Here is a 70,511-nt window from a genome sequence, read left to right on the forward strand (position 1 = left end):
CACGTTTAAGGGAGCCTGGGTGACATAGTGAGACTCTATCTTGAATTTTTTAAAAGGACTTGGTATGTAACTCAGTAATAAAGCTCCTCTGAGGTTCAATCCCTGGTACCTCCCCCCAAAATATTCAACAAATGGTATACTTAAATTTGTGCATTTCACCATATATAATTCTGCCTCAAAAAATAATCATTCAAAATGATTGAACTTTAGTTGATCATATACAGATTGAAATGTTTGGGAGGTGAAGTATATTGATATCTGTAACTTGCTTTGATATACATCCAAAATTATATGAGCTGGGCATGGTGGCATATACCTGTAATCTCAGGCTGAGGCAGGTGGATCACAAATTCAAGGACAGCCTCAGCAGCCTGGGGACACCCTGTATCAAAATAAAATAAAATAATAAAATTAAAAGGATTAGGAATATAGCTCAGTGCATGAGGCCCTGGGTTCAACCCCCCGGAACAGAAACGAAAATGTGTATCACGAACATTTGCTAAAAATGAAAAAATATATACAGTTGAGAAGAAAAAAGCGAGTCTCTGGGGTTAAATTTCCCTCTATCAGCAATCCCATATGACTGACACATGAGGACAGGGGAGTGTATGGGGCATACCTGGATCTTGCGTGGGGTCTTGGGATGATCAGGCCTGCAACCTTCACTTGCTCTGATTCCCCTGCCTGGGGACCCGGGCTTGCCTTGCTCCTGGGTGCCTGGCCCAGGCTCTAGGAGGAGGAAGACGGAAGAGGGTGAGAGCCAGGGGATGCTGGGAGCCTGTGGAAGGCAGTGCTTGGGGAAGGTAGTCCTATCTCCAGCATGGCCCTTGGGAAGGAATTCTTCATCATCAGAAGTGTGACATCCTCTCTGTCCCAATCCTCAGCCTTCTGGAGAAGGCCTGTCTTATAACCAAATGGCCCTTCAAATTGCCTGGAACCCCTCCTCCACACAGGCTGCAGGAAAGGGTCTCAAATCCCAGGTACCATCCCCCTGGGGAGATACTTCAGGGAGACAAGGAGGGAGGGCAGGGTGAGGCCAGGTCCGCCTACCACCAGCTTCCGGTTCACCTTGCTTTTGCCTCTCACTCTAGCACACACGTTGGTGTCAGTTTAGAAGAAGAGGCCCAAGGAGTGTCTTTAGGTGGTGGTCACCTTTCCCTGTAACACATTTTTTTTAATGTATTGAATAAAACAGTCACCCCAGAAGAGACCAACCCCAACAAACAGAATACCCAGGGGCCCAGGGGCAAACTGCCCAGGAGATGAAGAACTAGACAAGTTATCTATGCAGAACAGGGACCAGCAAAGGAGTCTGGCGTAGGTGTGGGGACACGCAGGCCTCTGTGGCCATCTGGGGCCTGGATGCAGCCAAGGGCAGCCACTTGCTCTGTGTTCCATCGGGTGAGCTAGTTCCCACAGTTGGGCAGCACAAGAAGGCTCTAGAAGCTGCTCTCCAATGAACAGGCTGCCTTCTAAGGCAGTGAGCTCCCCATCACAGGAGGCTTTCAAGCAAGATGGGAAGCCCACTGCCAGGAGAATTTGAGAAGGGTTTCTAGGCTGGACAGCAAAATGGACTGAAGGTTCCTGAGGTCCTAAAAGGAAGCTTAGAATGAACTTTAAGCCTCTATGACCAGACAGAGAGCATCAAGGGAGCTTGAGGCCATTTCTGACTTTGGAGGCAGAGTGGATGGTCAGAGAGGACATTCTGAAACAGGAGGCCAAATGACTGCCCTCTGAACCCCTAAATCTCCAACCTGAGGGAATATATATTACTGATTCCCTTTTCTGGGGTTATCCAGTCCTTTCTGGATAAAAGTAAATAGGGCCTCAGTCCCACCTCATTGCATGACACTAGGTGACTCCTGCTCCTCTCAGGGCCTCTGTTCAAAGGTCTCAACCATATTTTGTCCTCCAGAGCTGATCACAGTCACACTCTTAGGAGAACCAGGAGTTGGGCTTTTTAGGGGGAACTTGTTCTATCCTAGGTCACAGTCTTTGGGATTAGGGCCTAATGCTCAGAGAAGATTCAGCAGGGACCCCAGAAGGAGGCAAGGGTCCTGCCAGCCTGCTAGATATAATTAGGTCATAAAAGGGGTCTATTGTCATGATGTTAGGATGGGGCAGTGGTTAGAGCACAGGCTCCTGAGTAACTGGGATTCCAGGGTGTTCCGCTATGTCTGGTCAGAAATCGTGTTATCTTGATACACTAGAGTGTTATGCAGCCAATTAAAACTGGATCACAGGTTGAGAGATGGGCACACCTAGTCTGAATCCCCCTGCTGAGTGACGTTGGACATTTTATGGCTCTACTTCTCTGGGCCTGTGGGGCTGTTGTGAGGATGAAATAAGATGCCATTGGGATAGCAATGAGCTCGTGATTTCATTTTCTTCTCTCACACAGCCACTTGGAGGCAGAAACAACCAAATCACAGAGTCCCACAGATAACTCCCCCAGACCTTCCCAGGCTCTGTCCACCCCTCCTTTCCTCTCTGCTCTCCACTCCCTCCTCCAACACACAGCTCCGTGTCCCCTCCTGCCCCCGTGTGGCCTTTTTTGGTACTCCAACAGTGCCTTGCTCAGCCAGGGCCCAGCATCCCCTGCAGCCTGGTACAGGTGGGGCGTAGAGTCCTCTGGGGCCTCAACCTGCAAGCCCTTGTCTCCAGATCTTCGAAGGCTTTGGTAATCATTATCGGCATCCCGTCTCAGCCCCTAGGTATAGGTTCCAGATCCCTTTTTCTGGTCCCAGGCTGGGGGTAGAAGGCAGGGAACAATGGCTGGGATAGCCAATGGCATTGTAGCCAGGAGGATGGGGCACAATGTGTTCTTAGAGATCCCAGCATGATTGGAAAATTTTAATATTTTTAATTTATCAATGTAAGACCAAGGACAATTTTTTTTGTGGGGGGGTATGGGGAATTGAACGCTTGGACACTTAATCACTGAGCCACATCCCAAGCCCGTTTTTTTTATATTTTATTTAGAGACAGGGTCTTGCTAAGTTGCTGAGCCTGGCTTTGAACTCATGATCCTCCTGGCTCAGCCTCCTGAGCCACTGGGATTACAGGCCTGTGCCACTGCACCTGGCAATTTTATGACTTTTTTGTGTGTAGCTGTTACATGCAGGGCAATCTGTCTTTAAGTATGGGATAAATTTCTCTTTTAAAAAAATTAAATAAATAAGATTCCTAGAGCATTTTCCCTTCAACTCAAGAATTTTGTTTAAATGAACTTCTGGTTTAAAATTTTTTTAAAAAAGGAGGGGGAGAGATCACATGGTGATCCTGGGGCGCTGGGGTTCTCCAGAGCACACTGCACACCTCCTCCACGAACACCACCCTCCCTGGGGCTGGGGCTGGGGCTTGCCTGACATGTGTGAGGCACTGGGTTCGAGTCTCAGTACCATAGACATAAATCAGTAAAATAAAGGTCTATCGACAACTAAAAAAAAATTTTTAAAGGAAAAAACACCACCCTCCCTGCCACAGAGACATCCTATCACTACCCATCAGTCCCTGTCTTTTGGACCATTGGTTCCTCTGTCCCCTTCAGACCTGAGAAAACCAGTGCTTACTAGAAATTACAAATACAAATGCCTTTTCCTATCAAACCACCCCACTGTCATCCCCCTTTGCTTATTCATATTCCCCTAGCAAAATATGCAGCCCTGACTCACACTTCAGGGCCTGTGCACTTTGTTTCCTCTCTTTGATTTATTGTATTTATTTTTTTGTGGTGGTGGGGATGGAACCCAGGGCCCTGCACCGCTGGGCAGATGCTCTACCACTGAGCTACACCCTCAGCCTTGCACCCTCTCTCTGAAACGTTCTTTTTCCAGATCTCCCACTGGCTGTCTCCTTCTCTTCTTTTAAGCTTCAGTCTCAAAAGAGTACTTTGAGACCAGTGGAGCTAAGAGCTTCCCCTCCCTCCATTCCCAGAAAACATGTTTCCTCCAAAATGTGTAACCTAATCAATTGGGAAATGCAAATGAGAGCCACAGTGGAGTACTAGTCTGTTTGCCATTGCTATAACAGAATACCTGGAGCTGGGCACTTTTTTAAGACAATGGATTTATTTAGCTCACAATTTTGGAGGCCCAAAGTCCAAGATTGGGAGGCCCCATTAATTCAATTGAGCCTCCAGTCAGGACCCCCTTGGCTATGTCACATCATGGCATCACAGGGACAGCATTGTTGCACGGGAATGTACAAGAAGGATCACATGGTAAGACAGGGAGCCAGAGAGCAGAAAGGGGCCATCTTGCTCTTTTATAACAGCCCTCTGGTGGGAACTAACTGGGGTCCCAGGAGAACTACATTACTCCCTCCAGGGCCACGCCCCCAGGGGTTTAATTACCTTGCAGTAAGTCCCACCTCTTAAGGGTTCCATCACCTCTTAATGCCACCACACTGGGGACAAAGCTCCCCATACATGAACCCTTGGGGGACACACTCAAATCACATCCTAATTATAGCAAATGAGGTACCACTTCAAACCCATGAGGATATTTACTATCAAAACAAAGAAAAAAAATGTGCATTTATTTCTGCACTGTTCCTGCCTACAATGCCATATGAAGAAATCAGGATCTTTGTGTTATATTAGTAGGAATGTAAAATGGTGGAGCCACTATTTTTGGTTATTACTCAAAAGACTAAAGATAAAATGGACATGATGTCTCATGTCTTCATGTCTGTAATCCCAGCCACTTGTAGGACTGAGGCAGGAGGATCACAAGTTTGAGGCCGGCCTCAATAACTTAGTGAGATTCTGTCTCAAAATAAAAAAATAAAAAGGGCTGGGAATGTGACTCAGTTGTTAAGCACCTTGGGGTTCAATCCCTGTTGCCAAAAAAAAAAAAAAGGAAGAAACAGAGTATAATATGGATGAATCTTGAGGATATCATGTTAACTGAAAAAAGCCAGTCACAAAAGGACAGATACTGTACAATTCCACCTATATGAGATACTTAGAGCAGTCAAAATCATAGAGACAGAAAGAAGAACAGAGAGAATGGAGAGATTTTATAATGGGTCTAGAATTTCAGTTTTGCAAAGATAAGAGTTCCTGAGATGGATGGGGTGGTTACCCAATGATATGAATGTACTTAATGTCATCAAACTGTACACTTAAAAATAGTTAAGATGCCGGGCATGGTGGCACATGCCTATAATTCCAGCTGTGGAGAGCGGTGATCTAAATCATGGCCTGTCTGATTCTTGTGGCTGTGTTTGCACATGGGAGCTACCTGTGGGAAGGTACAGGTCAAGATGCCCCAATTGCTATGGTAACACCAGCCAGGGGTGGTTATGTGCTAAAACCATGGCTCTATCAGTCCAGGCCTTGAATTCAGCACATTCTCCAAGGGATAGAGGATTCTGAGCAAAACATGATGACCCTAATGTCTCCCCAGCCCTGTGTCCTTCAGATTGCCTGCTTTGCTGAAACTTTTCCACAATTAACCTTTTGATGATAAAAACCGATATAATAAACTGGCTGAGCTAGCTGTGGAGTCAGTCAAGCCTTACCAGGGCTTGAACACCCACCTGGCCCCAGCTTTTTCTACCTATGTATGTCTGTTTGCCTTTTCTTTATCCCCCATTCACCCTTTCTCCAGTATCTCTTTAATTAATAGCAGTGGCTCGAAAACAGATGTGAGGGTCGCAGCACCCACTGGCTGAGAAGGCTGAACAGAAAGATCACGAGTTCAAAGCCAGCCTCAGCAACTTAGCAAGGCCCTAAGCAACTCAATGAGACCCTGTCTCTAAATAAAATACAAGAAAGGGCTGGAGATGTGGCTCAATAGTTGAGTGCCCCCAAGTTCAATCCCAAGTACTCCCCTCCAAAAAAAGTAGTTATGACAAATTCTATATTAGGTATATTTTGCCACAATTAAAAATAATAAATTTTGCCAGGCACAGTAGTGCACTCCTGTAATCCCAGTAGCTCAGGAGGCAAAAACGAGGCACTAAGCAACTCAGTGAGACCCTGTCTCTAAATAAAATACAAAATAGGGCCGGGAATGTGGTTCAGTGGTTGAGTGCCCCTGAGTTCAATCCCCAGTATCAAATATAAATAAATAATAATGATAATGATAATAAATTTTAACAGTATACTGCTATACTCTTTAAACTGTGAACTCCATAACAATAGGGCTGTGTCTGTATCAGGCACATACTATATGCTACCAGTCACTGAAGACTTGGAAATAAGACAGACAAGGGGCCCACCCACCTGGAGCTCAGAGCCTGGCAGAGGACACAAAGACACTGAACAAACAAGTAAACAGAAACATTACCACCTGGTGCATGCTAGGCCAAAAAATACATAAATAAAAAGTGAAATGTAGCCAGGCATGGTGACACGTGTCTGTAATCCCAGCTCGGGAGGCTGAAGCAGGGGGATCATGAGTTCAAAGCCAGCCTCAGCAAAAGCAAGACCCAGAGCAACTCAGTGAGACCCTGTCTCTAAATAAAATACAAAATAGGGCTGGGGTTGGGGTTGTGACTCAGTGGTAGAGCACATGTGAGGCATTGGGTTCCATCCTCAGCACCACATAAAAAATAAAATAAAGTTATTGTGTCCATTTATTTAAAAAAAAAAATAGGGATAGGGATGTGGCTCAGTGGTCAAGTGTCCCTGAGTTCAATCCCTGGTACCCACCCTCCCAAAATAAGTGAAATGTAACAGAATAGCTGCAGGAGGAGACACATCCACTGGAGCAGTCAGGCACACTATCCTGGAGTGACATTTATGCTGAGGCCCAAGGAACAACAAAGGGTCAGTCATGGAACATCTGGTAGAGAAGAGCTGTAGACAGAAGGAATGGCAAGTGCAAAGGCCCTGAGGTGAGTATACTCCTGGTATGCTGGAGGATCAACAGAGAGAGGAGAAAGAAAAGTGGGGGAGAGAAGACAGAAGAACTTGGGCAAGGGAGCATGGAAGAAGGCACTCTTGATGACTAGGGGGTAAGCCTTACTGAGTCACTAAGTTTCTCTTTACAATAGGGGAACAGCCATCAATGGAGACCTCGAAGCACCCAGCTCCACACTGAATGCTTTTTGTGGACTCACTTAGAGATGCTCACAGTGGTCCTTGGGGCAGGGGCAAAAATCATCCATGGTTGAAAGGACAGGTTGAGTTGGTGTGCCTGGGACTAGAATCAAAGTACAGCAGTGGGAGGAGGGGTCTGAACTGTCCCTGTGTGGTGACCCAGTGGAAAGCAGCTCTTTCCTCCCACCTAGCTGCCCTGCCACCCCATGCCCTCTGCCTCAAGTTCAAGGGCCTCATCTGACTGAGGACTGATCACTGCCAAGGGCTCCCTTCCTCCCTCCTCTCACTGTCCCCTAGGGACAAGCTACAAGAGAAACCTCAGCCTCTCCCCCGCCTGGCTGAGGATGGACGCTGGCGGGGGGGAGAAAGCCCATGTCCAGCTCGGCACCACCTGGTCCCCGCCCCCTCGGCAGGCCCGCCCCAGAGGAGCCTTATCTTAAGGGGAAGAAGCAGGAATACTTCGGGGTTTGTCGGGCTGGATGGCAGCCTGATGAAGATGACCCATGGCCACGGACTGCAGCACCTTCAGGCCTGAGGGGACTGGCTTCCTCCAGGTGCCCCATACTGCACCAGACCCCGGGCTGTGGCACACCCAGGAGACAGCAGGACCCAGCAGGGCTGAGGAGCCCCCTTCACCAGCTGGGAGGGGTGTTGTTGGAAAGGAGGCAGCTCTGCCCCTGCCTGACCAGGGGGCTCAGGGGGCTCATGCTCACCACACAGCAGCTGCACCACAGGGGGTGAAGGTGGGGGACAGTCCCCAAAGAGAGGGTCAGGGCAAGTGGCATTGTGGGACCCAGAGCAAGATGAAAAACTACAGAGCCTTTGTTCAAAAAGCAAGAGAGAAATGCCTAGTATTATATCTACATCTATAGACACATAAAGCTTTTTTCTTTCCTACGTGGTCTATCTTTCAACTTGAGTTATTTTTTGTTATTTAATGTCATTCTCAGTAAGGAAAAATTATATATTTGAATGCTAACATAATTTTCCTGTTTATTTTTATGTTTTGCAGTGTCAGTATTAAATGCAAATATAAGGGCATTTAACTTATAAACAGAATTATCAAAATCATATAGCTTGTATTTTGTAGCATATATATATATATATATATATATATATATATATATATATATATATATATTTTTTTTTTTTTTTTTTTTTTGGTACCAGGGATTGAACCCAGGGGCACTTAACCACTGAGCCCCATTCCCAGCCCTTTTATATTTTATTTAGAGACAGGATCTGAGTTGCTTAGGGCCTCACTAAATTGCTGAGTCTGGCTTTGAACTCATGATCCTCCTGCCTCAGTTTCCCCAGCTGCTACAATTACAGGCGTGCACACCCTACCTGGCATGTGTATTTCATTCTCACCTGAATGGTCCAAAAAAACTGTGCAAAATAACTCAGGGGCTGTTCTTTCCCTTCCTGATGTGCCCCTGTCCCCAGTGGCTCTGCTTTCTACTTACTGAGTAAAGAAGGGTTGAAAGGGAAAGGAACTTAAGATTGCCCCATCTTTTTTTTTTTCTTTAGTTGTAGATGGACACAATTACCTTTATTTGTTTATCTTTATGTGGTGCTGAAGATCGAACCCAGGGCCTCACACATGCTAGGCAAGTGCTCTACCACTAAGCCACAACCCCAGCCCCACTGTTGTTTTTTTTTTTTTTTTTTAATATTTCTTTAGTTGTAGATGGACACAATACCTTTATTTTTATTTATTTATATGTGGTGCCGGGCATCAAACATAATGCCTCACACATGCTAGGCAAGTGCTTTACCACTGAGCCACAACCCCGGCCGCCTTGCCCCATCTTTTCTGTCCTGTCTCACCCACAAGTGGTTGGCCTATCCAGGGAATAGCTCAAGTAAGGAAAGCTCCAGAAGGGTCCCGGGTCGTCGGTTTCTGCCTTCTTGCACTTGGCAACTTCTGCTTGGAAGGAAGGAGGGGACTCAGGCCCACAGGGCCTGCACAATTGCAGACACAGCAGCTCACCTTGTACCCACTTGAGACTCTCTGAGCTCCCACACATCGTGGGTCCCCCAGAATTCTGTGCTCATTGGCATCGAAGCACTATGTTCACCTGTGGCCACAAGGACCCTGGTGGGCAATGTGACACCATGGTTGTACACATCTTGGCTCCACATGCTCCGCTGTCTCACAGGACTCCACTTAACAAAATGCAAGTTCAAAGATAAGTTTATTTAGAGGGCTGGGGATGTGGCTCAAGCGGTAGCGCGCTCATCTGGCATGCGTGCGGCCGGGGTTCGATCCTCAGCACCACATACAAACAAAGATGTTGTGTCCACCGAAAACTAAAAAAATAAATAAAGTTTTTTAAAAAAAAGATAAGTTTATTTAAAATTTCAAGACAGACACAGCAGAGCAGGCTCTTTAGAGCCCTGCTTCCATCCTCATCCTAAGTCAGGATTCTGACTGGCTCAACTGGCCGCGTGCCCTGCCCTGACTCATCAGTGCCTTGAGATAGAAGTGCATCAGTGGACTGGGTCACAAGCCCACCCAGGCCAAGAAAGGGGCAGGGCACCTTGATTGACAGCTGGAGGACAAGGCTTATCCATAAAGGACTGGGAAAGTACTGGACAGGAGAGAACCACCATCCTCTGCCTATGAATGAGGTTCAGTGCAGTGAGGGCAGATCAGGTGGGGAGGAGCCTTTGTAAAGACAGGGCTGGGACACCTGAGGAGTTCCAGAGCAGCTAGGAGTACTCCAATCTGGCTGCCCATAGAAGAGCTGGGAGATGAGGACATAGAGGTCACATCCCAGTGCCCTGCTGAGTGCCCTCCATTAGGCCTTATCCCATTATGACCATGCTACCCCTATCTAGAACCTTCTCTGCTTCCCTGTTATACTCAGGCAGAAAAAATCCACAGCCCTAACCTTCATCCTCAAAGACCCAGTATCCTGTCCCACCCCTGCTCACTGCCACATGCTCTGCTGCAGCCACAGCCCGCCTCCCTGGGCTTTGGGCCTGCCCTGCCCTCTACCTTGACCCTTCCTCTTGTCCTCCCCTTTCTTCTGACTAAAGCATACGCCTCCTTTGCCTCCTGATGTGAATATCATCTTCTCCAGGAAGTCCTCCCAGTCTGGACAGGTGACTGTTCTGGGCTGTCACAGGCCCTATGTGTCTCCACCCTCTCAGGTGACACCTTCCTGCCTCGCTACGGACAAATTCTGTGAGGGCAAGGATTGGTTCCCATTAGGGCGATAGCCCTGCACTCCAACACATAGTAGGTGCTCAATAGTGGTGACTGAATGAAGGCAGGAGTCCAAGGCAGGAGAGATGAACCACTCCAGACTATGTATGAGCTGTTGTCTCACAGATCAGGAAGTCCACCAAGGACGGAGGGACTCTCAGGTATGTGGCACGTGTGGCTATGTGGCTATGTTCCAGACCTGCTTGGCACTTTATATTCCTGACCTCATTTTTATTCCTGTCCAGCCCCGAAGGAGGGATTCTTATACCTGTTAACACAGGAGGAAACTCATATCTGCTTTTCTCTTTCTCTTTTTCTTTTTTTTTATTTTTTTATTTTATTTATTTATTTATTTTGTGGAACCAGGGATTGAACCTGGGGTTTCACACATGCTAGGTGCTTTACCACTGAGCTACATGCCCAGCCCTTCTTTTATCTTTTGAGACAGGGCCTCACTAAGTGGCTGAGGCTGGCCTTGAATTTGCCACCTTCTGCCTCAGCCTCCTGATTCACTGGGATTACAGGCATATACCTCCATGTTAGGCTTCATATCCGTTTTCCTTGCCCCGACCCTGCCAACACATACACACACACACACACACACACACACACCAACCCAGCCAGGGTGAATGGCCCAATGGCTTCCCAGCCAGGCCAACCCAGATATCCTCTTTTCTTGGCCAGAGAGAACTGGCTCCCAGCTGGGGCCTGTCCCATCCTTCCTCCCTCCCTTCTCTTCCTCCCCCTCCCCACTTCCTTCCTTCCTACTCTTGGATATTCCTTCTGCAGGAAAGGCCCAAGGTTCAGCTGTCCAGGCCAGGACACACGCTTCCTCCATCAACCAGCCCCCTGTACCTTCCCAAGGGATCAGACATCTGACACAGGCCTTTGGACCACTGGAGCACTGCACAGGGGACAACTCAAGGTCCTCTCGTTCCTTCTTCTGCCTCTGATCCTAGCTGGAACAGAGGACCCTGGAGCTCAACCTGGAGGCATGGCATCAGGCACCAAGCCTAGGAGGGGCTTTGTCATCCTGCCTGTGAGCCAGTCATGACTGAGCCTCATCATACAGAGCCCTCTGTCCACTGGCAAAATAACCTCTAGAATCTCAAATGCTGAGTCTCCTTGCACAGCAGCTGGCTCAGAGTGAGCACTCGGTTCACATAACTAATAACTATGACCATTGTTATTATTATTCCCAACATCATCATCATCCAACTTAACCTTTACAACTACACTGGGAAGTAGGTGCTTTTTTGTGGGTTCGTTTTGTGTGTGTGTTTTAAACTGAGGATTTAACCTAGGGATGCTAACCACTGAGATACATCCCACTTTTTACATTTTTTTGTTTCGAGACAGGGTCTAGCTAAGTTGCTGAGAGTCTAAGTTCCTGCAGCTGACCTTGAACTTGGATCCTCCTATCTCAAACTCCCAAATTGCTGAGATTACAGGAGTGTGCCACCACACCCTGCAGGAAACCAAGGCTTAGAAAGAAGGAAGGGACTTAGTCAAGCTCAACCCAAGACCCTCTTCATCTACTCTTGATTATCCTGGGACAATTCTTTACCTGCTGGGTGTCTCAGTTCCTCTAGCCATGCGATGAGGATAGATGAAGGAGGCATCTCTAAAAACCTGTGAATCTCAGGGAACTCAGTCACTAATTCATTGAACAAAGAGTTGCTGAGTTCCGTCCATCTCATCATGCCTGAGCAGAGATGGGCACAGAATTAGAGATCTAACCCTGGAGGGTCATATAGGTCAAGGGTAGACTGCAGGAATCTAATGGATCCCTCCTGCTGTAGCTCTATTCATTTACCCAAAAATAGAAGACGGGAATTTCCATATTGGGGGAGGAAGAGAGGTGCCCACCCCACCTCCAGGACTGTCAAAGGTTGGAAAACAGGTTCAAGCTAGCGAAGATGTGTCCCCTCTATGCCCCTTCCCCAGCAGCACAGAGAGCTGCTCTTCGTCGTCGCCACCAGAGGGCGCGCGCATCCTCTCAAAGCTAAAGCCACGACGGCGGCTGTGGCGGCCCCTGCGCGGCTTGCAGACGATGCCGGGTTGGGGTGCAGTCACTTCGGAAAGATACGCCTCGGAACGCAGCCCCACCCTGGCTTCGGATTCACACTGCATGTGACACGAGCCTCAGATTCGGCCCCTCGACCTCCACCCTTGCCGCGCCCTGCGCTTTGGCCTCCGGGTGACTACTCGCGCGCCCCCTTGTGGTCATTTCTTGCACTACAGCCTGTTGGAGCTCGGACTTGGGAGGGTGGAAAGGGGCCAGGAGGTCAAAGGGGATTTCCCTGGGCAGGGGCTGCATAGTGGGACTATGCACTGGATGTGCAGGGTACAGGGTGGATTAGCAGAACACTGGGGACCACCAAAAACAGTAGGTGATTCCTGGGGAATATTAAACAGCACTAAGCCTAAACTGGAAGGAGGGCACCAAGTGGTTATTTGATAGTAACTGGGGGTCCCCGAGTGGATATTTGAAGGTGCTGAGTAGGCGCCAGAGGTATACTAGATCACTAAACCTATGTAGATGTTGGGAAGTACTGAAATGCACTGGGGAAACTCTGGGTAAGGGGCTGGGGTTGTGGCTCAGTGATAGAGCGCTCACCTAGCATGCATGAGGTACTGGGTTGGATCCTCAGAACCACATAAATGTAAAATAAAGATATTGTGTCCACCTAAAACTAAAAAATAAATATTTAAAAAAGAAAAGAGGGCTGGGGTTGTGGGTCAGCATTAGAGCACTCACCCAGCATGCGGGAGGTCCTAGGTTCAATCTTCAGCAACACATAAAAATAAATCACTAAGTATTATGTCCAACTATAACTAAAAAATAAATATAAAAGAAAGAAGAAAAAAAAAAAACATGCACTGGGTAAGTACCAGGGGCACTGTATTGGACCTGGGGGGTCAGAGTCCGCAGCAGAAAGCACTGAGTGGGTTTGGGGATATGGCATGACTGGGAGGGTCATAACAGGTTCTGGGGACATAGGCATTATCTATGAGAAGAAGGGATGCTGGTGGATATTGGGTGACTAATGAAGTCACTGGACTTGCACTCATACCCTGGAATAGGATGACACGTTCCCAACAGGGCCACAGTGCCCCTCTCAACAGCCCCTCCAAGCTGGATCATTGTGTCATTTTCACAGCCAGGACTTAGATCAGAGATGTCCCTTGGCCAGTGAAGGTCTCTCCCAGACCAGAACCTGTGCATGATTTCCAGGCCTGTTGGGGAGAGGGGGAAGGGGCTCCTCGTATGGACAGAGGACGACAGAGCCCTCCCATTATCTCCCTCCCCCAGACGGAGAGGGACGTAGGGGCAAGTCAGCCCTTCATTCCTAGGGAAATAAGTAGCCCCCTCCTCGGCCCCTCCCACCGGGTTTCGGCCTCCTGGCCCAGCTTGCTGGCTGCTGGGCCGGGAGGGGCTGCCAGGCTCGGCCTCCTGCCCACTGCGGGGCGCCGGGGGAGGGCGGCGCGCGGCTCGAGATGCCGCGTTGCCATGGAGACGCTGCCGCATCCTGACTGCTCCTGGCAACGGGGTCCCGCAGCCAGGCAGGCGCTCGGCGGGGACCCCAGGGAGCGGGCGCGCCAGGCTGCCCACGGCGCCGCCAGACCCCCGGGACACGGATACGGCTCCCCCACCCACAGACACCCCTCACTCCCACTCCCAGGGGCACACACGTACACAGGCGCCCCAGCTGCAGCAGCCCGGGCGGAACTGCAGCCCAAGCCCTCCCTGCAGCCCCCACTCATTAATTCAGCAAACATTTGCCGACCGTCTCAGTGCCAGGCGCGAGCTGGCCACTGCGGCTGCGGCGACGAGTCACACGGGGACGCAGCACCGCCCCCGCCCCCATCTCACAGCCCGCAGGGGAGGCAGACACAGAAACAGCGTGATCAATACTGTGACCCCAACAACAGCCAACCTCTTACTATGTGTTAAGCCCTCCTTACACAGCGCCTCTCCTAAATTGTGCAACCTTTGGGGAGCACTGTGAGAACCCCCTTTTTCCAGATGAGAAAACTGAGGACCCTGGAGAGCTTGCTTGTTCATCGGAGGTCACAACGTTACAATGAGGCAGAGCTGGCCTTCTAACTTGCATCTTAACCACTTTCTTACACTACCACTGCCAAAGTGTTTCCAGAGCATAAATGAGGGAGGACCCAACTCAGCTGGGAGGCAACAGGGATCATTTCAGACTCAAACTTGGGAGAAAATGCAAATCTTTCAGGCAAAGCAAGAGGTGGGCATCCTAGGCTGCAAGACAGGCCTGGTGAGAAGCAAGCTGAATGTGAGGGAGAGGGAGGTTAGAAAGCCTCTTGGAGGCCAGTCCTGGAGCCTGTTATGCCAGGCCAGGGGGACTGGACTCGGTTCCTGGGAGAGCAGGGAAGTGTGCGAGGGAGCATGCTCTAACTGTTGCTCTGGCAACCATGAGGGAGGAGGCTGGCCCGAGGGGGTGCAGCTGGGACTGGTAGACTAGAGAGCAGGTCATGGCCATCATTCCTGTGAGGGACAAGTGGCCCCAGCCAGCTTGAGTCCAGAGAGGAAGAAAGCAGGACATGTCCTTCTTGCCCTCCCAAGCAAAAATCATTTCATCTAAACCAGTAATCCAGGGAATGACCCCAGAGCTAGGTGCACAACAAGATGTGGATCCCAGGTAGAGCCGGGGCTCAAAGAGGGTGAAGGCAGCAAATGGAAATATGCTTCAGACTGACAAGAGGAAAGTAATGGGCTAGACCCCCGGGGGGACTTCCAAAGAGGAATGGGTTTGAGGAATTAAAGTGCTTCTCACAAACCTCACACATCTGGACATGGGGAGAGACAAAATGTCCCTTCCAGACCCCTCCTGCCATGGTGGTTCCAGGTCCCTGCCCAGAAGAGCCTGTCCAGGGCACCCCTCCGAGGCAACACAGCATCCAGCCCCTAACCTCCCCCCTCCCAAGGTTAGCCTAATTTTTTCCCTTCCATGGATTCAGGTCATTGCTCCCTGTCCTCTCTCCGAGGCGCTGCGGAATGTGACTAATTCCCTCCCTTCATTTACGGGTCCTGTTACCTGGGAGGTATTTATAGCGCCACTGCCTCTCTCCCTCCCTCCCCTGCAACTCAGCTGCTCCCCCACCCCCCCCCACCCCCGCCATCTCTCCCCACTTGGCCAACCTTTGCCTCCCTTCTCTTCAACCTCAGGTCCTCAACCTCTCACCAGCCCTCCCACTCCTCAATCCCCCTGATAGGAAGGGAGGGTGGCTCTGGTTGGGAGTGGCCTCCAGGCTTTCTAAGGGTAGGGCTGTCTTCGGGGAGGTTGCCCCTTCCCTCCTGAGCACCCGAAAGGCATCTAGGGGCCAAGCCAGAGGTGGACCACCATTGGCTGGCCTATGACCTCACAGTGCTGTCTGATACTTATACTAACAATAGGTAACAATTACTGAGGGCTAATATTGTATGCCAGGCTTTTGTTTGTTCATTCGTTTTTGTGGTACTGGAGATTTTCCTGGGGTGCTCTACCAAAGTACATCTCCAACCCTTTTTATTTTTTATTTTGAGACAGAGCCTCACAAAGTTGCTGAGACTGGCCTCAAATTTGTGATCCTCCTGCCTCAGCCTCCCAAATTTCTGGGATTACAGACCTGTGCCAACTTGCCCAGCTGTGCCAATATTATTATTATCCCTGGTTTGCAGATATGGAAACTGAAACTCAGAAAAGCCAAATGAGACTGCTCAGGTCCTTAGAGCTGGGATTTGGTACTCCTTCCAGAGCCCTGCCTGGACAACCCATTTAGTGGGGTGAGGATCCTGGGGTAGCAGGAGGTACCTGACCAAAACATCTCTCAAAGGCAGCAGGGTCTCTTGGCCACCAGCCATGGATGATCCGCTCAAATGTTGTCAGGAAATGGCATTAGATAGATAGACACTGCCTATGACAACATGGCACCACTGTAGGCAGGGTCACTGAAGGATAGAGGTGGGTCATAGGTCTAGCCAAGGACAGAGAAGAAAGGAGCCCTGGGTACATAGAGATGAGTGATGGGAAACTATGGCCGAAAGGACAGAAGTTAGACTCCATGAAAGACTTAAGGTATATAGGGCTGAGAGATCCCTTTATATACTCTGGAGACCAAGACCCTGAGAGGTGAACACACTGGCTCAGCTTTGCCCAGTTCCTTTGATCAGAAATTCCACAGTACTGATGAAGTAACTTCACAAGGATTTCTGGAAGAAAGGAGGGAATAAAGGAGAAGCCTGAGTTCAAATCCCAACCTATCCTCACAAGCTTGGTAATGCTGAGAAAGGAACTTTACCTCTCTGAGACTTGATTTCCCCATCTGTAAAATGGGCTGACATCACACGTTACTTACAAGTGGCTTTTTTGTTTGTTTTAAGTTGTAGGTGGACACAATACATTTATTTTATTCATTTTTATGTGGTGCTGAGGATGGAACCCAGTGCCCACACATGCTAGGCAAGTGCTCCAGCACTGAGCTACAACACCAGCCCCTTGCAAGGAGTTTTGAAGACACAGGAATATGAAGCAAGAGAAAAAAACTAAGCTCCATGCCTGGCATATGGAAGGGGCTCCATAAATGTTGGCAGGTAATACTGTGGTTTGTATTTTTCCTTGCTCTTTTTCTCTCTCAGATCTGGGCAAGGGGTCACAGCACTTCCCTGAGACAAGGGCATCCTGAGGATAAGGGCTGTGTTCCACCATCAGCCTGACACCCAGTCTCCTTGGGACCCGGAGCTCCTGGGGCAGGCTGCTAAAGAGAATGAGAATTCACCACGGTTATTATTTTCACTGTTGTCAATATCTCAGTTCTCTGTGGCTGCACCCCCATCAGCACACACTTAGCCAGCCTTTGAGATCTTGTTTGGGGGAACCATTCTCCCTCACATGAACCCCATTTGGAGGGCCATCCTGGATCCGGCAGCCCCAATGCACCTGCCCTTGCTACTACCTCCACCGTGGGGTGCCAGAAGCCATCCTGGAAAAAAGACTGAATTTTTCTTTTGCTACTTTGGGGATCCAGATTCAGTGGCTGCTCAGCCAGCCCCTCCTAGGGTTATGTCAGGAGCAGAGTCAGGACTCTGGGACTATCCTAGCTGAGCATGGAGCTAAGCATGGCCCACCAGGAGGCAGACTGGGAGCTGAAGTGGAAGTAGGAAATGCAAGAGCTCTGGTGGCTGGTCCCTGATAGAACAGTAAGAGGCCAGGGCAGGGACAGGCAGCTGTGATTGCCTCTGTAGATCTGCCACCCACGAGGCTAGGTCTTCATCACCCTGGGAGAGAGGAAGCCCAGCCCAATTTACAGGTGAAGGATACAAACTCAGAAAGGTTCCATCAAATGTTAGAAGTCACACAGCACCCAGTAAGTGGAGTCAGGCACTGCCTGCTCAGATGCCCACAGTTCCTGATCCACTTGTCCTGAGCATCCAGACTTGGGTAGGGCACATGGAAGCAACCCTGTCCACACTGACAGACAGAAGGAAGGACCAGGCATTGTAAGAGGTCGAGAAAAGAAGGTCAGAGAATAGAACTGTGGAAGTGAGACAATGAAATATAGCCTAGGACTGAACACGGGAGACCTTTATTCTTCAGCCGGACTCATCTCAAGCTTGCTATGTGACCTTGGGCAAGGCTGGGCCTCTCTCTGAGCCTCAGTTTCCCCAGTTTTTGCTAAGGGAACTCTGAGTGCCACCATTCCCTCTATCAACTCTGAGTCAGGCCTCCCCAGGAACACCAGCAGGGCCCACAGGCTAAAGGGCCAGAGAGGGGGTCTGTGCCCAGGGGGGCCATCCCCTTCCCACCCATGGGTACACAGGGTCCTCACTGAAGAAACACGGTGTATACAAATAATTAAACGGAAGAATTGGAGTGATTAGGGCAGATGATTATTGTCAAATTATGATTTATCTTGTAGTGGAATTAGTATTCCCCCAAAGGGCCCGGCGTGGCGCGGCGCCCGCCACGGCCCGTGATTAATCGCCGTCTCCAGAAGGTCACCTCCAGCCACTGCAGATTAACTCAGTGGGGAAACTTCTTTCCGTAATTCAAGCTGTTGTTCCCACAACCTGTCATCCGCCACGGAAAAGGACGATTTCGTCAGGGAGCCCGGGGCGGGGGCCGGCCGGCTCCTGGGCCCCTCCCGGCTGCAGACATGATATATGGTGCGTCCCGACACGGGTGACCGCGAGGGGGGGCAGCGTCCGCCCGTGGGGTGGGCAGCAGGAGGCAGGAGTGGGGAGGACGTGGGGGGAAACGAGGCGCCGCCAAGCAGAAGTAGGCTGTGAGGGGAGAGCGCGGGCGGTGGCAATTAGGAAGAAAATTGGATTTTTCAGCGTCCAGAGGCAGCTGGGAGCTTCAGTGTGCGGTGCAGCAGACACCCTCCCTTCCAACACGCAGGCACCCAGCCCCAGACAGGCAGGGGCTCCCCGGGGGAGAGGGGAGGATTGGGGGACAGACCTCTTTCAGGAAGATAGTAAATGTAGAACCAGCCCTGAGCAGGGCAGAGAATTCAGCCCACTGTGGCCTGGAGCACTCAGGTGCCCCTTCAGTACCATCCAGAGGATAAAAATGCCAGCAGGTGGGGACTTGGCCCCTGGAGGCCTGGCCAGTGGGCAGGCAGAACCTGACCAGGCCTGAGGCTGGGTACTGCAGAGAGCCCAGCAGCAAGAAGGGGCCCTAGGGCAAGAGCAGCTTTCCTGATCAGAAAGCCAGAACCAAGATCCCATTTCCCCAGAGGGAAACACTGCCAAAGCCCATGACCGTGTCACATGGGGCTACTAAACATGGTCACCTCTGCCTGGCAGCTCAGACCAGACCTGGGAGGAAGCTCGGGCTCCCTGAACTGGAGAACTGTGGATGATACAGAGGCCCCCTCCCACCTCCTCACTCCAGCCTCTATCCATCCCTTAGTTCCCTGAGAGGCCTAAGTACCTCCCTTTCCCCTACCTCATTTACCTCCCATGGGCCCTGCAGGGGTGTCTTCGGCCATGCTGTAGATGAGGACATGAAAGCGGGGTAACTTCCCACTCTGAAGCTGCCCTGGCTCTCCAGCACTCTCAGGTTTACCTCTATGATCCTTTGAAGCTCTTTCCTTTTGGGGTCCAGATTCCCTTTTCCAGCCCAGCACCACCAGTTCTTTCCCCACACCTTTAGAAACATTCCCTGAGCACTATTCCTTCAGGCCTCTTATCTAGCCTTCTAACATCCCTGAAATGTGCTTCCTGTCTCCAAGCTTCCATTGATCAATCTGTGAACTTCTATTCATCCGTCTTCTTCCAGCTCATTTGGCCCCTCAGGAAGAGAGGGTGCTTGCTCCCAGGCCCATGGATCACCCAGCGCAGGAACCATACTCTCCTGGCCTCCCCACAGAATACCCTCTGTGAAACCTCCTACATCTATCTGCCCATCTATCAGTGCAGTCTGGCCCAGCCCAAATAGGTTCTCCAGAAACCACTTGTAAGATAGCAGGAGCTTGGGGGAAATGCCTCCATTCCACACTCCTCCACCCCAACTCCCAACTTGCCAGAGTCCAGAACTGAGGAGTGGGAGTGGAACACAGAGGGGGCCCTTGCTGGCTGGCCCCCTGAGGGTCTGGGGCTTGTTTTTAGTTGAGAATAGAAGCATGTATTATGTATACCGTGGTTTGCTCTGAACATTCTCAGTCTGAGATATTTAGAGTTGTGAAGACCCAGCACTATTTGGGAGAGAAAAATCTATTTCTTTCCCTCTCAACAGTAGGGGTTAGGGAAGAATTCTCTCCAAAATCACTGGTACTAGACACTGGCATTTTCTTTGGGGGGAGGGCTTTCCATCCTTTTCCGGACTGCCTGGCAGATACTGCCCACCCCCCTGCGGCGCAGTATGACTGATGGTGATAAACACTCTCATTTATTCTGCATCTGACGTTCAAGACACCCTTTGCTGCATTCACATGCTGCCTCTTCAGGGACAAGCTGAAGAAACTTGTTCATCCCATTTTACAGATAAGGAAACAGAATTGGGGAGGTTGGCTCGCCAAGGGCTGGAAGCAGTGGAGATGTCTGTGAGGCTGCAGAGGTGATTCCTGTCCTGCTCCCCTCTCAGTCCACTCTGGGGAGCCATGGGCTCACCACACAGGTGGCTCTTAAACCTTTATTCCCATCATTCCCCAGATCCAGATGGGATGGGAGGAAGGCAGATGGCATGAGCAGGGAAACTCCAAGGACAGAACCTGTTTCCTGTGAACCCTGGGTCTGGCTCCAATTACAAGCCGGGCCCCCTCACCAGCCCTGGAACCCTGGGCAGGTCACTTTCCCTCTCTGTGTTTGTTTTGTCATCTGTAGAATGAGCTCCAAACTGGTAGGGCTGTTCAGTGGATGAATGAGACTGGGGTCTGGCCTGGCAAACAGAAAGCTCAGAAGTGTGCCTTGTGCTGTTTTCGGTAGTTACATTTGCTCATCATCTGGTTAACCTGTGGCAGGAAGGGGGTGTCTGGCAACTTCACCATCTTCTGGTAGAGGAAACTGAGTCAGGGCATAGCTTCCCCAGGTGGAGGACCTTATCAGATAAGACATCCTGAAGGCCAACTAAGATTCTGTCCCTCACACACCACAACCACCAGCTCCAAGAACCATCCCTGCCCGTGGAATACAGCACAAATGCCTAAACCAGGCCAGTGCTTCCCTATTCCTGAAGTACCCTCTGCCGGTCCCTGCCTCCCAGACTTTGACCAAGCTGGCCCTCAGGCCAGAGGCCATTCCTTGGCTCTGGGCACATTCGTTGCCAAAACGTTTCCAAGCTCCACCTAAGTACACGCCTCCAGGATCTCCGGCCCTCAAGGGGCCCTGGTGCTCCACTGGACCGTGCAGTCCAACCGACACCCACCACCTGGTCGCCCATGCTGCTCTCTGAGCGGGTTGGGCGAGGCCTTCCCCATGTGACCCTAAGGTGCCTGAGCCCGCGGGACACACGGTGGGTGCCTCGACCCAGGGAAGCACAGCCAGCTCCCCCCGCACCACAACTCCCCGCAGCGCCGCGGCCCGGCTTTGATCCGGCTGCCTCCGCGCTCCGAACCTGATTGGCATCGAATTACGCCGCGCGGCGGAGGGAGATAATGGCGGGAGGCGCGGCAGACATGAAAGGGGGGGCGCAGCGGCAGTCCGGGCCGTTGTTAATGACCCAATAAAAGGAAGAGGGGGGAGAAATAACCCTCCCTTCCATCCCCGCCCCCAAGACAGCGGCCGGTGCACACAAAGCCGCCGCCGACTCGGAAATTACCGCGGCTCAGCCCAGCGCAGCGTGACTGGAGCGGGGGTGGGCTCACCTGGCAGGGCGCGGGAGGGAGGGCGGCAGTCACGGGGACACTCGCGGCCAGCGGGCACAGCCGCACACGCATGCACACACCCTGATCGTGTTAATGTCTTTTTTTAATGGTGAAATTTCTTTCATTAATTGTGATGTTTTAAAAAATAGTACACTATGGAGCGCATGCCCAGCATGCATGAAGCCTCGGGATCGATTCCTAGCACCTCAGGAAAAGAAAAGAAAAAAAAAAAAAAACAGTGCACGAAGAGCTTATTTTTTCCTGATTAGTGAGCTTTTTTGTTGTTTTGTGTTTTGGAGGCCCCTTGAATTTTGTGTCCACCCCTTACATTCTGTGCCCACCCTAGTCCCAATCAAATACGTTCACACGCAGCACCATTTAGTCACACGCACAGTGTGTCACATACACACACAAAGTTGCACAGTATCGAACACAGCCACACACACAGTCACACGTGGCCACACCTAAAGGCACTTTGGGAGATAGGCACACACTCCCAAATGAATTGCAGAGATACTCCCAGAATCACACCCAGAAGTGGACCTGTCAAGCCCACTCACATAAAAAGAGGTGGAAACTCAGAGACACATCACACATCAACACAGAGACTGATACACTAAGATCTGTAGACAAACACAAACATGCGGAAATATATAGGGAAAAACACATACCCACATGGTACCCCAAGGACACACACACAAACACCCAGGCCTGGGTCACACAGTGACACACCCAGATCCAAGCACAAACCCACCACCAGAGTCTCTGGGACACACTCAAAGCCTCTCATTTTGTACCTTCACTCATACATGTTTAAGCGCATTCTAGTGAGTTCTCAAGAGGGCCATTGGTTGGATTGATGTACAGCAGAGATGAGATGGTGTCACTGGGCCACAGAGCCCACCCAGCACATGGCAGTGGGAAGGGGTGTGGGTGGAGCTACCTTGAATCCATAAAGCTGGGGCAGAGGCTTAAACTGTCAGAATCTCAGTTTTAATCATCTGTAAAATGGGGTGTGACTCTTCCCCCTGGGGATTGTCTGAGACTCAATAGGCAAATAGTGAATGTTGGCTGACAGTATCATGTGGACTCCCTTAGGCACACCCACGCTCTCCACTGTGCCTACATGTGCCCACACATGCTGTGCTTGGCTCCCAGTCTCTTGGGGAGAGGGATGCCCCTTGTAAATCTAATCTGAGTCCCCCTTGCTGTACTCCAACCTAATTCTGGGAAAAGGGAGGGCTAGCCCCTTCAAGGAGACTCTTTGTCTGAAATGCTGGCTGCTGAGCACCTGGAGTCCTAAGACCAGGGTGGGGTTTTGTTGTGGGGTCAGGCTCTGGGCCTGGTTTGAAGTGCTTTGCTCTGATGCCTGAATTCAAACCTCAACTCCACCTTGTGCTGTGCACACCCAGCATCCTTGGGAAAGGACTTAGGCCCTCAGGGTTAGAGTTGCCTTCTCTTAGAGGGGTTAACAGCATCAGCACCCAACACCAGAGGCTACTGGGAGGGTGAAACAGCTCCCTGGCTGAGGTTTTGAGCCATTACTAGAGCTGTTAGTCCACATTGGGGTCAGAGGTAAGGAGTCAGGGTGCATACTTAGCCCTATCCCTGCAACTCCTTAGGTGGACAAGGGTTCTTATGAGACAAACTTCAAGGCCTAGATAATAGGGTTGATCTCAGACCCAGCCACATCACACTAGCCATGAGGACAGCTGGGAGGGGAGGTCACAGTCAGCTCAGTTACTCCAAAGGATAGGACAGGAAATGAGGTTTAGGGTAGCTTTCCCCTTTCCCATGTCCCAGAGCTAAACACAGGCTTTCCCATTTCCTACTAATCAAAACCCATTTTCCATTCCCAGCTTATTGAGGAAGTCCGTTCTCATGTCTAAATCCAGTTTCTCCTGCTGCAGGCTAAAGAAGCACGTGGGATCTGCAGTCAGGGTCTTGCCTGCCCCTAGCCAGGCAAGTTGGAAAGGCTGTGATTGGGTCTCCAAATGGCTCCACTGTGTAATGCTGGGTGTGATGGGGAAGGCAGGCCGGGTGTTGACACCCAGTGTCTGCCCCAGGAGAAAGACAAGAATGAAGAAAGGGACTGATGGCAAAGATGAAAAGGCCCCCTTCTCCCTCGAAAGGGCTTATGTGTGTGACCCTGTGTGGGGAGAAGGGGGAGGGCTCTGGCCAGGGCTGCAGCAGGAGGGGGCAGCCCATGCGGGCAGGGGCGCTGCTGCGTTATAAATCACCCTCGACTCAATTAGAGCCTGTGAAAGGTTGTGCACACCCAGCAGAAAGCGCTGGGCTTGGCGGGCAGCCAGCTCCCCAGGGGGCGGGGGCGAGCTCTGGCGTGTGCATATGTGTGTGCCTGACTATGCGAATGTGCTTATGTGTCCTTGTGTGTGTGTTGGAGTGTGTGTATGTACCTGTTTGTGCCTGACTGTTCTATGTATGCATGGGGCAGGTGAGTATATATGTCTGGATTCCTGTATGTGCAATATACTTGCATATCCATGGGTGTGTCTGTAGGTACCTGTTTGTACCTGTTTGTTCTGTGCATGTACGTGTGTATGTGTTGGTTGATTGTCCTGGTGCCTCTGTAAACTCAAATGTGAGCATGTGCATAATGGTTCTCTCCATTTGCCTCTGTACATGGCTCCTTCCCTGTGTGCACCCAGGTGTGAGTGTGTTTGTGACTGTTGTGTATGTGTGCCTGCCTCTGCCTGTGCCAGCATAATGAGTTGAGATGGATGTGTGGGTAGGGGTAGAAGGGTGTTCTTGTGTGAGGGAAGCTTTGGGAATTTAGGAAGAGGCAAAAACAGAAAGAGTCATGGATGAATCCCAGCAGCTTGGGAGGCTGAGGCAGGAGGATCATAAGTTCAAAGCCAGACTCTGCAATTTAGCAAGGCCCTAAGCAACTCAAGGAGACCCTGTCTCTAAATAAAATACAAAAAAAAGGGGGGCTGGGGATGTGGCTCAATGAGTGGTTAATCGGCCCTGGGTTCAATCCCAGTACCAAAAAAAAAGACATGGATAGATGGAATTATTGGCACAGAAAGTGAAAGCCAGGGAAGGCTAACAGAGCCAGACTGTAACAGGTAGGGGAACCACACTTTTGGGGGTGGGGGGTCAGAGATTGGAAGGTTCAGAAGATCTGCCAAGACTGACCACTCCCCTTCCTGAGTTAAGAGGCTAGACATCCTAGTGTCATGGAGAAGTTGCCCTAGAGCAGCCCAGCAGCAACCTTGGAGTTCATCCTTGCTTCCCTGCCTAAGAATGAGGAGCATCTCCGTCTGGATTATCTCTTTGCACCTTCACAGGCACACTAGGAAATATGTCCTATTATAATTCCACTTTGCAAGATATGGAAACAGGTTCATTGACCTGCTCACAGCTAATAATTAGTAGAACCAAAGTCTGAACCTGGGTCTGCCTCTTCCAAAGTTCTTGCCACATTCATTCACTTTTCCCTAGAATTGGGGGGAGGGTGATGCTCAGGGGGAAGGTGTGGGAGGAGGTATAAGTGTGTGTAGGGGGGGCTGGGGATGTGGCTCAAGCGGTAGCGGGCTCGCCTGGCATGCGTGCGGCCCGGGTTCGATCCTCAGCACCACATACAAACAAAGATGTTGTGTCCGCTGAAAACTGAAAAATACATATTAAAATTTAAAAAAAAAAAAAAAAAGTGTGTGTAGGGGGGTGAGCATACCTTCCCCTCTGCCTGAGCACTCTGAACCCAGGCTGCTATGCCCAGCATATCATAGATGCCAAGGAAATATCTACTTGTTTGAAGAAGTAGGGAACCAAGAACAGCTGGCCGGGGCATGGGAGTGGGGTGAGGTGCCTGTGAACCATTCCATTGATACTGGCCACTTCTGCTTCTGCAGGGAGGACTGGGCAGTAACAGCTAGAACTTGACAGCCAGAGCCAGGCTAGACATTGTCTTGTCTTCACCCACACCCATAAGTGGGACCACTTGGGTACATCCCTGGACCAACATCCTCTCCCCAACCCACAGATGAAGACTTTCAGGTCCTCCCATTCTCCCAGGAACACTTGGGAGCCTGAATTGGGATCCCTATGGGAAAAGCCAGTTATGGGCCCCTGACTTAGTTTTCTCCTCTACAATTCTACAATGGCATTTGTTTGTCTGTCTTTTTTCTTTTGTTTTGTTTTATTGATGTTGTTATTGTTGCAGTTGCAGTACTGGGGATTGAATCCAGGGGTGCTCTACCATTGAACTACATCCCCAGCCCTTTTTTATTTTTTCTTTTGAGAGAGGATCTTGCTAGGCTGGGGATATGGCTCAGTGGTAGAGCATCTGCCTAGCATACACAAGACCCTGGGTTCAATCCCCAGCACCAAAAAAAAAAAAAAGGTCTTGCTGAGTTGCCCAGGCTAGCCTCAAACTTGTGATCCTCCTGCTTCAGCCTCCCAAGTTGTAAGGACATTCCTTTCAGAAGGAATTGGGGGGATCTGAACCACTCAGACCTGGGCCTCCTTGGTCAGCCTGAACAACTCAGCTCTGGATGTAGCTCCAAGGCCCCAGATCCAGCAGCCTGCCCCCTACAGAGGGTGGAATGGAGATGCTAAATGGGTTTAAGCCTCTCTCCTTCCCCAGACACCATGCACAATGTCCCATGCCCTGTCCCCCCTCAGCCTCTTGGGAGACCCTCTCCTTGAACCAAGGCCATCAGTGGCCACGTTCTGCTCTCATATATTGACTAGGTGCAGGGGTCAGGGCAGCCTCCAAGAGGAAAACTAGCTTTGTGCCCAGTCTTCACCCTGCTCTTCTGCAGGCCCCTGTAGGCCTCACATCTGGAACCATTTCAGGCAGGAGAAACATATAGTGAGCCCCTCCTTTGATGCTAAGGCTATAGGGAAGGTCATGCCCTTCAGGAGACTGGAGGTCACAATGCATGGATCGCACCCCTCCTGAGGCTAGGAAAAGGAAAGGAGGGGATTAGGAGTGGGAGGAACAGGAATAGACAGGATTGGGTAAAGCAGGATGGTATAGAGGTACTTGTGTCAGGGGGCCCAGCCCTGGAGAAGGAGCAGGGCTCCCAAACTGTGAGATCAGGGGCAACTGCAGAAAGGATGCAATAGATGACCAGCATTGCAATGCTGGAGGAAAGGAATCCATGCTTTCCCTTGTCAAGCCTCAGTTTCTCCATTGCTAAACTGGGGAAGATCCATAGTGAGAGGATAACACAAGGCCAACACATCCCAGCAAGTCAATAACTCTCAGGATGGGCAGTAGCTGTTACTATTGTCATTATCATTATGATGCTTAAAACATAACTGCTTCTCTACCAAAGCTGCCATTCAGTTCAGGAGACCAGGTGAATACATCCAAACCAGTCAGGTAATGTGGAACCAGACACTGGAACATTTGGAGGGGAGGATCTTGGAGGGGTGAACAGTCAGGAAAAGTTCCCAGAGGAAGCAGTCTGAAGCTGAACTTCAGACAGTGGGAGAGTCGCACAAACCAGAGTGTCCAGGAGAGGAGATTCTAGGGGGCAGACAGGCTTGAGACAGCAGGATGTCTTATAGGTCAGGGGGTTGGGCTGATTGTGTGAGGAACAGAGAGGTCAGCTGGGGGCTGTGGGGGGGGGGGTCCAGTGGGCCTGACTTATTCTGGGGAGATGAATGAAGAGGGAGACAGGAACCTAACTGTCACCTCTAGGTAAGGACTCTGCCCTCAGGCCCATCCCACTCCCACCAGCATCCCAACCCTTAGAATCTGCGGGAGGCCACTGACACCCACGCCCACGCATTCCCCCTACCCAGGGCTCTAAGAAATCAGGTGGCTGCTCTCTTCATTTATTCCTCTGTCCCCCCCACCCCCGCGCTTTTCAGGAGACGATAATTATTCAGATCATCGCGGTGATTTACTCGGCAATCAGAGTCGCTCGATGCGGTGGCCACGGAGCGGAGACAGACGAGCATCAGCAAGGAGGACGAGGCCGGGGGCTCAGCCCCCACCGTCGCACCCGCCCGGCCTTTGTTCTCTTCCAGGTCTGCACCCGCGCTGCTGGCGGGCAGTGGAGCGCCCACCCGCGCGGACACAGCAGCACGCTTGGGGGCTTGGGATTAAGTGTGCACACGTGTGCATCCCGGGGAGGGGAGTGTGGGGGTTCATGTTTTCCTGGGTGTTAGGCTGAGAATGATGGAGTACCTGTGTGCATGTTTGCGTGAGGAGGGGAGACGGTGGCGGTTGGGAGAGTACCCATACATGAGCATTGCGATAAGGTGTGCAATCAGGGTGTGTGCACCTGTGTGATTACCGAGGGTCTGGGGTACATCTGTTTCCGCAGGCTTGTTCAGAAGTGCAATGCGCAGGTGCCCAAATGTATGTATTTTAGGTACATAACGGGGAGGGGACAAGGCTTTGGGCTCCTGCGCTGAAGCTGTCTGAGGCGTTCAGGGATGAGGCAAGGGCAAAGTTCTAGCTTGGCCTCTCGTCGCGTGTGGCGGGTAAGAAGGGGATAATCAACTCAGCTCATGCCCAAATGTTGAGTTCTGAGTCAGAGCTGGGGCCCAGGAGTCACGTGGATATAGGTGCAGCTGTGTTCACAGTCGTGTGTACATATATGTGTCCGCAGACCTTCGCCCCCTCCTGCTCGCGGGCTGGCGCTGTGACGGTGACCTCATTATCGCCTCCGCAAAGGCCCCTTGAAATCCCTGCGCCTTCGCATTTGGCTGCTCTAAGTGATGGGAACGGCCTGCGCTTCCCGATCAATCGCTTAAAATTCAGGGTCGGCTCGCTCGCGGGAGAGGGCTGCCTGCCAGCCCCGCGCACCGCGCTCTGCCGCCTTCCCCCACACCCCCTCCTTGCTTTGGGGTGGTGGTGGGGGAGCCGCTATGCTGTCGTATTGGAAAACATCCCCGCGCTGGCTGGGGGGCCCGGTGGGGCCAGCGCTGGAAGCCGTTCCACTCGAGCAGATGGCTGTGAAACTTTGGCGGCGAGATAAATTGGGTCTGACGGCGTGAGGCCGGCTCACAGATGGGCGGGATTCTCACGCCGGCCCCCACGTCCGGCCCGGCCGCGGCCAGGGCCGGCGCCGCTCTGAGGCCCCTTTGGACACCCTCTCAGCCAGCACAAGCCTCCAGGAGGCCACCTATCTGCCAATAGCCTCCCTCTGCTGAGGGCGCCCTCCTTCGCATTCCTTCCGGCCTCAGATCTCCCCAGAGACGAGCCCAGAGGGAGGGGCAGTCCCCAGCCCCCGCCCAGTCACCTCCGCCAAGCTGGCAGCTGGGCTTTCCCCCTCCTCTGCCATCCGCAGAGGCCTGAAGCGTGAAGGTTAACAGCTGGGGGGGAGGCTGCGTCTCCCTCTCTCACCCCTTCTCTGCTGCAGCCCCGCCCACCTGCCAGCCCTGGGGATGTCGTAAACAGGGATGTGAGGTGTGTGTGTGGCGGAGGGGGTGGCGGGGGGGGGGGTAAAGGGAGGGAGAGAAGAGGGATCCAGACAAAGAGAAAAAGCGAAAATGAGCAAGAGGCGAAGAGAGACCTAAGCAAAGACCGAGGAACAGAGACAGAGACAGGCAGAGAAAGAAATGAAGATGGAGATAGATAGGCACAGAGACACCCCCAGATAGAGAAGAGAGGAGACACATAATGAAAGTGGGAGGAAGGCTAAGGATAGGGCTTAGGGACGAAATACTGGCTGAGATACAAATCCCGGAATGGCCTCGAGGTTCGGACGGCAGTGGAGCTGGGGGGACGAGTGGAGGTTGGGAGGACGAGTGGAGGTTGGGGTGCAGAGCAAGACCCTGAGCTACCCCCACCCCACCACGAGGGCTGCGGTCCAGAGAGAGGGAATGTCACTGCCCCTGGCCGCTCCCTAGATCCCCCACGCCATTTCCCCACCTCGGTTTCCCGGGAGTGTAGGATGAAAGGAATTGCGGGGGGTCGCGGATGCAAGGCCATCACTCTGCTGCAGAGCTGGCCCTGTCGAGCCGCCTCCCCCGCGCATCAGTCCAGCGGGCAAATATCGATTCGGCCCAGCCAAGCTCGATACCCGCGGCCTGCAGCCGGCTCTGCCGCAATCCTACAAAGGGAGGACTCACTCTCCAGGCCGCCCCCGCGGGCATTTTGTGCCAGAATCAACCCCCGAGGGTCAGGGTCAGAGCGGAGCACTAACCCTCTCCTGTTCCAGTGAAACCCCCACTTGGCAGACCAGACAGCCTTCGGCAGGGGGATGGCCCGGGTGACCCCCGGCCCCTCCTCCTGCGGGGCGCTGGAGGCCAGAGGGGAAAATCTCTGAGTTGATGAAGTTGAAGTTTTGTAAAGGGCGTGAAGGAGACAGCCAATCAGAGGGCCGTTATTTACATGGGCTCTCTGATTGGCTCTCACGGTGCCTCTTTAGACTGTTACTTTGAAATCTTAAGAAAACCAAAAGTCCCATAAATGAGGGAGGGACGACGATTTTCATGTAGGGCTCCCCTTCCCAGGCCAAGCTCTGATGGGAAGTGGGGAGTTTAGACAAATTTACCCAAATTCCGGAATACAAATGACCAACTTGAAGCTGGAGCAAAAGGGGGTGGAGCTTGGCCAGAACCCAGATGGTGGGTTAATATGCCCACCTCCGGATACCCAGATGTGTGTGGTCAGGGGTCATTTCAGACTGTAGGTTGGGAAAAGGGGCTTTGGTTCTGACAGGCTGTAAAAAGCCATCTGATGGCATGAAAGGGGCCGATCCCATGACTTGGTGGATGGCTGGGAGATGGGGGTTGGCAATGTCACAGCATGCAATCTTGTCTGTTGCAGGAATATTATGAGTGGGTGGTGTCACCAAGTCCTACAAGGCTGCAAATAATGCAGCTTTAGAGGTAGGCCCAACTGGTTACTCTGCTGACCCCCAGGCCAGCCTAACATTGAGATCATGTTTCCCCTGACAACCTGGACAGGCACACGTGAACACCTGGGAGCCCTATGACACACAGAAGCCTCAAGGTCCTAGATGAGTGGGTTACCAGTGTGCAGGGAGTGGAGCCAGGCCACCCCAATCTTCCCTCTCTCCCCTAGGTCCACATTCCTGAGTCCAGCAGACCCTGAGTCACTCTTGGGGAGGGGAAGAGATCTGGATTTGGCCACTTTCTGTCATGAGGCCTAGGCCTTTCTCTCTCTCACTGTCAGCCCCGCCTACCCCATCCTGGGGTTGCCCCTCTCAAATCCTGCCACAGCTTCCTGACCCACAGCCCTCCTGTGGGGGGCCCAGCATAGATGACTCAGAACTGTGGGGGTGGGGGGCTGTCAAAGGGTGGATCCCCTCAACCCCCAGTCTGTGGTTGAGACTAAAGAGAAGGCCCCTCCACTGACTGCCTGTGGTAAATTGGGACACAGGTGGTAAAATTCACTTTAGCAGCACTCTGACCCCACCCTACTCTTTCCTGGCTCTGGTAGGGGAAACTCCAAATCGCCTCACCCATGGCCTGACAGTGTGTGTGAAGCAGAGGCTGTGCCTGTGAGTCCTTGTGTGCAGGCAGCTGCCCTGTGACTCCTTGCTGCTGCAGTAAACACACCTTGTTGGCAGAGACTCAGAGACTCTACAGATATCTAGGAGATTCCACCACCTGCCACCCACCAGAACTCAACCTGCAAATGACCCAATCTGCTGTGTGACTCTGGGCACAGCTCTCACATCTCTGAACCCTAGACTTCCCTGTAAGTCATGACCTTCTGAACCTATCATCCCAGAGGAGGCAGCTGCAAAGAAATCCTAGAGGCAAAGAAAGGATCTAAGAAGGGCCAGGGAGAGCCTTCTCAAAGGCCCAGCTGGTTTAGCCTGTGGTCTGGGAGCTGAGTGGGGCAGGGACAAGATTGCCAAGTCCCACGGTTCTCACAAATCCACATAATCCCATCTCTCCCCCTGCCTACCTCATAAATAGCAGGAGGCTGGGACAGAAGTGGGGAGCTATATGCATGTGTGCATGCATGTGTGTGTGTGTGTGTGTGTGTGTACACACGGGGAGAGTGTGAGAGCCTTTCCCCCACCCGGCTGCAGCCGCCATGGTGCTCTGAGAAGCTGAGATAATCCCTTGCCATCTGTCTTGTGTTGCTAACCCGTTCAGCCGGACAGCTGCCCAGGCCACAGCTCTGCAGGAGGACGGGTGCATGGGAGTGAGGGGCCCTGCAGGAGCTAGCCAGCTCCCAGGACTAGGCAGCAGGGACACTAGGTCCCCTCACCCCAGAGAGGGAAAGTAAAACTGGAGGGGGGACAAGCAGGACTTCCCCCATTTTTCCTTCTGACCATAGGAAGGAGTAGAAAAATGGAGAACACTCCCTGGGCTGGGGGCTGACCCCCCACAAGGGCTGAGGAGATGGACAGAATGACCTGCTAGCTTACATTCCCATGTGCCCTACACATTTGTGTGCATGCACATCCCTCTGATGGGAGGGGAAGAGTAGGACAAATTAGGGCTTTAGGAAGGAGTCGTTTAACCTTCCCCAGCCTCTAGTGGCCAGCTTTCCAGAACCGGGAGAAGAAGGCAGGTTCGTAGGATATTTGGTGACTGTTACTTAGTGTGCAGACCAATGTTCTCATGAGGAAGTTGAGGCTCAGAGAGGAAAGAGATTTGGCCCACTTCACTCCAGTGAGTAGAAGTGCTCGACTTGGACCCAGGCATTTTTCTGCAGCAGCCCTAGCTCTGAGCACACCTCCAAATAATCAAGTCTCTCCCCCAGCCTCATTCACCCACAAACTGGCTGTGCCCCTCATGGGGCTCTGAAGTTCTGTGAGCCAAAGCCATGTAATCAGACTCCCCGCAGCGTGATCCCAATGCCATCAGAGGGATAGCAGGCTGTGCCAAGCGGAGTCTGAGGAAGGACGAAGCTCTGTGGTTGAATGTGCCCTACCTCCCTTTTCCCTGTCAGTCATTTTCTTTTCTCTCACACAAACAGCACACTTATACACACATGCACTCTCACACACACAGATCACACATGTCTGTGTGGTCAAGCAAACACACACACCAATGATGATGCACATAGAGCTTGTAAACACACAATGTCACAAACACAAACACAACAGCCTCCCCCATCCTCACACCAACTCACAGACCTCAAACACACAGCAAACACAGCCCTCCCCCAGCTTCCCCACACTTGGACTCCTTGTTCTGAAATTCCACCCTGCCATTCTCCAACCATCTTCACAGACACAGGAACCCTGAGGCAGAGCCACAGGGGCTCTCGGCTCTCCCAGGCCCAGGAGGAGGAAAGGCACAAATGGCAGGGGATTATCTCTCTTCTGAGGGTCTCAATTCATCAGGAAATGAGACCCCACAGAGCCACGGATTCCAGGTCCTGCCCATGACCTAGCCACTGCCTACTTTTCTGCCCAACACTGGAAGCTAAGGTGAGTCCCCCTCCCTCTCCAGGCTTGAACTTGGTGCCCAGATCGCAGTGTACTCCTGAGCTAGAAGGACCCCTCTCTAGCCTGACTCCCCTGGCCCTGGAGAGCATAGACTCCAAAACACTCACACACTCACACACAGAAAAGCCCATTTGCACCCATGCTCACTCACACTCAAGTACACAGTCCTCACATTCACACACGATCACTCTTGTACGCACAGTCACACGCTCATTTACACTATCATCCACATACTTTCACACACTCGGTTGCTCTCACATAGTCATACACAATCATGCTTCACATACACGCTTACACGTTCATACCCTGATGCTCTCACACACTCAATGTCACTCCTTCACACTCAGCTCCACTCACACCCACCCTCACCCTATCACAGTCATGGCTGCACCTGAACAGGCTGCAATTCTAGGGCCCTGAGGTCAGCAGCTCCTGACAGAGACTCAGAGGCCTCGTTGACAGCCTGGTGTGCAGGGAGAGGGGAAGAGCTGCCATGGAGGCCTGGAGGCTCCTGAATAATTCAGGGCAGTGGCGGCTGTGGTGGCTGCGGCCTGTCAGCTGCAGGGAAAGATTGGTGACTGGATTATTCTGGGAAGATCCCTCCCAGTGCTGCAAGGTGAGTCCACCCAGTTTGGAGGCTGGTGGAACTCACAGAGGATCTATCTTGTATGCTTTCTCTTTCAGTCTTCACCTGGGCCTCTACCACAGGAATCATGCAGCCTTCACAGAGGAGGAAACAGGCTGAGAAGGAGGATGCTTGGTCAAGCTTGCAAAACAGGAACCTTTAGACTCCCACCCGCACCCCTGTCCCCACTATAAATATACTCAGAAAGAGAGGTCCCTTTGGTCACTGTGCCCAGATGGAGATGAGAGGTGTCAGCCATTTGAGGACGCTGGGTATGCTGGGGCTTGAACCCATTAAGTTCCCTCACTCAGCACCTGTACCTAGTAGGTTCTTAGTTGCAGCCTGATGAATAGGCATTGTACAAGGGCAGCCCAGAGTAACTGGAGGCTAGGCCTCTTCCTCTTACACAAGTTTCCAGAACTCTCTGACCCTCAGTGTCATCATCAGTGTTCACTGGGCTCAGAAAATACTGACTTTATAAGTCAGTATAAGGGTAAGGACTGCCTAGGAAAACACACATAAAGCAGATAGTGGACCAGGCATGGTGGCACATGACTATAATCCCAGTGATTCAGAGAGGCTGAGACAGGAGGATCACAAGTTCAAGGCCAGCCTGGGCAACTTAGCAAGGCCCTATTTCAAATTAAGAAATAAAAATGACTGGGGATAGCCGGGTGCAGAGGCACATGCCTGTAACCCTAGCAGCTCAGGAGGCTGAGACAGGAAGATCGCAAGTTAAAAGCCAGTCTCAGCAAAAAGCGAGGCTCCAAGCAACCCTGTCTCTAATAAAATACAAAATTGGGCTGAGGATGTGGCTCAGTGGTTGAGTGCCCCTGAACTCAAGCCCTGGTACCCCCCCAAAAAAAATGACTGGGGGTGTAGCTCAGTGGTAAAGTTCCCCTGGGTTCAATCCCCAGTACCAAAAATAAGTAAATAAGCTGGGCACGGTGGTGCACACTTTTAATCCCAGCAGCTCAGGAGGTTGAGGCAGGAAGATCATGAGTTCAAAGCCAGCCCCAGCAACTTAGCAAGGCCCCAAGCAACTCAATGAGACCCTGTCTCTAAATAAAAAAGAAGATGATAATAGAGAAAAGGCTGGGGAGATGGCTCAGTGGTCAAGTGCCCCTGAGTTCAATCCTAATAATAATAATAATAATAAAATCAATCAGTTAGTATGCAGTCTGGCCTTCAGGAAGTGCTCATCGCTGCTAAAAGTGTGATGTGGACCCTCTTGCCACAAAGAGAGACGGCCTCACAGCAGTGGTCAGTGTTTCTCTCTCTGCCTGGGTGTCCTCCCTTCTCTCCTTTGCTGCTGTCTCCTCTTCAAGGATCACTGCAACTGCCACCACCTTCAGGACAACAGCCATGGTCTCCTGCCAAACGCAGCGACCCTTGTTGACCCCACCAACCTTTTGGCACCCAGATGTCTTACACACTTCCTTACCTTGTATGCTGAGAATGGACCAAGCCTGCCCCAGCTTAGGGCCTGCACACAGTAGGTGCTCAGGTGCAGCCTGCTGAACTGGCAGTCCTGGGTCTTGGCAGCATGGCAGTTGGCATGCATCTATAGTTAAAATCAACCACTGAGGTCATGGGCCAGTTCTTGCTGCCAAAACAAAAATGCCCAACTGGTTGTGTCTGCTTACGCAAGAGATCAGAACATGGCTGCTTCACCCAAAGGCCAGGCATCAGTCTCCCAGATATGTCCTAACCTGAAGGTCACCTGCCCGGGCCCAAGGGTACTAACACAGGCAATTGGCGGTTGACTTCTATGCCAGTGGTGAAAGACCAGCACTCTGTCTCCAGAGCCCTGAGCCCTGAGGAGATTATGGAACATCCTCCATATTTGATTCAAAATAAAAACCACAGTAAACCATAGACCCGAAACTTACACGTCGGCTGAAATTAAAATAGCTTCTTGCTATGTTTTCTGGTTTCAGTATTATGGAGAAGCCCCTAGAAGCTGAATCAGGAAACTGGTCTGTCTCTCCTGCTTTGTTCTGTTGTTGCCCCTGCTTCGTGGGATCTCAGCACATGCCTGGTCTCCCCTCTGCCACAGACTCCGGCCAGGTCTGGGGGTCCCATGGTCCTGTACTCATGAGGCTTATTCCCCCAGGAAAGTGTCCCTGCCTGTACATCCCCCATGGGTTCCTGTGGCCCCTCAGGAGGAAAGCAGGATCAGGGCTCTGGCTAGCCAAGAGCTGCCCCCTGGGGCCCCTCTCTGCCACTGCTCCCCACAAGGTTTCCAGCACCCCTAGCCCCTCCCTCTTCTGGGGAACCTTGCGGCTGGGCCCGTGCCTGCGGCGAGTCTCACCCCAGTATTATTTTAGTCACAGACAGACACGAGGCAGATGGTGACAACATCCCTTCCCCGCTCCCCACTGACGAGCCGTTGCCGCCCTGAAGCCTCAGGGTTCTTCTCCCTCAGGAATATTTCAGTCCCGACTCAGTGGCTAAATGTGGCTGCTCGTGTGAGACAAGCGCACATCTGCGCCTCCTCCTCCCTACCCTCTGCCCATTTCCTGGGGCTCAGCAGAGAGCCCTAAAGAGGCCCTGCCTACTTCCAGCTCTGCCCCAACCCCCAAATGCCCTACTGTGTGCTAGGCACCATGCCATGAACTTTGCACCACTGGGAGGGGGCAGTTATTGTACCCACTTTACAGATGATGAAGCTAAGGGTCAGAGAAAAGCGGGGGCCCAAGAGATCACAAAGCAGATGAGGAGACACGAGGCATCCGCTCCCCACACCTCCATCTTCACCTTGCCGCCTCTGTGCCTACCCCAAGCAACCCACCTTTCCTGTAGGACTCCTAGGAGCTCTATTTAGTTGCTGTCCTCACCCTCCTGCATCAGCCAATAGCTGGGAGCCCAAGGCTGGTCTAGCCCTATCCACTCACCCTCTAGCCCTGCTGGTTGGTCCTAACTCCATGGGCTGAAAATGTGAACATCGAGGGCAGACTGCATATGTGTGAGGCAGGGGGTAGGGTTCTGGCAGGAGGCAGGCCTGGTTTCAAATCTCAACTTCAATGTGATGACTTTGGATCTGTTTCATCATCTGTAAAAAGGACAATAGCATCCAGGTATGGTGGTGTACGCCTGTCATCCCAGCTACTTGGGAGGCTGAGTCAGGAAGATCCCAAGTTTGAGGCCAGACTCTGGCAATTTAGCCAGATTTTGTCTCAAAATAAAAATTTTTAAAAATTCTGGAAATGGAGCTCAGTGGTAGAGCACCTATGGGTTCAAACCCTAGTACTGCTCACTCCTAATTCGCTGAGAAGACTGCTGGGTTCCCACCACCCAAAGCAGGGTCCAGAACATAGGGTATGCTCCATAAATATTTGTTGGCTGAAGGTGTAGTTCTGTGACTGTGAGATGCTGGATTTAATCCCCAGCATCATCAAAAAACAAAAACAAAACAAAAATTCATTAACTAATATTTGATGAATGAATGATTCATGTAACGAGATTAACATCAGGCCTGGCTCAGTAGAGCTGGTCTTCCCTGCAGCCCAGCCCTAACAAGGCTCAGGGCCATCTCTGCCTCAGTGGTTCAAGAGCTGAAGCTAGTCACAGAGCTAAACCAAGTTTTTCTGGCCCCTGCCCAAGCCTCATAACCCAAAGTGCTTGCAGCAGTAGGGGGCAGGCACAGGGACCTGGGCCCCACTATTAGGTTCAGGTGCCAACAGGATGAAGGAATTGGGCTACGGTTGTTTGGGTTCCTTCAGACCCCCTTCCCCAGCCAACCACCCTTACTGACCAGGAGTGGTAACACTGGACAGGGGCTCTTTGAGAGCCTGGGATGTTTTGTGGGCAGGTAAGGATATATCTATTCCCAGTCAAACCTCCTGGCTGTGGGCCCCTACCCCAGCACAGTCCCTACCCCCACCCCTCAGCCAGCTGCCCTCTGGGGCTGGGCCAAGATACATACTGACAAACCATCACACAGAAACACTCGCCTGTCACAGTGACACACCCCAGAAAGATACACAAAACTTGTATGCAAATATACATCACCAGGCTGAAGGCACAAACACACATACACGACTCAATGTGTGTGTCAAAGTACATGAGCTTATAAACATCTGCATTGCAGAACATACACGCACAGTCACAAACACAGAAGGGTAGTACCTATCCACACAGTCACATAGCATGACCATGAACATGTATGTGGTAGAGCACCTATGGGTTCTTGGGTTGGGGATATAGCTCAGTTGGTAGAGTGCTTGCCTCGCATGCCTAAGGCCCTGGATTCAATCCCCAGTACCACAAAAAAAAAAAAAAGAAAAAGAAAGAAAGAAAAGGAGCACCTATGGGTTTAATCCCTAGTACTGCTCATCCAGGCCCAGGTACACAGTTCAGGAGCATAGGTATGCACCACAGGTGTGTAAGGCCTGCCTTGCATAGAAGCTGAGCTTGTCCCCCCATATCAGACCTGGTCAGGAGCTGAGCCCCACCAGTTTGGGGACAGGTTGAGGTAGGGTTACAGGGTCATTGGAAGAGCTGGACAGCAGTCTGGACTCAGGTCAGGTTCAGATCTACAAACCCCACTTTCATAGATTAGGGCCCAGGCTTCAGGACCTGCAATAAGCAGGTTTTCCGTGGTAAAGAAGTCAAAACCACCAGGCACAGTGGCTTATGCCTGTGATGGTTTGTCAGGCTGAGACTTGAGGATCCCAACATAGAGGCCAGATTCAGTAATTTAGTGAGGGCCTAAGAAACTTAGTGAAACCCTGTCTTAAAATAAAAAGGGCTAGGGATGTAGCTCAGAGGTAAAGCACATCTAGGTTCAGTCCCCAGTACCAAAAAAAAAAAAAAAGGAAGAAGTAAAAAACCTCACCTATAATCACACACCAACATGTCCCCACTACCAATCTCCCCGCTCAGTACCTAACTCGTCCAAGTCACTGTACCCTCAAGCATGGCACAGGAAACTGGGTGAAGCTTACTCTCTGTCACCACAAATGCCAATACAAAGGAAAAGACAATTTGGTTTCAGTGAAAAAACCTGTAGAGGCAGGTTTAGCAAAGTTCTAGGCAGGTGACTATGCTCTGCCAGCCGTGGCTAGTCCATTTGAGTGCCCTCCCTGAGGACACAAACCTGAGGCCCGCCATCTTGGGAAGGCATCTTGGTGAAGGAGCAGGGCCTCTTTGTGCACAATTCACCCATTGCTTCCCCTCTCTCACCACCACTCTGTCATGCCCAATGCCCTGGAGCTGGCATTTGAAGCCCCTGGTTCTCTAACCCCATCTTTTGTTCTATCTCTAGGCCTTTGTCAATGCTGTTCCCTCCACCAAGAATGCATTTCCACCTTTCAGCGCCCTACCCATCCATCAAAATCAGTGGCACCTCCCCTCAGAAGCCTCCCCAATTCCTGACAGGGAAAAAAGATTCTCACATCTGTGCTGGAATGAGAGATGGGGAACTATGTGGGTTCTGCTGAGCCTTAGTGTTCTAACTGGTAAAATAAGTAAGACAGGACTCATCTCCTTGAAAGTAGAAGAGAGAGAATAAGCAGGCAGTGATTCTCAGAGCAGTTTCCATTGACCCCTGGGAGCCTCCTAGACCCTTTCAGGGGTAGATGAGATCAAAATTATGTTATTAATGATACGAAGACATCACTGTGGTTGACATTTACTTATAGTGCTAAAGCAACAGTGGGTAAAACTGTTGATGCCTTAACACAAATCAAAGCAGTAACACTAAATTGTGCTCAGGAGTATAGAATTTTGTCACCCTCAGGCACTTACATTAATAAAAAAAAAAAAAATCTGGTCACATACACTGGCACATGGCCTAAAATCCTAGCTACTCAGGAGGCTGAGGCAAGAGGATTGCACCAGCCTCTGCAACTTAGCAAGAACCAGTCTCAGAACTTAAGAAAAAGAATGACAGACTTTAGACTTGCATATTTGGCAGGTATTCTTTCAAAAAGTAATGAAATGAGTCAGTCATTTCAGAGAAAACAACTAACCAGTATTTGTTGCTACTCATAACATTCTATATTTCAAGTAGAAATTTGAATTTTGGAGTACTGTACTTGTATACATCACCATAAACTCAACAACGTTCTGGAACATTTCTGATGGAACTGGAAGTGATATCAATGAATGTGATTATTTAATACAGTGTAATGAAATGTGTTAACATTTGAGAGAGCTGCATAACTCAGTGAACTAATTTTCCTAAATGACCAATGTGTGATGTTATAAAGTCGTGACTAAAAAATCTATTCAAAATGCTAGTTAGACAAATGGACTGAAATGTAATATAATGAAAAGTTCATTGATAGAGTTTCAGACTGAAAATGACAACCAACTTTTAGAAATCTATCACTTGTAAAGTTTTGGTGTAGTATTAAATGATCTAAAAAGGTTATTAAAATATTCCTTACATTTTCAACTATAAATCTGTGTAAAGTCATGTTTTTCTTTTCATATATTTCAATAACATATATACATTCACATATATGTGTGTTAATGTGTGTGTTTTATATATATATATATATATATATATATATATATATATATATATATATATATATAAAACAACAAATTGAAAACAAAAGCAAATATGAGAATCTAACCCAACTCCAAAGGGTCTTTTTGCTATATTAAGCTAGATATTAATAAGATTTGCAAAAGTATAAAGTGAAGGCCACTCTTCTTACTAATTTTGTTTCATTCTGGAAAATGATGTTACTTTTCATAAAAATGTATTATCTGGGGATGTGACTCAAGCGGTAGCGCGTTCGCCTGGCATGCGTGCGGCCCGGGTTCGATCCTCAGCACCACATACAAACAAGGATGTTGTATCCGCCGAATACTAAAAAAAATAAATATTAAAAAAAAAAATTCTCTCTCTCTCTTTAAAAAAAATGTATTATCTATAACCTGTAATGCAATTTGATTTATGTATTTACTGTGGATCTAGGAATCAAACCCAGGACCTGGCACAAATGCTCCACTACTGAGCTACATCTACCCTGCAACACTTTCGTTATTTTAAAATAAATGAACAAATACATGTTTTTATTTGTTTGTTTGCTTAGTGGTAGGGATTTAACCCGGGATGCTCTACCCTGCTGAACCTGAAAGTTCAGCTTTCAAAGTTCAGGGGTTCAACTCTGGGGTTGAACTTCCTCCACCTCCTAAGTTGCTGGGATTATAATTGTGAGCCACTGTACCCAGCGATAAATGCTTTTTAATTTCTGTTTTAATTTCTAATATGGTAAATATTTGTTTGTTTGCTTATTCCCTTTGACGCTGGGGATGGAACCCGGGGCTTTGTACATGCTGTTTGCCCCCCACTGCTGAGCTACACACACCCCCAGTCTAATGATGGTGAATCTTGATGGATAGAACCCTGTAAACAAGAACTCTTTGGGATCCTTGGTGGTTACTAAGCATGGAAGGGAGTCCTGAAAACAAAAAGGCAGACAACTGCTGGCCTTGCTTCCACAGTAAGAAAGACCAAGGGTAAACATGGAGAAAACACAGGTCTGCAGAGGCTCGCAATGACCTAAAGGGGCCACCAGAGCAAGTTCCTTTGAAGAGGTCCTTGGACCCACTCTGAGTGTGCAGAATTAGCAAAAAGGGCCTGGAGAAGGATGAGGACCACAGACTTCTGGGGGTTCTAGCAGAGGATTCTGGGAGTCCCTGCCTTCCCTGTGCTGCCCGTAGGCGTTTCAAGTATGTAGGGGGAGGCCCCAACCACACAACAGACCTCCCCACACTTAGGGCTGAAACCTGCCCTGGAGCTCCTGCCTCCCCAGAAGGCCTCCATCCTCCCCCGCCCCCACCCACAAGAAGGATTTGGGCCTTAAAATTATCGTCACCGCAGCCGTGCAACAGACAATACAGAGGGGACATTATGCACTGAGAGAGAGGCCTCGTTGTTGGCGCAGTGGAGACAGCAGTGCTCTGTTCTGAGCAGGCTGGGGGCCGCTCATGTGCTCAAGCCCAGACCCCTCACACCCTGATCACATCCTCATCCAAAGGCACACTCACAGACTCACCCTGGGATACCCCATGGGCACAGGCGGTGGTACAGAGGAACACTGGTATGTGCCTGGCTCCCCCACTCCCCCACCTCTATGCAAACCCTTACCCCCTGCTACCTGCCATAGGTCCTGCCAGCCCCTCAACACACCTATGGACCATGGAGCGGGCATCCCCACCTGGGGAACCTGGTATGGATGCAGGGACACAAGGCAGTTACAATGGGGACCCTGAGGACACACACCCTTCCCGCCCCACCCTGCACCGCCTGGCCAGGATCACAGGGCAGTGAAACCAGCAGCCGCCTAGGCTGGGCCAGACGTGCCTGGACCCACAGAGGGACACAAAGGCTGCGTTGTTGCTTTGCCAAACACTCCCAGCTCTGGAGTGGGAGGGAGGGACCTGGGCAATTGGTGCCCCTACCCCCAGCTCCTGGGTTGGCCCTGGAGCAAGACTGGACTTTAACCTCTTAGACCACTGCAGTGTTTGGGCGAGAGGGCCAGAAGGGGACACTCCAAAGGTCCTGACAAAACCTGCCCAAAGAGGACTCCTGGGCCAGTGCTTACCCGCCCTCCCTCTGGCTCTTCCTGCTTTGCCTCCCTTGGAGGCAGGCTCTTTTTCTCTCTCAACATTGACGCAGGTTGTTCCCTCTGCTTAGCGCTCTCTCCCTCCCCTTCCCTGATCTGGAGAATATTTTTATTTTCCTTTAGGACACTGTTCAGAGATCACCTCACCTCCCCTAGGAAGTCCTCCTGGCCCTTGGTCTGCCAGGAGCTCCTCAACTGGGAGTTCCAGAGGATGCCCAGTACGTGGAGTCTGGGTGGTGCTGGAGAACAGACATGAGGGCCAGGCTGGACCTGGGGCCCCAAATCTCAGGTCAGACCTGACAGGCCCCTAAGACCACACCATGGCAGTGGAGGCAAGGGGCACAGTTGCCAGCCCACGTTCTAGACCAGGACAGTCAACAGTCAGGGGCACCAGGAAAGCTCCTTGGGGGAACCTATTTTCTTATACCTAGGCCTTTGTTCTCCGCCTGGGACACTCTCTCCTGTCCGCCTGCTTGACATGTGTCCTACTCATCTAAGTGGTAGCTATTTTTATTTTTTTATTTAACACTTACAGAGCACTGTGTGTCAACATTGTTCTAAGAGATGTACACTGAATCCTTGCAAACCTTTGAAATAGGTGCTGTGATTATCACAAGAGAGCAGGCACCCCACCACGGAGCTACACTCCCAGCCTAATGACCGCCCTCCCCACTTTTTTTTTTTTTTTTGGTACTGGGGATTGAACCCAAGAGCCCTTTACCACTGAGCTAAGTCTTCAGTCCTTTTGGTTTTGAAATAAGGTCTCTCACTAAATTTCTGAGGCTGGCCTTGAACTTGAAATCCTCCTGCCTCAGCCTCCTGAGTAGCTGGGATTACAGACTTGTACCACCGCCCAGCCAATGATCTCCATTTTAAAGTTGAGGACAATAAAGCACAGTGAGGTTAACTCTTCCAAGGTCACACAGTCAGTCAGTGATGGAGCGGTAGCTGGAACCCAGCCTCACTTCCCCCAGGCAGTCTTCCCCCATCTCTCAGTCTCTCAGACCAGTTTAGGAATCTTGCTGTGAGCACTCCCAGTCCAAATCCAGCTGAGATTTAGCCAACTTTCAGCTGCACTAGTGTGGCTTCTCCCTCTCTCTGGTTGGTTGGTTGGTTGGTTTGGTGTGTATATATCAAAGTTAGGTGTTTTATTTTTTTGATTTTTTTTATATTTATTTGAACTTTATGGTTACACACAGTTGGGTCATCCCAACAAACTCACATGCATGGAAATTGATTTCAGTTTATGATTCCCCCTCCTTTTCCCTCCTCCTTTGGCTCCCCTCTCTTGAAGGTAAGCCCTTTGAGGGCTCCCACCATTTTTCTTAACCCCTAGGGCCCAGGAGCCCAGTCTCTGGCACAACTCTTGGCTCCTGGAGCACAAAGAACATTGTTGACTGAATAACAGGAAGCACCTAAAGGATGGGGAAGAGGTCAAGTCTGCCCAGAAAGGCCCAAGGAGTTCCCTCCTCCCTACACCACACACCATCTGCTCCGTCACTCAGTAAGGCCTCTGCTGTCCCTAGGTACAGGGGAATTTGGAAAACTGGGAGGGAGGAAGAGTGGGGCTACCAGGTTCCACAGGGACACCTGGAGGCCCAGCTGCTCTCAGGTCTCCATGTCCTTCCTCCAGGCAAGGTCTCTTGAAATCCTTTTTTTTTTTTTTTTTTTTTGGTAATTTGTTTGTTTTTGCTACAAGGGATTGAACCTAGGGGCACTTAATCACTGAGCCACATCCCTAGCCCTTTTGTATTTTTTATTTAGAGACAGGGTCTCGCTGAGTTACTTAGGGCCTCATTAAGTTGCTGAGGCTGGCTTTGAACGCGATCCTCCTGCCTCAGCCTCCCAAGCCTCTGGGATTACAGGCATGCATCACTGCGTCCAGCGAGTCTTGAAATTCTTAGGCACCATTAACCAAAAAGACACAGTCTTTTAAGGATCTGCCACCCACTGCTCTCCTTACACCCATAATACTGGTTAGTTTCTCAAGCTTCCACCTAATGCTTCCAAACGGTTGCTCAGACCGAAGTCAGTGGAAAGTTTTGGGTAGAGGGGGGCATCTGCACCCAGGAGGGCTAGACTATAGTGTTGGGAGCCGCTGTGGAAATATATGCCCTTAAGTCCTGAGCAAGAGATATTGAACAATTATTGCACCCCGCAATAACTTAGGCTTTACCTCCGCTTGGATGATGAGGGGTGGCTCCAGCAGTATGCGTCACCTGGTGAGGTTGAGCTATACTCACCTGTTCCTTCGTAATCCTACCCCTTGCCTCATTTGAATGGCTTCTCCCCAATAAAACCGGGTTTGAGGTGTGCTCGCTCTCTTTTCTTGCCTGCCTTGTCTCCTTTGTGGGAGCTGGGGCAGAGGAGCCGACACAGAACCCAAGGAAAAGTATTTCTCTGAGTGATTATTTCGTGCCAGCCCAGTTCACCTGGAGTGACCCTGACTGGTTTTGTCGTGTGTCACGACAATACAGCCCTTCCACAGTACTGCCCTCTTAACAGCCCCTAAAAGGAGAAACAACCATCTTGCCGCCTCCCATGAACCGTCTCTGCTCTTTCAAAGCAAAATCAGTCTCATTTCCCAACATATCCCAGGTGGGGGAAATGTCCCCTGATAGGGGTCCCTGGCACTCCAGTCTCAATCTTCTAGCCCTGAAATTGAACTGAAAGAGTATCTTGGAGAATGGGCAGGAAAGAGTACAGATCTGAGAGAGGAGTCCACTGGCCCTGAGAACAGCCTTCTCTCCCCAGAGCACATTCCTAGCCCACTCCCCCCTTCTGCTAATGCCATTCAGACCTGTGACTACACGGAGCCTCTGTGAAAGGGTCCTGGGTCTTCTCCACATGGCAGGTTGTGCATGCTCAGCGTGTGTGTGTGTGTGTGTGTGTGTGTGTGTGTGAGCAGAAGCAGCTCCCAAATTCCTGCTCAGGATGAACTTGGGCAGCACTCTGTGTAGGAGGCTGGGACCTTGCTTAAAGCTCTATGTACAGCTGCTGCTTACATGTAAATGATAGGTTACAAATCAATAAAAATGGGCAAATTTTCTAAAAGTGGCCTACGTAAAATGAAGAATGCCAGATTTCACAGGCAGCAAGGACCTTCAAGTCATTTCCCTTCTCCCACCACCGTGAGGGCCACCTAAACTAATTAAGACCATAGCCCTTAGAAGCCAGGCACAGTGGTACATGCCTATAATCCTAGCAACTCAGGAGACTGAGGCAGGAGGAACAGAAGTTGAAGGCAAGTCTCGGCAACCTAGTGAGGTGCTAACCAATTTAGTGAGATCCTGTCTCGAAATAAAAATAAATAAATTAAAAGGGTCGGGGATGTAGCTCCATGGGAAAGCACTCAGAGGTTCAATCCCCAGTACAAGGAGGAGAAAAAAAAAAAAGATCCCTAGCCCTGGGATATGTAAAGCCACTTCGAATTCAACTGAAAAACCAATAAATAAATAAATGCCCTAAGCCACAAAGCCCTGGGCCAGGTCTGATAGGGAGAGAGAGATGATGGATCCCTAGCTGTGCTCTCTCACTAATTGTGCCAGGCACTGTGGATGCCCTTTGCCGTCATTTATGACCACCCTACAAAACAGCATTAAATCAGTGTATTTACCCTATTTTATAAATGAAGAAACTGAGGCAGGAAGAGTTATGTAGCAATGGTTGTCATTGACTCAGTGCTAAGTAAGTAAGCAATTTTAATCCATCATCTACCGGCTTCCCACTACAACCTCATGGTTCCTAATGAAGAAACAGAGGCTTACAGAGTCGGTGTCCTCCCACATCACAGTGCTAATCTGTGATAAAAACAAGACTCTAAGCCAGGAGTAGTGGCACATGCCTGTAAACTCAGTGGTTTGGGAGGCTGTGGCAGGAGGATTGTGAATTCAAAGCCAGCCTCAGTTTAGCGAGGCCCTAAACAACTTAAAGAGATCCTGTCTCTAAATAAAAATAATATATATATATATATATATATATATATATATATATATATATATATATATATTTTTTTTTTTTTTTTTTTTTTTTTAAAAAGAAGGGGCTGAGGATGTGGCTCAGTGGTTAAGTGCCCCTGGGTTCAATCCCCAGTACAAAAAAAAAAAAAAAAACAAGACTGGAGTCTCAATCCTGACCTGTCATACTTAACTGCTAGGCACACAAATGTGTGCAATAAGGGTTCAGAGAGCAGTACAAATAGATCTTCAGGGGCATAAGCAGTAAAGGGCAGGCCCCTTGCTTGTGGGAATAAGCACGTGACTTCTTGCAAGAGCAAGAAGCGGAACGAATCCATGAAAAATGGTTAGGGTTTCAACAAACGGGTGGGGAGGCAAAGGACCTAGGTAGAGGGGGGCAGCACAGGCAAGGTTCTGAGGTGGGAACCTGGATACTATGTTGCAAGCAGCAAGGGGGCTTCCTGCCCGCTCTATGGGGTACAAGATAAAGGAAAGCAGATCCAGAGCAGATAAGACTGGGGCTGCAACTCCAGGAAAGGCATTGGACTTAATTCCCACAGCAGTGGCAATTAATGGCTCAGGCTGTGGATTTGAATCCTGTTTGGCCCTGATCAGCTATGGTGCCTTTGCAAACTCTTTTCTTTCCAAGCCTCAGTTTGCTCATCTGTAAAATGGGAATGACAATAGACTGCCTACCAGGGTTGATCTGAGGATTCACAGAAAGGCACTGTGTCCAGACTAAAACAATCACTCAAGAACTGAGAATTACTGGCTCCTGACAGACAGACAGACAGACAGACACACACACACACACACACACACACACACAAACTGGGCTGGGTCCTCACCACAAAGGAGCCCAGGGAGAAAGCAGATTCTCCACTCAAGGTTTCTCTGACATCTTGTTTTATCTTTAGCCTTGTGAACCCACCCCCCCATAAGAAATCTACAGTTGTTGCTGATAAAAATAATGTATGAGAGTTCTGAAGCCTTCTCCTAGCAAGACATATATTCAAGGAAGCACAGCCATTTACCCCACCACCACCATCATGCCACCCAGCCAGGCCCAGGCTGAGAAGTACAAGCAGCAGTTCCGCCTCCATGGGGGGCCCTCACCCGAGTCCCAGCCTGAACATTTGCTGCTTCCTCTTCTCTTGCTCCAGCACCTGCACCAGCCACAAATCTGGACTTTTAGAAATGGGTTTCACAACTCAAAATGGTGTTCTAGAAACTCATGTCAGCTCACCAATCTCCCCTGCAGAGGGGTCTTCCTGGACCTTGCTGGGTAAACTGGCCCCATCTCCTAGCTGTCTCTTCTGTCCGGTATTTCCTATTAATTTATTACTAGTTTGCTGGTCTCAGCTAACCAGAATGCATGCTCCATGAGAACAGGACTTTTTCTGTCTTATACTACACCATTGTGTCCCCATCATATATCAACAGTGCCTGACGTATAACAGGTGATCAATAAATACTTGTAAAATTGAAAAAGGAAAAAAGGAGAGGGAGTAACAATAGAGGAAGGAAAGAATTAATAAAGGGAAAAATCTGTTTGTTTTTTTTTTGTTGTTGTTGTTTGTTTGTTTGTTTTGGGGGCACCAGGGATTGAACCCAGGGGCACTTAACCACTAAGCCACATCCCCAGCCCTTTTCTGTGTTTTTATTTTGAGACAGGGTCTTCCTAAGTTGCTTAGGGCTTCACTAAGTTGCTGAGGCTGGCTTTGAACTTGGGATCCTCCTGCCTCAGCCTCCTGAGCCTCTGGGATTACAGGCGTTCACCACCACACCCAACTCAAAATCTGGGTTTCAGTCCCCCAATGTAGGAGGCACCTTCAAAGCCTCAATTATTCACCATCCTAGAATGGGCAGGGCTTCTGGCCTGAGGCTCCCTGCCTATGGACCAGCACCATCAAGGCTACAGTGTAGGATCCTGAGCCCTCCGGGCAGTGCTGTCATAGCCACCCTCCCTTCCCCACAACCCACCTCAGAGAGACAGAAATTAATTTCCTTTGGCATAAACTGATTTTGATGAACTTAATCCCCAGCGAATCACAGCAGACTCCCAGGCAACAGTTCAGGGAACTGCCTGGCTTACAGGGCTTGAGACCCCAGATGCCTGGTTGCTTCTGATGGCTCTGAACACCTCCAGCCCCCCTAAATCAACTGTGACGGACGACCTGGAAAGCTGCCCAGCCCTCCTGAGGCTCTGAGGCTCGACTGGTGCCCCTGGCAGGCGCCTCCCAGGTCAGGGGGCACCGGCTGCGCGGAAGTGGGTGACTTCATCCAGGCTGACTCACCGTAGCTAGCAATTGAGGATGGACTGCAAGGGGAGGTGGCAGCAGTCCTTCCTCATGTAGAGCTTTAAGGGAGATCCTTACCCTCCCTCTGTACCCCCAGGGAGTTCCCAGCCAGACTGCACCCCTATCCTACCCCCATGCCATCTTCCAAGAACCCACACAGACTGTCCTACAAATAGTCCAGGCCTTCAGTACAATATTGGCCAGAAGAAGTCTGGGGCCCAGACTCAAGTCCCTCTTGCCAGCCAGGTAAAAGGGACCAGCACCAAGATTCAGTTTCTTCATCTGAAAAATGGGTGTGGTGATCCCTACCCTAGGTGTCTCTCTCTCTCTCTCTGGTTTTTTTTTTTTTTTTTTTTTTGTATAGGGGGTTGCACCAGGAGCTATTTACCACTGAGCTACATCCCCAGGTCTTTTTATTTTTTGAGACAAGTTCTTGCTAAATTGCTTAAGCCCTCACTAAATTGCTAAGACTGTCCTTGAATTTGCAATTCTCCTGCCTCAGCCTCCTCCGGAGTTGCTGGGATTACACTGTGCCCAGCTGTTTTGTTTTGAGACTGGGTCTTGCTGCATTGCTAAGTCTAGCCTTGAACTTTCAATCATCCTGCTTCTGCCTGCCAAGTAGCTGGGATTACAGATGCGCACCACCGCACCCAGCTACCCCTGCTCCTTTTACTGCCCAGAGGTATCAGGTGAATCTGACTGATATGAGAGAGTCTTGGAAAGTACCATGTGGAAGGTGGATGGCAGGCTGGATCATTGGTCCCCATACCACTAGATTGAGCCTCTCTCTTATCCTGACCTGCAGTGCCCTGAATGAACACCCTGTCCTGCCCCCACCCCCCCTTTCTCCCCTCATACTCCACCCTCTGCCAAATTTGATGGTCTTAAGCTATGCAGGTAGGCTGCTTTCCTGCCACCTTCAGGCCTCTGAGGTGCTATTTGTTCTCTCAGTAGGGTATTCTCCCCCCAACCCAGCCTTCTTTATTGTGGTTTTGAGACACAAACACACACAAGCACCATGCCTGGCACAAAGTGAGTGTTCAATACAGGTCAGTGTTAAGGTGGCTTTTCCCAGAATCTGCACCTGCCCCTCTCTGGCTTCTGCCCTCAGTTACATTTCAGGAACCTAAGGACAGGGAAGGAAACTGGACAGGGCTTTGTTAGGAAATGATCTGAAGACTGCTGGCCCTGGAAGAAACACTAGTAACCTAAAGGCAGGAGACCTGAGTCTGAGACCTGCATGACCTGTGGCCCTGCCTTGGAGACTGGCTCTACCCACCTAGATCCCAGTAGCCACCTCTGCAAAACAGGAATGCCTCTCATAATTTAAAGCTCCAGAGGCCTGCTTTCAGTTCACCTTGAAAAAGGACATTCCTCAGCTGGGCATGGGCTCAGAGGATGGGGACCCCAGAATCAAGGTCATTGCTAGCCATGGGAGGAGTCCTCACTCCCAGGTCCCCACCCTGAGACCTGTTTCCATATAATTGCAGGGCCTGCTGTGAACCCCTCAGAGCAGACTCAAACCTCCACCGCCCCACTCTCTAGCTGTGCGGCCTTGGACAATTCCACCTCACTAAATCTGTTTCTTCATTTACAAAATGGCAATGATGACCATAGTTGCCTCCCAGACTTAGAAAGACAAGTGAGGGGCTAGGGCTGTGGCTCAGTGGTAGAGAACTTGCCTCGCACATGGGAGGCACTGGTTCGATTTTCAGCACCACATAAAAATAAATAAAGATATCGTGTCCATCTACAACTAAAAAAAAATTTTTAAAAAGAAAGATTAAGGGCTGGGGATATAGCTCAGTTGGTAAAGTGCTTGCCTTGCCTGCACTGAGCGTGGGGCACAAACCTCTAGTTCCTGGGCTGGGGTTGTGGCTCAGCGGCAGAGTGCTCGCCTAGCACATGCGAGGCCCTGGGTTTGGTCCTCAGTACCACATAAAAATAAATAAACAAAATAAAGGTATTGTGTACAACTAAAAAATAAATATTAAAAAAAAAAAATTCTAGTTCCCACTACTCAGGAAGCTGAAGCAGGAGGATCACTTGAGCCCAGGAGTTCAAGGCCAGCCTGGGCAACATAGAGAGATCATAACTTAAAAAAAAAAAAGTGCACTTAGCATTCTGCAGGAGGCCCAGGAAGTATTTAGTAAATATTATTTATTATCATCATCATCATCATCATTCTCAAAATGCTCTCTCCGAGCCTCAGTTCCCCCAGCCTAACCAGGAATTATAAGAGTACTTGTCTCAATGAAGGCGAGATTTCAATGAGTTGGAAACTGTAGTACAGTCTTAGGCACACAGCAGGTACTCAATAAAAAATGGTGGTTGTGGGCTGGGATTGTGACTCAGCGGTGGAGCGCTCCTCTAGCACGGGAGGGACCTGGGTTCGGTTCTCAGCACCACATAAAAATAAAGGCATTGTGTTGTGTCCATCTACACCTAAAAAATAAATTTTAAAAATGGGGGTTGTATTTATTATGATGGTTATTATTCACCATAGTCATTATTCCAAACAAAAATGTATTGTGCACCTCCTGAGCACAAGGCATGTGAGCCCTGAGGTTGAACAAAAGTCAGCTCTCTAGAAGGACTTGGCAATGAACAACGGTAGCCCTATCCTCATGGGAAATGGACAGTCCAAATACACACAAGTTAGCTGAAGGAAGAGCAAATGTCTGTGGGTCTTCCCATTTGTGCATGTGTAAGTGTGTGTGTGTGTGTGTATATGGTGTTAATGTGTGCATGGGTGCATCAGGGTGTCTGTGCAGGTGCATGTTTGTGTGTCTGGGTGTCCAAGTATGTACTTATGTATAATATGCATGAGCATGTATGTACATGTGTACTATAAGTGAGATGTTGTAACCTATGTATACATGAATTGCATATGGGGACCCTGGCATGTTCACACCAGGGCCAGTGTGAACCTGGGTGAGTGTGCCTGAGCATGGGTAGATGTGCAGGCACTTGTGAGAAGAGCAGGATCCAGAACTAAGCTGGTGCCTTCTGCTGCCTATAATCCAAGAAGGATCTTTGAAAGGTGATCCCAGTCATCCATCAGTTTCAATTAGACAGCTACCTGTACCCCAAGTGCAACATGAATGTACTTTTGCCCAACAGATGTCCCCATCACCAGGATCCTCCCTGGTGCAAAGCCCTGGTTTTCAGAAAGTCCTTCCTGCATTCTGCCCATAATCTTTGGGTGACACTTCAGAAACTAGCAGTCCCCAAGACCCTGAATGAACATCAGCCCTTTGTTCCAGACACACATTGTCTTACTCAGCTCCCCAACGTACTTTTCCAAGGGAGGGAAGGGGGAACCGCATTTCCATTCTTATTCCTGTCCCTTAAATGCTCTCAACATCAATACTCCTACTCCCACCATCCCAGACCCTGATTCTTGACATGGGTCTAGCCCTCAAGGACGAACCCAGTAGGCCTCTACACCTCCAAGTTGAAGCCATCGGGAGCAACACTTACACCAAGGGTGAAAAAGACCTAGGCTTTAGGGCTTGGAATGGGCAAGTGGAGACCCACAGAGGAGATGCCCCCAGAAGACTGACTGACTCCTACCCCACACTCACTCTCCTCTGCCCATGATCTAGTGGGCTCCTAAAGAATAAAACTTCTGGGCTGGGGATGTGGCTCAAGCGGCAGCACGCTCGACTTGGCATGCGTGCGGCCCGGGTTCGATTCTCAGCACCACATACGAACGGAGATGTTGTGTCCGCCGAAAACTAAAAAATAAATATTAAAAAAAAAAGAATAAAACTTCTTAGAGAACCAGAAACAGTTGGGCCAGACTTTCCTCTGCTCTACAAACTAGTTTCTAAACCACAGACTTTAGTTCAAATTCTGATTCTAATACTGATAACTATGGTAACAATGCTGACATTTATCAAACAGTCGTTAAGTATCTCAATCTGCACTCTTCACTTTGCAGGAACAGTGCCAATGAAGTCACACATGGCTTCTGTAGGGTTAGGGACCATCAGTGTTACCCATATTTACAATCAAGGAAGCTAAGGCACCGGCAACATAGGTCATGTGCCCTCTAGGATGCAGCTGATTGGTGGCAGAGCATTTTGGGGATAAGAATCAGACACCCAAGGGGCTGTGGCTCAATGGTAGAGTGCTCGCCTGGCACACATGAGGCCCTGGGTTTGATCCTCAGCAACACATAAAAATAAAATAAAGGTATTTTTAAAAAAAGGAATTCAGAATCTATTTAAAAAAAAAAAAAAAAGAATTAAGAATTAGACACCCAAATTGAATTCAAGCATGTTGCTCCCAAGTTCAGAGTCTATGCTTCTTTTGTTTGTTTGGTAATGGGGATTGAACCCAGGGTCACTTTACAATGAGCTACATCCCCAGTCTTTTTTTATTTTGAGACGGTCTCATTAAGTTGCTCAGGGTCTAAAGATGCCAAGGCTGACCTCAAACTTGCAACCCTTCTGCCTCAGAGTCCATATCACTAGAATTTATAGGTATGCACCACCACACCTAGCCAGAATCCACACTCTTAGCCACAGAAAATCTCCCTTAGGCAGAGACCTAGATAGTTTCTTCTCTCTCAATCTCCCAGTCTGTGCAGTGATGGCTAGATCCCATGACCTTTGATTTCTGGGGAGCTTCCAGCATGCCTCTCAGAATGAAGACCAGGGCCACCTCTCAGGTCTGTGAAGCATGCAGATAACAGTACCATCAGACACACACACACACACACAGAGCCCTCCTCCCCACATCTGTATGCTCACAGTGGTCTGAACATTCTTGGGGATTTTCTCTGACAGAGAAGGAGATAAATGTGGAACCCCCTACAATGCACTCCTGGGGAAACTTCAGGTCATAAGGATGGGGATGCTCTGAGGCCTGGCTACCACTCACTCCTTCCTCACCAAATGGGCAATACTAATGGAGAGAAGATCCATGAATTCTAGAGGTGTTCCCAATTAGAGGGGTGGGGAAGAGGAAGAAATGAGTTCTCCTCCCCTCCCAATCATCTCCCCCAGCTATCCCTGAGCCAAAAAGGCACAAGGGACAGACTCCCAGCCTCTCCAGGCCAAACTTGAGTGAGGTGGGAGCGACCTGCATAGCTTGAGGGGAGGGGGACAGAGGCAGGCTGGACCAGCAAGAAGGTAGGAGCCCCTCAGACAAAGGCTGACCCCAGCCAGGCCGGCTGGCCAGCCAGCCCACCTCCTCCCCCCTGCGGCAGGCAGCTTGGCAGGGCTGAGCGCCAACTCCTCGCTCCAAACCGAGTTCCCGCGGAGCGTGCTTAATGCAGCGGCGGTGACATTTCTGCCGTCAGAGGCAAAAACAGGAACCCGGCCATTTTGATGAAGGACGCCCAGAGCGCTGGCGGGAGACAAGGGGGGGGGGGGTCAGTTCCGACTCCTGCACCCGTTTCCCTAACTGCCAACCCCGCCCTGGCGCAGAGCCCAAGCCACAAGGTCACAAAACCAGGGCCGCCAGACACACAGGGGAGGGAACTGCTTCAGAAGTACCCCCCGACTCTCTTGTACAGGTGGGGAAACTGAGGCCATCGTGCGGGCTCTAGTCAGATCTGGGAAAGGTAAAAAGAGGTACTGAGAAAGCCCCGGGAAGGATGCCTTGAGGAATGTCCGGGTGGGAACGCCAGCCAGTGGAGCCAGAGAGCAGATCCAGCAGGCAGCAATAACCCTTTCCGAAGTAGTCAGCACACCTGGCCTCCGCCCCGGCGCGCCCTCAGGAGGGCGCTTGCGCCGTCTCTAACCTCCAAGCAACGAGAGGGTTAAGCTTCCTCGCGGTACTTGCCGCAGTAAGTGGAAAGGAAAGAAGTGTCAACTCTGTTCTCACCACAGCGGGGCTGTCGGATGGCACCTCCCCCCGCCCTGCGCACCCCGCCCGGCCGGCTCCCCCGCCCTCCCCTCGGAGCGCGCGCGCATACACCTCCCACCGCTTTGCCCAAATTATTTTCGATCCCGGGAGACTCCGGATGCCAGACGCGCTCGGCGGCGGCGGCGGCGACCGCGCCTGATTCATTGCGCCAAAGCTGCAGATGCGACCTCCCGCCTGCGCCCGGTGCCCCGGCCCGCGCCGGGCCGCGCGCGCGCCTGGAGAGATGGGGCTGCGGGGGGGGGGGGGGACCGCGCAATTTGTAGGCGCTTTCCTCTCCCCACAAAAGGCGGGCCCTGGCCCCCCGGGGCCAGGTCCCCTGTCTCCAGCTCCCCGGGCTGCGCTAATTAGCTTTCTCCGGGGGCGCCACGCGGCGTGAGGGGCGGCAATTTCCCGGCTGGGCTGCGGGGGAAGCACTCCTGCCGCCTGGGAAGGTGAAATGGGAAACTCGATTCAAAGAGAGCGTTCCTCCCCCCCTCCCGCCAAGCTCCGTAGAAAACGGGTTTGAAATTCCTCCTCCTTTTTTTTTTTTTTTTTTTATTTATAGTGCACGGTCTCCATGGCAACCGCGGAGGAGGTCACGGTAGCTGGGCCCCCGCGCGTCACCCCGCGCCTCGCCGGCTGCAGGCGCCCGGATTGCGGCCTCCCAGGCGCCGTGGCCCGCGTGGACCCAGCTCTGAGTTCTCCGCCCCCGCTCCGCCCTGCCAGAGACTCAGGCCCCATACCATATGACTCTGCCGGGTCCCAACCGGGAATATCGCACCTGGGCACCAGTGCGCTAAGCTATGCCTCTGTCCCCGGGCTCTGGCACGCGGGACTGCGCCACGAAACACGTGTCCAACCCTGGGATGGGAACATGTGCGGCAAGACGCCACTGAGGGCCTCAGCACTTGTGGATGCCCTAGGGAATCGACCTGGATTGGCGCACCACTCTGGAGCTCTTGCCAAGACGGCACCACCCGTGGCTAAGAAGGCTGACTGTGGTGTCAGAACCGAACGTTCCTAATGATTTACTAGCTGTGTGACTTTAAGCAAGTTACAACCTTTCTGCGCCTCAGCTTGTTCATCAGAGAAATGGAATTGTTGTGAGACTAAAAAGTCCGTTTAACGCTTAACATCGTTTTTGGCAAGTGGTTCTTAAAAACTGTGGTTGAGGTTATTTTTTCCTGGCTGAGAAAGGAAAGCCCTACAGGCTTTGATTAAGGGCGCACACGCAGAGGCTGCGAGTTAGGCCTCGAGAGTTCCCAGTTCCTTTGCCTAGGCACACACGACAGGTGAGGGCTGCACTGGGCCTGGGCCCGCCTGAGGCGCAGCACGCAGGGCTGGAGGCTTCAGAGCTGGCCACATCCGCACCCGGAACCCTGGAAACGCTGCCCCCCGCGGAGTCCTCCTCCCGCCCCCTCGTTCCAGCCCCATTAGCAACAGGCCTGCCTGCCCTCCCTCCCAGGACTGAGGCCGCACCTGCCCCACCGGATGGCGGCCCGGGGGCCGGACCGTGCCCCCCACCGTGCACATTTCCTCCCGGACCCCCAGCGCCCCGTCGAGTACGCTGGGGGAGGGGACCGGGCCGCCCCCGCCCCACCAGCTTCCCACAGCCCGAGCTGCCCGGAGCCGGGGAGGCAGGAAGTCTCAGAGCCGGGGCGTGGAGGCGGGGTGGGGGCAGGAAGTTGGGGGTGACTCTCCCAGAGACCCCAGACGGGGCCTCGGCGTGGGAGCAGGGTGGGCGGTGCATAGGGATTAAGGGCGCCCACCTCCTCTGCAGCCTTAGGCCGTGTGACCCTGGCTGGAGCGCCCTGCAGAGTGAGGGCGAAGGCTGCTACCTCTGGCGACCCCCAGCAGCGCGCACGAGGAGGGAGGGGCCGCCTTTGTCTACTTTGCCGCAGAGGCAGCCCCCCACAACCCCTCCCCCCGCGCCCCGCCGGGCCCTGCACAGCCCGGGTTTTCCATCCGGCCCGGCTCGGCTCGGCAGCTGTCAGGGGACCGAGCTGACCTTCGCGAGCAGGGAGTTTCAATTAGCCGCAGATCAGATAAGCGGGCGGGCCCGTCTCTCTGGGCACCGCGGGGGCGCAGCTCCGCCCCCGCCACGCCGCGCCAAACGCGCTCCAGATGGGAACAAAGATGAGGACGCAGCTCCACCTGCCTCCCCGGGGAGGGGGGAGAGGAGGCCCCTCTGGGAGTTGCTTCCCACCCGAGGAAGGGGTCTCACGCTCTGCCCTGTGGGCCTGGGATCCCGTGCTCAGGCAGGGGCATGGCTAAGATGATCTTTATGGCTCTGCTTGCCTCCTGCAGTGACCTCATCCCCAGTTGGGCATCATGCCCTCCCTCCCCCAGAGGGAACGTTTTGCCATCTCTGATCTCATCCAGAGCTTCTCTGGGAAGCAAGGAGGAGCAAAGGCCAACAAAAAGGAAACTGAGGCAGAGGGAGATTGGGACCTCTTGATTTCGGACATACCAAGCACACATTGTTTCAGATATTTATTGAGGGCCTACTAAGTGCCAGGCCTTATGTAAACTATGGGGACACCAGAGAACAAATAATCTTGTTCTCAGCCTCACAGAAGTTACTTTCTAGCTCAGGGAGGCAGCCCACAGTTAAGTAAACAAATAGTTGAACAAGATCACTGTAGAGAGTCTAAGGAGCCAGGAAGACAGTAAAATAGGTCATGTGAGACTGAATTCAGGGATGGAACCATATTAGCTGTTGTAATCAGGGAAAGCCTCTCTGAGGAGGTGACATCTGAGCCAAGACCAGGAAGAACCAGCTAAGCAAAGAAGGAGTAGAGCAAGGAGATGAGGAGCAGCACAGCTAAAGTAAGGTCTCCAAGACAATAGTTCCTACCTTGTTGAAGGTAGGGAAAGGCCTTTGTGGGCATGACCATAGACCCAAAGGGGATTCAGATAGGGGAGGGCCTTGCAGGCCACATGAAAGGTCATGATTTGTGCAAAGTACAACAGGAAACTTTGGAAGGAGAAGGGTGAAGCTGGACGTAATAAGGTCTGACTTAAATTTTTTTAAAGACCTTTCTGGCTACCATGCAGACCAGAGGAAGGCAAAAGTGGGGAGACGGAGGGGACTGGGTGGACTGGGTGGAGAGGCAAAAGGAGGTGGAGGAGAGATCTGGCTTAGTAATATATTTTGGCAGGTAATATACTTTGGCAGGTAAATTGGAGGAATGGGTGAGGTGGTGAGGTACAGTGACAAGCCTGATGGTACAAAGAGCAGGGTTTGAACCCAGACTTCCCTTTGGGATATGGAGAAGCTGCTTGGAGGCTAAGGGTAAAGCTAAGGAGCAAGAATGCCAGGGTTCAAATACTGGTGCTGATATTCACTAGCTGAGTATCCTTGGGCAAGCATCTCAATCAGTTTCCTTAAGCATTTAAAATGAAAAGGAGTTGGATGACCACGGAGATTGGCCTGTGAAGTTTGAACATTAGATAATTTGAAGTGTTTGGCACAGAGCGTGGGTTATAGATGGGCCAGTGATCTACATACACAGAAGGTTGAGGAAGGATGGTCAAAAGTTTGAAACCAGCCTGGCAAGGTGGTGCATGCCTATAATCACGAGCCTCTGGGGGCTTGAGGCAGGTTGATTGAAAGATTGAACCCAATCTAAGCAACTAAGACCCTTTCTCTAAGTAAAATATAAAAAGGGGCTGGGGGGCAGGGTATGGTGGCACAAGCCTGTAATCCCAGCGGCTGGAGACAGAAGGACCACAAGTTCAAAGCCAGCCTCAGCAACTTAGCAAGGCACTAAGCAACTCAGTGAGACCCTGTCTCTAAATAAAATACAAAATGGGGCTGGGGATGTGGCTCAGTGGTTAAGCACCCCTGGGTTCAATTTAAAAAAAAAAAAAAAAAATTGAAACCAGCTTAGGCAAGATAGTGAGACCCTTTCTCAATATTTACATATAGCTGGGCCTGACACACACCTGTAATCCCAGTGGTTTAGGAGGCTGAGGCAGGAGGATTACAAAACCAGTTCAAAACCAGCCTCAGCAACTTAGCGAGACACTAGGCAACTCAGTAAGACCCTGACTCTAAATATTTTTTTTTTGTAGTTGGACACAATACCTTTATTTTATTTATTCATTTTTATGTGGTGCTAAGGATCGAACCCAGGGCTTTGCAACATGCCAGGCAAGCACTCTGCTGCTGAGCCACAACCTCAGCCCCAAGAGACCCTGTCTCTAAATAAAATACAAAAAAGGGCTGGCTCAGTGGTCCAGTGCCCCTGAGTTTAATCCCCAGTATCCCCCCTCAAAATTTATATATATATATGTAATTTTTAATTAAAAATTTTATTGATGGGGGATTAAACGCAAGATCTTGCCAAGCAGAGCTGTACCACTGAGCTACATCCCAGGCCCAAAATTTAAAAAATTTAAAAGAGCTGGGCATGTATCTCAGTGGCAGAGCACTTGCCTAGCAAGTGCAAGGTCCTGGGTTCAATCCCCAGTATGGCAATAAGTAAATAGATAACAAAAGAATAGATACTCACCAATGTTGCCTATTATTGTGGGTGTTGCTGCTATTCCACCTACCTCCACACACATGCTTCTCTGCACCAGAACTTTCCCCAACACACTGCCTGACCTTTCCACCCCACCTTTGGCCCTGTTTTCATTTGCAGAGAGCAGAAACTCCTCCCATTAACCCCCCACCTTTGTTTGGAGGGAAGTTTGGGGGATGGGAGTCATTGGGAAGGAACCCACCCAGTCCACCTAGTTAGTTCACTGAGCTGTCTGAGATGGGATTCTCCAAGAGTTACTCAGTGATCTCCATGGGAGCGCTCCCTCCCCAACTGTCAGAAAAGGTAAGAGCATTTAGTTATCATTCATCTAGTCAGTTGAGATACCTTCCCTCAAGCAGCACTGTAGTAGGGGAAGAAAGAAGAAAACCCAGGCTATTCCCTTAGGTTCATGCCTGGTCCTTTCAATTACACCTGATATAGCCATGTATTTTGTTCTCTGGGTCCTCCTAGCCAGTCACAAGAGGTTGGAGGGGTGGGGGCAACCTTGGGAAAGCAGTTACTGCCATTACAGTTACCATTTGTGGAGTTTGTACCTAGAGCCAGGCACCTTGCACTGGTCTATCCATGCTGTACCTGTTATTGAGTTCTTTAACCATCCCATGAGAGAAGTACAATTATTGTTCTTAATTTATGAACAAATAAACAGAAACTTCTGGGGGCAAGGGCCTTGCCCAAGGTCACACAGCAATCAAGTAGTGGCGCTGGGTTTGGCTGAGGCCAGGACAGGAGAACTCAACCGTTCTGTGATATGGTCGTAAGTGTTGTTTAATACCCAGATGCCTCTGAAAGATCCTCAAGCAAAGCCCTGTGGAGATGGATCTGCCCTTCTTGCCTCAACTTCTCTGTGTGCCTGAATCCTCAAGGACAGGGTTTTCATCTGAATCCTCAGGAGCCCCACCTGGAGCCAGGTACTCAGTAGGTACGGTTTGAATGTGGCATTCTCTCTACAAACAGCCATGATGCCTACTCTCACCTCCATACCTCCCCTTGGGTACCAGACCCCACTACGGCCCATTTCAGAGCACCTTGGAGTTGTTGACTAGAAAAGAAAGTTCTACTTTGCATAATATTTGCATCTGCTTTGCATGCTGTGCACATAACATCAAAATGCACAGAGGCCCAGCACCCTATCCTATACCCTATCCTTGTCTTGGCCTCACCACCCACCCACCCAGAGCAGGGGGTGGGGATTCTTGCAACTAGTCTAAGCTTGTCTACTTCCAGTGTTGTGGGGGAGAGAAATGAGAAGGCTCCTGCCTGCCTTCATCTCTGTCCCTCCTTCCTCTCCATCCATCCTTGCCTGGGGGGCCTAGTGGGTCAAGCAGAAGAGCCAATAAACAGATGCCAGTGTGCACACACTTAAGACTACCTCTTATTCTTTTTCCTTAACCTTCATTGTGGGGCGGCAAATACTCAGACCCCAGACATTTTCTTGTGCACTACTGTGTTTGTGTGTGTGCATTATTTCAAGTGTGCACACTGGTCTCTGTTTACTGGCTCTTCTGGCTGACCCGCTAGGCCCCCCAGGTAGGGATAGATAGAGAGGAAGGAGGGACAGAGATAAAAGCAGGTAGGAACCTTCTCATTTCTCCCCTCCACAACACTGCAAGTAGACAAGCTTAGACTAGTTGCAAGAATCCCCACCCCTGCTTTAGGTGGGTGGGTGGTGAGGCCAAGACAAGGATAGGGTATAGGATAGCATGCTGGGCCTCTGTGCACTTTGACGTTATGTGCACAGCTATGGTTGCTGTGGCTGCTGAGGGATGGCTGGGCTGCCTGTCCTTACACAGTGCCAGACCTCCAAGTTACGCACCCTTCTGATGGAGCAGCTTGAGCAGTCCAAAGAAGGATGGGGCAGGAAGAAATGGAGATACCAGTAATGGAATGGTAGCAAGGACTCGAAAGAAAGAAACTGCTCTGTGATCTTGGGGAAAAGGGGGAGAGTCTGGGCATAGACTGGCCTTAGCCTGGACCTTTAACTGGGTCAGGGCCTCCTAAGAGATGCTGTGTTATGGTTTGGATCTAGAATGTCTCCCAGTGGCTCATGTGTTGAAGTCTTGGCCCCCAGTGCAGCAATGTTCAGAGGTGGGGCTTTTGGAAGTGATTGGATCATGAGGGTTCTAACCTCGTCAGTGAATAGCTGAATGAGATATTAGGAGGATGGGGGTCACTGGGGGCATGACTTTGAAGGGTTTATTTTGTCCCTGGATACTTCCTCTTGCTCTCTCTTTGCTTCTTGGTTGCCATGAGGTGAGTAGCTTTGTTTCTTGCATCCTTCTACCATGATGGACTGCCTCATCACTGACCCAAAGCAGCAGAGCCAAATGACTATGGATTGAAACCTCTGCAAACATAAGCCAAAATAAATCTTTCCTTCTCTAGGTTGATTTTCTCAGGTATATTGTCCCAGAGATGGAAAGCTAACTAATACATCCTATGTGCGAAGGTAGGAGGAGGGAGATCTTGTGATTGGCTAATGAGGAGCAACCCATGTGAGTTAACAAAGACCAAAAGCCTGTCCTGACTGGACCCAACCATCATTGTAATGAGAGTCTTAAAGTCTGATTGACCATGAGATGTCAGCGATTGAGGACTGGGATTGGTAGAGGTATCTTGCAGCCTACCCATTCACCTTCCTCACTGTAGGTTGAAATTTCAGACTTGAAAGGTGCCCAAGGAAGAACCAGAGATCCAGGAACTGAGAATAGTGAGTTGAACTGGCCCATAGATGGATGGGAGGCACAGGATACTTATTGTCTTTGTTCTAGCCATACAGTGGGCATGGAGGGCAACACAAGGTACCAGCAGCTCCTGGGGATCCTCACACCTGCAGACAAGCACTGCACAAACACTAACCTGGAAGCCCTTCCTGGAGGAGGCAGCACAGGTGCTGAGCTTCAAAAAATGGATAGAAAAAGTGGTGAAATGTGACCGAAGATGCAGTGGGCAGGCACGGACTTCTCCAGGGCATCAAGGAAAGCAAGGGGAGAGGAGAAGAGAAAGGCAGCAAGGACTGGATCATGCCAAACCTTGAATTCCAGGCCCAGGAGGCTACATTTTTTACAGGCATGAGGGACATGAAAGACAGATGCAGACTGAAGGAAGAGGCTCTTAGATCCTCCTGCCTTCCTCCCCATCCTTACCCTGCCCTGGACACCGTCCACTCCATCCACCACTCCAGCACAGGTTCCACCCCAAACCCAGCAGAAGCTCCTGAGGCTGCTGAGCTCTCAAGAAAACTTCTACCCCAGCATGGATCCCCTGGCCCCTGGCCTCTCCTCTTCATATATTCCCCTGTCACCTCTGTGCAGCTGAATGGCCAGGCTGGAAGCAGCCTTCGCAATAAACTTTGGATCCCTTATACCTCTAGGGTACCACAATCTGGAGGCTCTTCCAGTTACCAGAACTTACAGTCACATATTCTCCTTGAGCCTTGGTTTCTTCTCCTCAAAATAGACATATACCAAGTTTCTTGTGAGAATTGGGTTGGATTAAGTACTTAATAGAATGACTACATTTCATTTATTTATTCATTCTCTATTTATTGAGGGCCTTCTAGGTGCCTAGCATTGATTGAGGCACTGAGGTTTCAGCAATAAGTCACAGCAAAGTTTCTCTTTTTTTTTTTTTTTATAAAGATAGAGTGAGAGAGGGAGGGAGGGAGAGAGAGAGAGAATTTTTAATATTTATTTTTTTAGTTTTCGGCGGACACAACATCTTTGTTTGTATGTGGTGCTGAGGATCGAACCTGGGCCGCACGCATGCCAGGCGAGCACGCTACCGCTTAAGCCACATCCCCAGCCCACAGCAAAGTTTCTTGTTCTCAGGAGTTTCCAATCTGAGAAGGGGAAAATCAATATAAGTCACAAATATGTAAATTTGTATGGGTATGTGAGATATCTATATAGAGAGATATATACACATGCATACATACATCCTGGGTATCGAACTCAGGAATATTTTACCATGGAACTTCACCCCTAGTTTTTTTTATTTTTTATTTTGAGACAGGGACCCACTAAGTTGCCCAGGGTGGCCTTGAACTTGTGATCCTTCCTGCCTTAGCCTCTCAGAGTAGCTGGGCTTATAGGCGTATGCCACCATGACCAGCCAGAAATATGTAAATTAAAATTTCACATCATGACAAACACTGTGAAAGTATAAATAGGATAATCTGACAGTGTGACATAACAGGGTAACTGGAGGTGAGAAAGAGGAATTTTGGATAAAATGGTCAGAAACCTGTCTCTGAGGTGTCCTTGAAGCAGAGACCTGAAGAATGAGGGGGAGTCAACCATGTTAAGTAGTAGAGGAAGGTTTTCCAAGGAGCAGAAATGGCAAATGCAAAGCCCTTGAGGCAGGAAGAGCTTGCTCTTCAGGAGGCTGGAGTGACTGGAGCAAGACCGGCAGGCAGAGGCTAGGGGCCTCTGGTCCTTGGGAGAAGTCATAGAAAACCATTGGAGGATTTACACAGTAATTGCTCAATAAAGGCTTGCTGTTATCATTATGAATAATATGAAGCCCAGAAAGGAATAGCAATTTGTCCATGGTCACAGAGTCCCATCCCACAGCCCTACTCCTCTTCCAATTGGTCTTCCTCCTCCCCTGAGGAGCCATGTGGATCAGCCCAAAGCAGGCAGGAAGAGAAGATGGTGAGGGTGGCTTCTCTTCTCTCCTTCCTGCTCCTTCCCTCCGGCCATTTCCCGTGCTCCCGGCGCCTGTGCCCCAATTAGCTGGCGAGGCTGACGGCCTCAGCTCCGAATGACAGACACCTCCTGTCACCCCCTGACGGGCGAGGAGATTAACTCAGAGCGGCGCCGGCTGGAAGGGACAACAAGGGAAGGGAAGAAGGGGGAGGGAATGACCGACTGGACCTTCCCCCACCAAGAGTCCCCAGTATCTTGGAAGGAAGGGGAACCAAAGGGGACCCCTGACCTCAAACAGCTCGGAAAGCTGGGGAGAGCCACCCCTACTCTCCTGATCTACTGCTCCAAGGTGGGGCCACACTGCCCCAGTTTCCACCTTCAGCTTCTCCCAGGGCTGGGACCATGGCTGTGGACACTTCAGAGCTGAAACCTCAGCTCCAGGATAGCTGCCCAATAAATATCTGTGCTAAGTACTTTCATACAGACTCATTTAATCTTCAGTCTTTACAACATCACCATTTACTGAGTCTTTTTTTTCTTTTTTTTTAATGCAACGGTGGGGATTGAACCCAGGGCCTCATGCACACTGCCTCATGCATGCTGGGCATGTGCTCTACTGCGGAACCGCAAACACAGCCCCTATTTTTTTTTAGTTGTAGATGGACACAATATCTTTATTTATTTATTTTTGTATGGTGCTGAGGATCGAACCCAGTGCTTCAGAGGCAAGCGCTCTGCCACTGAGCTACAGCCCCAGCCTCTGTTTGTTTTGAGACAGGTCTCACTCTGTTGACCAGGCTGGTCTTTTTTTTTTTTTTTTTTTTAAATATTTATTTATTTATTTATTTTTAGTTTTCGGCGGACACATCTTTGTTTGTACGTGGTGCTGAGGATCGAACCCGGGCCGCACGCATGCCAGGCGAGCGCGCTACCGCTTGAGCCACATCCCCAGCCCCTCAGGCTGGTCTTGAACTCAAGTGATCCTCCTGAGTGTTTGAGGCTACAGGTGCACCATCACCTGGTTAATATCCCTATTTTTTAAATTTTTTTGTTAGTTGTAGACAGAGAGAATATCTTTATTTTATTTGTTTCTTTTCTTTTCTTTCTTTTTTTTTTTTTAATGTGGTTCTAAGGATTCAAACCAGTGCCTCACACATGTGAGGGGAAGCGCTCTGCCACTGAGCTACAGCCCCAGCCCTAATATCCCTATTTTATACATGGAAACTTTTTTTATTAGAGATAGAGTCTTGCAAAGTTGCCCAACTGGTCTTGAACAATTGGGCTCAAGGGATCTCCCCACCTTATCCTCCTGAGTAGCTAGCACTCTTATGTGTATGCCATGATGCGCCTGGCTGTACCCTCCTAATTTTAAAGAAGGGGAAACTCAGAGGAGGAGATCAGTCACACAGATGGGCTAGAATTTGTGAGGTTGCCTGATGCCAATAGATGCCAAACTTCTAACCACTATTCTTATTCTTTTTTTTTTTTTTAATACTAGGGATTGAACCCAGAGGTGCTTTTCCCCAGAGCCACATCTGCAGCCCTTTTTTATTTTTTATTTTGAGACAGGGTCTTGCTAAATTGCTTAAGGCCTCAGCTCAATTACTGAGGCTGGCCTTGAACTTGCAATCCTCCTGCCCTAGCCTCCCAAATTGCTGGGATTACATACATGCATCATTCTTCTTTATAGGAGGGGACTCAGCTCATACTATTTAGGAATTTACAGTCCACCCTAGGGCTGTGAGAAGCAAGCCCAGAAAATTAACACAGCAGTTGTAGGCATAGACACTAAGCCCCAAGCTGGGGGTCAGAAGTTCCAGGTAACTCTCTGGAGAATGGAGGGAGGAGAGAAGGAGAAAGCCTTCTGGAGATGGTGAAATGAGCTGGGCCTCTAAACAGGCACTGCTGGTGAGTAGAGGACAATAGGAAGGCAGAGGAGCAGTGCATGGCCACAAGCTTGCAGACAGAAGTGGGCAAGGCCTGGGACAGAAACCACAAAGGCTTAAGCAAAAGTGGAACCTACTGACTTATTCTGAGGCTCAAGAATACAAGAGTGTTTGGCTTCCAGTGGATCAGGAGGCTGAAACAGGAGGATCGTGAGTTCAAAGCCAGCCTCAGCAAAAGCAAGGCGCTAGGTAACTCACTGAAACCGTCTCTAAATCAAATACAAAATGGGGCTGGGGATTGGCTCAGTGGTTGAGTGCCCTTGAGTTCAATCCCTGATACCAAAAAATAAAAATAAAAAAAGAGTGCTTGACTTCAAGTACAAGGAGATCAATTTCCCTTTGTTGACTTCATGGGAAGCTCTCTCCTCAGAAGGTAGGGGCCCCAAATTCCCATACTACAAGATCAGACATCACCTGCTTCTTCTCAATAACTAAACCCTTAGGATTCAGCCTGTTTGGTCAGGCCTAAATCACATGCCTGAAATTCTCCGAACCAATCAGAGTGGTCAGGGAGGCTGGGTCTGCTGATTGGCCAGGTTCTCCCCCCATCCAAACTAGAGGTAGTGGGAGGAGACCCCCTACATCCCTAAGGCTGGGGAGGAAGGGAAAAGTAGTTCTTCCAAAAGACAGTGGGGACTGGGTGCCCTAGTCCCAGGACTGGATTCTGGGCCCTGGAGGATCTTTCCATGGGCAACCTAAGGACCTCCACTCCTTCGGCACTTGTCATATTTCCCACCTGTGCTGATGATATCCTGCGGCCCAGCTCTTGCTAGCTGAAGGGGGAGCTCCAGTAAGGCTCTCAATCCAGGACAGGAGGTGTCTTGAGGGTTTCTTCTGCCCAGTTGGCTCGGATGCCTTGGTTGTCTCCGTGGACCTGTCTGATCTCCTCTCCACCCACTCTTCACCCCTAGCTTGGCTGTTTCCCCTAGAGTTTGTATTATTATCAGCATCTTTACTTACCTTTTACAAAGTTGCAAGCTTTGATTGGAGCCCAAGAAGGGCAGTCTTGCAACAGGAAAGACTATGGCCTGGTGCCAGGAAGGACTTTCACAAGGAGAACATTCCACCCTCTAGACAGGAAAAGGTATAGCTGTCAGTCTTATGAAGCAAGAGGACAGTTACTATTGGGCCCAGCCCCCAAGATAGGGTGAGAGTTGCTGCAGTGCATCCTGCAACTAGTGACCTTGGAGGTAATGAGCTCACTTCACCAGGAGGGGAGAGGCAGTGGCCTTTCCTCTAGGGTTTGGTGCATGAACTTGGTAGTCATATTGACAGAGATTTGAGTTCTAGGTCAGGTGGCTAAACTTAAGGCTTGCCCTCTCCAGCCTTGGTTTTCTCATCTGTAAACTGGGAAAAAATGCAGGGAAGTCCTGACCTTGAAGGGTAGTAATGTTCCCATGAGATATGGCAAACCAGGTGCTGGCCACACTCTTGGCACAGTGGCTCTTCCAAAAGGGACAGCTGTTTTACTACTAATATTCTTCTAGCTCTAAGATTGGCCCTTTGTATGGGGCTCAAGTCAATCCTTTCTGGACCTCAGTTTCTCCATTTGAACTTCCAGCCCTGTCACTCCTAGAGTGGGTGACTTGGATGATTTCACTGAGGGGAGGACCCCTCCCACGTGGGTCAGTCCATGGGGGGGGTAGGGGGTAGGAAGGCGGCAGTGCCCAACCAACATTTTCACCAGGCTGGGCAGGCAGCGCCAGGCAGGCGGGAGCTGGTCAGGTTTTTAATTGAACGCGATGCAAATGAAATGTAAATACCATGCAAATAAGCTCTTGCCAGGAGGCGCTGGGCTGGGAGCAGAGGGAGCAGGGAGGGGACTGCAGAGCAGGGCCTCCTTCCTGGCCCCGTCACTTTTTCTCTCCTGTGGCTGCCCACACCCACCCCCTGGTGTTGCCCACCCAGCCAGGCCATTCCATTTATTCCATTTGAGGAAAGAAGCTCTTCTTCCCTCTACTCCCCCTCCCAGACTCACTTCCCTAAATGGGAGGCTCCAGGTGACAGTAGGTGCTCAAGGAGGAGCCAAGGACCCTGTGGACAGGGCAAGGCCAACACAAGCACTCACAGTCACACAGAAAGACCCACACAGAGACACAGGAACAACAAACAGATATAAACATGAAGAAACACATGTCCTCCCAAGCCGCCTGTAACACTAAGACCCACTCAGAGACAGCAGGTCACACGTAACACACACAAGTGCACAATCAGTCATAAATACACAAAGTGAGACAAACAGACCCAGTCACAGGAGTATGTGTGTGCAGAGTGTGCACTTGCAAGCACACGCACACTTAGATGTGTGTGTGTCGGCACGCGCCGTCATGAGGACTGCATACTGAAGTCCTGTACTGGCTGGAGGTCAGAGAGGATGAGAGTTGGGGAAGTGGGACAGGCACCCTGTGTGGTCAGAGCCTGGTGGCCTAAGCAAGGCCAGACAGGCAGTAGGCGGTAGAGAGATCTTCGGGGTGGCCTGAGCCTTTGCCCAGCCCCCACATCCCAAGACACATGGCATACCCTAGAGCTCACAGCCCTAGAGATATCAGGTGTTAGTCTCCAAGTCCTCAGGGTACTCTGGGCCCTATTCTGGGAATTTGGAGTCCTCTTGTGGTCCCTCAGTCCCCCGCCCTGAGGCAGCCAGACATTTGGGAGAGGTTGGCCCAGGGTGACAACATGGCCAAGGGGAGGAGTGAGGTGCAGGGGAGTGGGGAAAAGCTGAACAGTCTGGACAAACCTCCCTTCCACCCTCCACATCTGGGGGTGGTCCCAGCCCGCTCTCTGAGGTGACTCACACCCTACATTTAACTCTCATTAGCGCCTCTGAGCCCAGCTGGAGGGACAACTGCCAACTTCCCCCAGCAGACAGGGAGCTCTGGGTGGGCCGGCCTGGAAGCCTCAGTTTCCCCCTAGGGGCCTGGCCCAGGGACAGGGGCTGCGTGGGAGAGGAGCACTCAGTCCCCTAGGCCTTAGCAAGGGCTGTCCTCCACCCCATGGAATGAGGGACAGGGTGTGGCCTCTTCCAGGAACCACCCTCCCCAGGCCCCCACCGGATGCACCACAGCCTCAGATAGTCCCCCGCCCCACCCAGGGCCCAGGCATCTCAAAGGAGGGGAGGAGGCAAACAGTCTTGGATCCAAGAAGGCCTCGGTTGCCGGTGATCCCGCCGCCCATCGGCCCTGGCTGCTCCTGCTAACCCTGCGCGAAGCCCTGGGCGAGGGCAGATGAAGAGGGATCAAAGAAGCAGAGATGTGGCCAGGGATCCATGGCCGTCCCGGGCCTTCTTCCTTCTCCCGCTTCACAGGCGGACCCTGCTCTTATTTACTGCCGGGTGCAGAGCTCACCGTGTGCCCGGCCCCGTGGGCGCGGCCCTAGCCGGGGTGCGAGGACCCTCGGCTTGCCCCAGAGGGCCCCGTTCGCCCGCCTCCCCGACTCTTCCCCACCCCACCGCCTTCCCTGCTCTGTGGGAAGGAGGCAGCTGGGGCGGGGGTGGCCGCGGGAGCGTCTTGCCGGTGTGATCGTGCCGAGCAGGGAATTCGGGGCCATGTGGGAAAGACATTAGTGCCGGCCGCCCTGCCAGCCAGGAATGCGCCCCCCGCTCCGCAGCCGCCGCCTGCCTGGCCCAGAAACGGTGACTCACCCGCTCCGTGTTCCCACCCCCTTGTCGTGCACCCTCCACAGCCCACCACAGGCCTGGCCGGGGCTTCCCAGCCTCCCTGCCTTTGCTTCTGCTGGCCCTGCTACCTTCCTTGCCCATCCTCCATTCTCCCAGCGTCTTAGAATACTGAGCCAGATTGCACAGGAGGTGCACAGGGGGAGTCCTGAGACACGCGCCCCCACCCGCCACCACCACCACAGGCCTGTCTATTCTCTGGACTCGCTCTGATTAGAACACTCCTTAGGAACCGGTTGGGGTGGCTCACGACTATAATCCCTGCGAAGCCAGAGACTGAGGCAGGAGGATCCTAGGTTCGAGGCCAGCCTGGGCAATTTAGCGAGACCCTGTCTCAAAATTTAAAAAGCAGACCCAGTCAGAAAAGGTCGGGGGGCGGAAGTGGGTAGGGATGAAGCTCCCTCGTAAAGCACACCTGGATTCAATCCCCAGTACCAAACAACAACAAAAATCTCTCCTTTGGGACTTAACTCTTGATCTGTCTCACTCCAGAATGCTACATCCACACCCAGCAGAGGGCCGGTGGGGTAGGGGGAGAAGGAAGTCAGGTTAGGAAGCAGAGCTTTGTGGGGGACTGCTGTTCCCAGGGCTCTTCCTCTTTGAATAATAAAGGAATGCCACCTCACAGGGCCTGTGACCTTGGACCCTTATCGTCCAAGTCCGACCTTGCTTTCCTCATCCCACAGAATGAGAAGACAGGACCCACCCACGTGCTAACATGGACAGCCTCTGCAGGAATCTCTGTCTACACAGTTCTAAACTCAGAGCCTTCTGCTTTCAGTGATTCAACTGGATGAAGGTGGTTATAATATTAATAGTAATCTTGGCTGTTTAATGAATACCTACTATGTGTCATGCCCCTGGCTGGGTGCTTTCTAGACATTATCTCATCTAATTCCTACCCCAGTCCTATGAGATAGGTTCTGCTATGATCCCTCTTAAAGATGAAGAAACATAGAGGCAACTGGGCATAGTGGCACTCACCTGTAATCCCAGATACTACTCTAGAACCTGAGGCAGGGGGTTCACCAATTAGAGGTCAGCTTGGGCAACTCAGCGAGACCTGACCTCAAAATTAAAAAAAAAAAAAAAAAAAAAACAGAAAATAAAAAGGGCTGGGAACCAGGAACTGGGGCACATGCCTATAATCCCAGCAGCTCTGGAGGCTGAGGCAGGAGGATCACAAGTTTAAAGCTAGGCTCAGCAATTTAGTGAGGTCCTAAGCAATTTAGTGAGAGATCCTGTCTCTAAATAAAAAATAAAAAGGGGGGTTAGAGTTGTACCTCAGTGGTAGAGCGCTTGGCACACATGTGTGAGGTGCTGGGTTCAATCCTCAGAACATAAAAATAGATAAAATAAAGGTATTGTGTCCATCTACAACTAAATTTATTTATTTATTTGTTTGTTTATTTTGGTGGTGG

The 70,511-nt window shown here is 50.8% G+C and overlaps 1 long non-coding RNA gene across 1 annotated transcript; it reads left to right on the forward strand.

Annotated features, from left to right (window-relative positions):
• Positions 1-18,316: 18,316 nt before the first annotated feature.
• Positions 18,317-35,439, forward strand: LOC139705695 (uncharacterized). Its single transcript, XR_011707505.1, has 3 exons — positions 18,317-18,441; positions 27,429-27,587; positions 33,632-35,439. It is a non-coding gene; the product is annotated as an uncharacterized lncRNA (long non-coding RNA).
• The last annotated feature ends 35,072 nt before the right edge of the window (positions 35,440-70,511 follow it).

This window comes from Marmota flaviventris, chromosome 5, assembly GCF_047511675.1.
Source record: "Marmota flaviventris isolate mMarFla1 chromosome 5, mMarFla1.hap1, whole genome shotgun sequence".
NCBI classification, from domain to species: Eukaryota; Metazoa; Chordata; class Mammalia; order Rodentia; family Sciuridae; genus Marmota; species Marmota flaviventris.